The sequence below is a fragment of the Heterocephalus glaber genome, unplaced genomic scaffold (genome assembly GCF_053883595.1).
Source record: "Heterocephalus glaber isolate CG9 unplaced genomic scaffold, H.glaber_assembly_v1.0 deba00001795, whole genome shotgun sequence".
Lineage (NCBI taxonomy): Eukaryota > Metazoa > Chordata > Mammalia > Rodentia > Bathyergidae > Heterocephalus > Heterocephalus glaber.
This window is the reverse complement of record NW_028258476.1, coordinates 18,160-90,248: the sequence shown is the minus strand read 5'-3', so window position 1 is coordinate 90,248 and position 72,089 is coordinate 18,160. Positions and strand designations below refer to the sequence as shown.

Below are 72,089 nucleotides of genomic sequence, written 5' to 3'. Positions count from 1 at the left end.
CTGCTGAAAGACAGGTACTGGGAAGTCCTCAACGTTGCCCTTAGATCACCTGGATGTTGCAAGGCAAAATCCCTCTTCAGTTTGATCGGGCAGATTGCACTTCATTTTTCCTTCAAGCAGGATTGCAGTCCCTTCTCGGAGGAAGCAGCTAGAGCCCTGTGAGCTTAACACTGCCCTCCATCCTTGGAATTGCATTTAACCCAATTCACAACACATGGTGGCTGTCTGCAGTGCTGAATTCGGTAGCACCTCTTTAGGGGGCCTCTGTCATGAATAGCACTTTTGCCTAGAAAGTGCATTGCAGTTCTGCTGAAAGACAGGTGAGGTGCTGGAAAGTCCTCAACTTTGCCCTTAGAATAACTTGATGTTAGAAGCCAAAATCACTCTTCAGAATGATCCGGCAGATTGCACTTCAGTTTTCCTACAATCATTCTTCTGGCTCCAGCTCGCCCATGCAAGTCAAAGGAAGGTTATGATGAAAAGTACAGTTCCTTCTCAAAGAAAGAAGCTAGAGTGGTGTGAGTTTACCATTGCACTCCACGTTCGGACTTACATCTAACACCGTTCAAAACACATTCTAGATGTCTGCATTGCTGAATTCTGTAGCACATCGCAAATAGCACTGTGGCCTAGAAAGTGCATTGAGTTTCTGCTGAAAGACAGGTGCTGGAAAGTCCTCACTTTTGCCCTTAAAAGAGCTTGATGTTAGAAGCAAAAATCACTCTTCAGAACTGTCTATCAGTTTGCACTTCAATTTTCCTACAACCGTTTTTCTCGAGCCAGCTCTCACATGCAAGTGAATTGGACGTTATGATAAAAAGTGCAGTTCCTTCTCAGAGAAAGGAGCTAGAGCGCTGTGCTTTTGCCAGCCCACTCCACTCTTGGACATACATTGAACACAATTCAAAACACATTCTATCTGTCTGCATTGCTGAATTCTGCAGCACAATTTTTGAGGGCTCTAGAGTGAAGAGCACTTTGGCCTAGAAAGTGCATTGAGATTCTGCTGAAAGACAGGTGTTGGAAAGTCCTCAACTTTGCCCCGAGAAGAACTTGATGTCAGAAGCCAAAACCACTCTTCAGAATGATCCGGCAATTTGCAATTCAGTTTTCCTAGAAGCATGCTTCTGGTGCCAGCTCTCCCATGCAAGGCAATGGAAGGTTATGATTATAAAGTGCAGTTCCTTCTCAGAGGAAGCAGATAGAGCGCTGTGCCTTTGCCAGCTCACTGCATTCTTGGACATACATTGAACACAATTCAAAACACATTCTAGCTGTCTGCATTGCTTAATTCTGTAGCACATCTTTATGAGGAATCTAGTGAGAATAGCACTTTTGCCAAGAAAGTGCATTGAGTTTCTGCTGGAAGACAGGTGCTGGAACATCCTCAACTTTACCCTCAGAATAACTTGATGTTAGAAACCGAAATCACTCTTCAGAAAGATCCGGCAGTTTGAACTTCAGTTATGCTAAAAGCATTCTTCTCCCTCGAGCTCTCCCGTGTAAGTCAATGGAAGGTTATGATTATAAAGTGCCGTTCCTTCTCAGATGAAGAAGCTAGAGCACTGTGAGTTTACCAGTGTACTCCACTCTTGGACTTCCATTTAGCACAATTGACAACACATTCTAGCTGTCTTCAGTGCTGAATTCTGTAGCACATCTTTTTGAGGCCTCTAGTGTGAATAGCACTTTTGCCTAGAAAGTGCATTGAGATTCTGCTGAAAGACAGGTGCTGGAAGTCCTCAACTTTGCCCTTAGAATAAATAGGTGTTAGAAGCAAAAATCACTCTTCAGAATGATCCGGCAGTTTGCACTTCAGTTTTCCTAAAAGCATTCTTCTAGCTCCAGCTCTCCCATGTAAGTCATAGGAATGTTACGATAAAAAGTGCAGTTCCTTCTGAAAGAAATCAGCTATAGCACTGTGAGTTTACCAATGCACTCCAAGTTTGGAATTACATGCAACAGCATTCAAAACACATTCTAGAGATCTGCATTGCTGAATTCTGTAGGACAACTTTTTGAGGCCTCTAGTGTGAAGAGCCCCTTTGCCTAGGAAGTGCACTGAGATTCTGCTGAAAGACAGGTGCTGGAAAGTCCTCAACTTTGCGCTAAGAAGAACTTGATGTTAAAATGTTGGTATACTTAATTTTATGTGTAATGAAAGTTCGACTGTAATAATTTTTTGACAAGAAGATTTGTCTAATCCAAAAAAGGATAAGGCATTCATTTTATATAGGATACTTTGTGATGAAAATAATGTCAGAAACTGTTTTTTGGAGTCAAGAAAAGGTACACCTGTCAGTATTGCTTTGAAAGATCAACTCTTATTGTTGAACATATTCAAAAAGAGCAAAATGTAACCATACAGACTTTGAGCTAGTTACCAGATACTCCTCATGTATATTGAGTTGATCCATAGGTGATAGCCAGAATTCCACACATTTCACGTCAAAAAAGGGAAGCCAAGTCGGTCCGGGGATTTAACTCAGTGATTCAAGCGCCGGTCTCGCAAGCACCAGGTCCCAAGTTCGATCCCCTGCATGAAAAAAGACGTTAAAAAAAAAAAGTGAACCGTAATTATTCCTTCTTTTCATTTTTTTTTTTTTTTGTGTGTGTGCAAGGGATCGACCTTGAGACCTTGGCTTGTGAGACAGGCACCAGAACCACTGAGCTAAACCCTGGCCACATTAATGTTCCTATTACCTCCAAGAAAATGGGAAAAGTGAATAAAAAAAGAAAATTAATGTTCCACGGAAAGAGCTGAAGGATACAAACTGTTGATCGATCAGACAAATGGGAAGGCACGTGACCTCAAACTTGGAAGGAAGAGTTAGAGAAGATTTTAGTCTGCACTGCAAATGATAAACTATTAGTTCACAACTATTAGGGTGAAGTTTTGGTGCTGTTTTCCCGGAGGGCATGTCACTTTTCCAAAAATAACATTAAAGACGTCGTCATTTGAAAGGGAAAGAATGAGTTTTATCTAGACATTACACCTCAGGTCCCCACATGAGCTTCTCAAATCACTGACGTTTTTATAAAGGCACTTCGAGCTGGATACTGCCTGCACCTTGCATCGCAAAGGCCTCAGGGGTATGTCACCATTGCGTGTCCACTCTCTGACATCCCATGCCTTCAGTCAAACCCTCTGCGTCTTTCCCTGCCCCCGCTGAACACTATTCCTATCTTCTTGCCCTACCTAAAATCCTGCTCTATCTCCAAGTATCCTGCTTTTGGAGCCTTCTAGGGCAAGTGCCGTTTTCCTTGCCACATTCCCTCCTCCTACCAGACCTAGAAGGGCAAGAGCTGTTGGAGATTTTTTCCTCAGTGCCGCTTCTGGGTCCTTGGCCTGCCCGACTTGCATAAAACAACTCTCCTTTTAATCTTCTGTCATCAGATTCTCTCACCTGGTACTTTGCTTTCTTTTATCCTTTGATGAATTCCCCGGTAACTTTCATCTGCTCTTGTTTTCCCTTTGGCCCACTGTCTTTTCATTCAACTGGACACTTGTCTTCATTCCCGATGACCTTACCACATGGGTGATCATTTTCATATCTCACGTTTCAAATCCTTGATCCCTTTTCCAGTTTGACTCCCGCTTTAGTAGTGCCTTTAAATAGGCAGGCCTTCAAAACCTCAATTGCAACCTGTTCCCTATTGAACCCACTACTCAGGTGCCTTTCGCAACACTGCTCCACCATTTTTCCCACTCCTCTAACCTCTCTAAGACCAAGAGTTAAGTCGACTACCTCTTCCTAGTCTGTTGAATAGTCTTTTCTTATCCAACAGGAGGATGCATGCTTTTTCCACTGTCCTCAAATCCACAATATTTTCTCCTTTCTCCCATTGTCACCTCAGAGAAACAAATATGAAAAAGTGAGTATTCTCACAAGTGCCTACACCAGGCTAGGTGGGTATTGACCCCTACTGCGTGCCTTCCTTCCATTTAGAGCACAGGTCCTCTTCTTTGGGGTATCTTGGTTTCATTCTTCCCATTGGGCACATTAGTTCCATCAACTACCAGGACAAACTGGGAGGCTTGAAAACCTGTCGGTTTAGTATTAAAGAGTTACGGAGACTAGAACTCCACAATCAAGTCGTCCACAGGACTGCTTTCCTCTGGAGTCTCCGAGAAGGATGTGCTATAGGCCTCTCGATCGTATCTTCTGGCAGATTCTTGCAATTCTTACCATTTGGCTTATGGATTCATCACTCCAATCTCTGCCTCATTCTCTCTGAGTCTGCGTCTGTATTCAAGTTTCCCTCTCCTTAGGAAGCACCGCCAATTGGATGAAGAGACAACGTACTTCCAGTATGACCTGATTTCGCTTGACTGTCTCGTTCATTATTTATTCATTCGTGTGCAGTGTTTGGCGCCGGGAGATGGAACGCGGGCCTTTCGGCTTGCAAGGCGGGCGGCAGAACCACTGCGCTAAATGCCCGGCCCACGACCTCATTTCCAATCGATTCCCTTTGGAAAGGCGTAAAGCCACTATTTCCAACGAAGGCCACGTTCAAAGGTGTCAGAAAAATGAAAAGACTACGTGTTCCTACTCATTTGTGGGAGCAAAAATGACAGTTTGATCCTAGAGAAGTAAAGAGGGGAATAAAGTTCCATAGAAAAGAAGGAGTCAGAAAAATGAAGAGTGGTTGGAGAATGGGCCTGCAATACATGGACACTGCGAGGAGGAGTTATGTTAGTTGCGTTGTGGCTAGAACTCTAGACTAAGGAGTTTCTGATCTGTTCAAAACAACGCAAAGATAAGAAGCTGAAGTGTCATAGCACATAGAAATGATAACTATATGGAGAATGGAAATGCTAATTACTCGGATTGGTTGCTATAGAGTGCATGCATACAGCACATTCTTCTTTCGTATGCTACAACTATATCCAAATATTTGGTGTCCATTAAAACACGGAGTGATATGCAAGGTAAAAGAAAGACAGTTGTCTTTCAGAAATACATACTAAACGCTTTCACAGCTTTCTGTCAGAAGCAACTTGGTAAGGAGAAATTGGAGTAGCTATGTCCCCAGGCAATAAGGTGACCAGGGGATAGTTCCATCTGGATTATTGGACATAGTTTAAATCACATCACTTTTTAAAAAGCAAAGCAAAGGAAACCGGATTTTGTTCCCCACACCTCGACTCCTAAGAAATCCATAGAACTCTTTCAGGATTTTGCTGAGGAGGATATTGTGGGAATCAAGAAAGAAGGAAATGATAAAAGTTTGATTGCCAAAAAGTGTGCTTAGGAATTTGTAAGTATTTCTTTATTAAAAGTATAAATCGTCATGTCCTCTATCTCCCTGCACACACACACACACACACATATATATATATATGATAAAATAAAATATGATATATGATATATGAAATATGATATATGATATATGATAAAATAAAATATGATAACATAAAATAAAACACCTACTAGAAAAATTATTCAATGAGATTTGAGTTTAAAAGAGTGTAGTCCTTTTAAATGTAAAATGTGCTAAAATCCGAATGACATTTACAAATGAATTCTAATGCATGACTTCTTCTGGGGTCTGAAAGCTGCACTGTGAGAGGTCCCATGGCATACCTATAAAGAAACATCGCCCTCTACCTGCCATAATGAGGGTTTTCATTCCCTTCATGAAAATATTCCCTTTTACAAATTGCCAGCCAGGCCGAATTGGACCATTTGTTCTAGCTCAGCTCTGCCTCTATCATTTTAGATAACTCTATCCATAGCTAGATCATCAATCTAAACATTAGATTAATAGACATTTGTGCTTTGTTACATTTACATATCAGAGAACAGGACACATTCCAATGATGTTGGAAAAACTATTACTCACAACCTGTGCAATCGTTTAGGGAAAAAAGCCTGAACGTGAAGAAACTGTACTGGCTTCAAGCTGCTCTGGGTAAGGGAGCTGTGTATAGTAGTCTAGTTTCCTTATAGCTCATGCAACTTTCCCATTCGTCAAAGCACATACATGGACACATACCTGTGGACCCACACCCACACTCAAAACTCATGTAAAAATAGGGTGACAGAAAATGAATAATTCCTCTTACCAGATAAAGTCAAACAATAATGGACAGAATCTCTCAGAACAGGATGTTCAGCCATGTGGAAGCCCAGCCACACTAAAAGGTAACTGCTCTGTGTTGCCCTTTAAAGTTTGGTACGTCACAATCCCTTCATGACATCAGCCCTCCACATCACCAGGGTGGACATCTAAGGCTGAAGGTCTGGCCGCAGGTAAGAAGAGGAAAGGTCTCTTCCACTGCTGTAAGTCTTCTGTGTAATACCTTTTCGTATTTCTGATGACTACCGGCTCTATTTAGTTATATATTTCTATATTTGAACAGACAGAATGTTGGTTCGTGATAACTTTAGTGATCATTCAGATCCAAATTGTACTGTAAACGTATCATGTGTCCATCCTACGTTAGGCGTTTTTCTGTGCGTTTCGGTCCGCTCGTGTTCTTTTCCCACACAATGCCATAGGACCTTGACGACTATCTTTTCGAATCTCAGTAGTTTTATAACGATATCTTCCTTGAAAAACTACGAAAGCAAGTAATGTATATAAAGCTACTTTGTCATGGCAAGCAGGACACCATAGAGTCAGACCGTGGTAGCCTCTAAAAATGTTGCTACACTTACTTTTCTGGGTCCCGAAAGTTCGACCGTTGTAACCTTCTGACGAGGAGACGCGTCCGATCCCAAAGTGTCGAAGGCCTTCCCTTTGGAGAGGCCCCTCGATGTGGAAAATCATGTCCCAAAGTGTTTTCTTGGAGTCCAGGAATGTTCCACCTATCGGTATGGCATGGCAAGAGCCACTCTCCTCGTTGAGCATATTCCCAAAGAGCCAACCGGAACCCTAGGGCCTTTGAGCTGGCTCCCAGCTCCTACTCCCCTCGGCTGACTTGCTCCCCAGGTGCCAGCCAGCATGCAACCCATTTGAGGGGCAAAGAGGCGAGGCGAGCCGGCGCGGGCATTTAGCTCCGTGGTTCCGGCGCCGGCCTCGCAAGCGCAAGGGCCCGAGTTCGAGTCCCCGCGCGAAACAAGACCGGAAAAAAAAAAAAAAAAAAAAAAAATGAAGGCGACCGTAATTCTTCGTTTTTGGTTTTTCGGTTTCTGTTCTTTTGGGGTTTTTTCCCTTTTCTGCCGGGGATCGACCTTGAGGCCTTGCGCTGCTGAGACAGGCGCCAGAACCGCTGAGCTAAACCCCGGCCCCATGAATGTTCCTATTACCTCAAGAGCTGGTAAGGACCCTCTGCCAAAGCCCACCAACACAGTGTGGAGCCAGGCGGGTGCGTGCAACAACAGAGCACCCTCCACTTCTGCCCTAGTGGCCGTGAAGCTATGTGGTTCCACACTACAGAGGCACAGGGGGAATAAAGGCCATTGTCCTGAGCTGCGGAAGTGGTCAAGAGAGAGAGGGCCCCTCTCAAGCTACCTGATCATAACTGAAGCCCACTGGAAAAGGGAAGAGAATCTCTTCAATAAAGGCACACCAGACCACCCTACCTGGCAAAATAGAGGGATCATCTCCTCCCTTCAGAACCTGGACTATCTTCAGGGGAAAGGCAGCTGAAACATTCAATAGAACCTTGCCCAGTTCCAACTGGCAGGAGGACAGGGAGCTCAACTGGGGACTTGCAGCCAGAAATCTGCCTGAATCCAATGGGGCAATGAATTGCTCCCTGAGATACATTGACTTCTAAATGCCCGCTGCTGGCCATGTTGTCTATAGTGACAGAAGAGACATACCCTGAAGGAGTCCATTCATTTTACTCTTTTATTTCTTATTTTCAAAATTACCACTAGTTCTTTGCTCTGTTTAATTTTTTTCCTTTATCTACTCTTATAATTGTTATTTTTCACTTTTTTGGTGTTTTCCTCTTTGCTTTCACTCTCTCCCAGGCTCCCTTGCTGTCCCACATTGTTCTTCGCCTCCCTTTGTATTCCCGTTCTGGGCCTAATTCATATTTCTTCCTTATTTTTGTCATTCTTCTCTTTTCTTCTCTCACCTGTGTCCTCTGGCTTCACTGCTAACCTTCCCCTATCCTTCTACGTACATATCCCTTCCTCCCCGACTCTTTCTATTTCCCCATTCTGAAAGGTAAAGTTGCTATGTGCAAGAGTTCATTCACTATAAACGTATGTTGGGTTGGTCATTCATTTTGATTTAAATCACATAGTGAAAGGTGAGAGATTAATAATTCCCAGGAATGGTCATTTTGGAAGAAGTGCTTCATTGTATTGTGTTGTTAATTCTATCACTTGGGCTAAGGTGTTGTGATTGATCTCATCAGTCCTACTTCCTGGTATAATGTAAATGAGAAGGCCTCACAGCCATTAGAGACTCAAAACGTAAACTCCAAGTATATATCAAAGACACCTGTGAGAAGTAGTCATTCCATAAGGGTTCTAAATACTTCAACCAAGATACTTACAAAGTATCAACCCAGGAACAAAACCAAGGACAGTACCAAACCCAAAAATGAGAAGACATTTAAGTAAGGCACACACTCAGACATCTACCCAACAAGAAGCACATTCTGGGGGAGAGGAAATGGAACAGTCTGAGTGTCAACCCCTTGGGCACCCTGAACTGGTAGCCCAGGAAGTGAAAAAAGAGATGAATGAGGTGCTAGAAAAATAAAAGGAGTGTTCCACGGAAAGAGCTGAAGGATACAAACTCTTCATTGCTCAAACAAATGGGAAGGCACGTGACCTCAAACTTAGTAGGAAGAGTTAGAGAAGATTTTATTCTGCAATGCAAATGATAAACTATTAGTTCACAACTATTAGGGTGAAGTTTTGGTGCTGTTTTCCTGGAAGGCATGTCACTTTTCCAAAAATAACATTAAAGACGCCGTCGTTTGAAAGGGAAAGAATGAGTTTTATCTAGACATTACACCTCAGGTCCCCACATGAGCTTCTCAAATCACTGACGTTTTTATAAAGGCACTTCGAGCTGGATACTGCCTGCACCTTGCATCGCAAAGGCCTCAGGGGTATGTCACCATTGCGTGTCAACTCTCTGACATCCCATGCCTTCAGTCGAACCCTCTGTGTCTTTCTCTGGCCCCAGCTGAATGCTATTCCTACCTTCTTGCCCTACCTAAAATCCTGCTCTATCTCCAAGTATCCTGCTTTTGGAGCCTTCTAGGGCAAGTGCCGTTTTCCTTGCCACATTCCCTCCTCCTACTAGACCTCCAAGTGCAATAGCTGTTGGAGTTTTTTTCCTCAGTGCTGCTTCTGGGTCCTTTGCCTGCCTGACTTTCATAAAATAACTCTCCTTTTAATCTTCTCTCATCAGATTCTCTCACCTGGTACTTTTCTGTCTTTTATCCTTTGATGAATTCCCCGGTAACTTTCATCTGCTCTTGTTTTCCCTTGGTCCCACTGTCTTGTCATTCAACTGGACACTTGTCTTCATTCCCGATGACCTTACCACATGGGTGATCATTTTCATATCTCACGTTTCAAATCCTTGATCCCTTTTCCAGTTTGACTCCCGCTTTAGTAGTGCCTTTAAATAGACAGGCCTTCAAAACCTCGATTGCAACCTGTTCCCTATTGAACCCACTGCTCAGGTGCCTTTCGCAACACTGCTCCACCATTTTTCCCACTCCTCTAACCTCTCTAAGACCAAGAGTTAAGTCGACTACCTCTTCCTAGTCTGTTGAATAGTCTTTTCTTATCCAACAGGAGGATGCATGCTTTTTCCACTGTCCTCAAATCCACAATATTTTCTCCTTTCTCCCATTGTCACCTCAGAGAAACAAATACGAAAAAGTGAGTATTCTCACAAGTGCCTACACCAGGCTAGGTGGGTATTGACCCCTACTGCGTGCCTTCCTTCCATTTAGAGCACAGGTCCTCTTCTTTGGGGTATCTTGGTTTCATTCTTCCCATTGGGCACATTAGTTCCACCAACTACCAGGACAAACTGGGAGGCTTGACAACCTGTCGGTTTCGTATTAAAGAGTTACGGAGACTAGAACTCCACAATCAAGTCGTCCACAGGACGGCTTTCCTCTGGAGTCTCCGAGAAGGATGTGCTATAGGCCTCTCGATCGTATCTTCTGGCAGATTCTTGCAATTCTTACCATTTGGCTTATGGATTCATCACTCCAATCTCTGCCTCATTCTCTCTGAGTCTGCGTCTGTATTCAAGTTTCCCTCTCCTTAGGAAGCACCGCCAATTGGATGAAGAGACAACGTACTTCCAGTATGACCTGATTTCGCTTGACTGTCTCGTTCATTATTTATTCATTCGTGTGCAGTGTTTGGCGCCGGGAGATGGAACGCGGGCCTTTCGGCTTGCAAGGCGGGCGGCAGAACCACTGCGCTAAATGCCCGGCCCACGACCTCATTTCCCATCGATTCCCTTTGGAAAGGCGTAAAGCCACTATTTCCAACGAAGGCCACGTTCAAAGGTGTCAGAAAAATGAAAAGACTACGTGTTCCTACTCATTTGTGGGAGCAAAAATGACAGTTTGATCCTAGAGAAGTAAAGAGGGGAATAAAGTTCCATAGAAAAGAAGGAGTCAGAAAAATGAAGAGTGGTTGGAGAATGGGCCTGCAATACATGGACACTGCGAGGAGGAGTTATGTTAGTTGCGTTGTGGCTAGAACTCTAGACTAAGGAGTTTCTGATCTGTTCAAAACAACGCAAAGATAAGAAGCTGAAGTGTCATAGCACATAGAAATGATAACTCTATGGAGAATGGAAATGCTAATTCCTCGGATTGGTTGCTATAGAGTGCATGCATACAGCACATTCTTCTTTCGTATGCTACAACTATATCCAAATATTTGGTGTCCATTGAAACACGGAGTGATATGCAAGGTAAAAGAAAGACAGTTGTCTTTCAGAAATACATACGAAACGCTTTCACAGCTTTCTGTCAGAAGCAACTTGGTAAGGAGAAATTGGAGTAGCTATGTCCCCAGGCAATAAGGTGACCAGGGGATAGTTCCATCTGGATTATTGGACATAGTTTAAATCACATCACTTTTTAAAAAGCAAAGCAAAGGAAACCGGATTTTGTTCCCCACACCTCGACTCCTAAGAAATCCATAGAACTCTTTCAGGATTTTGCTGAGGAGGATATTGTGGGAATCAAGAAAGAAGGAAATGATAAAAGTTTGATTGCCAAAAAGTGTGCTTAGGAATTTGTAAGTATTTCTTTATTAAAAGTATAAATCGTCATGTCCTCTATCTCCCTGCACACACACACACACACACACACACACACATATATATATATATGATAAAATAAAATATGATATATGATATATGAAATATGATATATGATATATGATAAAATAAAATATGATAACATAAAATAAAACACCTACTAGAAAAATTATTCAATGAGATTTGAGTTTAAAAGAGTGTAGTCCTTTTAAATGTAAAATGTGCTAAAATCTGAATGACATTCACAAATGAATTCTAATGCATGACTTCTTCTGGGGTCTGAAAGCTGCACTGTGAGAGGTCCCATGGCATACCTATAAAGAAACATCGCTCTCTACCTGCCATAATGAGGGTTTTCATTCCCTTCATGAAAATATTCCCTTTTACAAATTGCCAGCCAGGCCGAATTGGACCATTTGTTCTAGCTCAGCTCTGCCTCTATCATTTTAGGTAACTCTATCCATAGCTAGATCATCAATCTAAACATTAGATTAATAGACATTTGTGCTTTGTTACATTTACATATCCGAGAACAGGACACATTCCAATGATGTTGGAAAAACTATTACTCACAACCTGTGCAATCGTTTAGGGAAAAAAGCCTGAACGTGAAGAAACTGTACTGGCTTCAAGCTGCTCTGGGTAAGGGAGCTGTGTATAGTAGTCTAGTTTCCTTATAGCTCATGCAACTTTCCCATTCGTCAAAGCACATACATGGACACATACCTGTGGACCCACACCCACACTCAAAACTCATGTAAAAATAGGGTGACAGAAAATGAATAATTCCTCTTACCAGATAAAGTCAAACAATAATTGACAGAATCTCTCAGAACAGGATGTTCAACCATGTGGAAGCCCAGCCACACTAAAAGGTAACTGCTCTGTGTTGCCCTTTAAAGTTTGGTACGTCACAATCCCTTCATGACATCAGCCCTCCACATCACCAGGGTGGACATCTAAGGCTGAAGGTCTGGCCGCAGGTAAGAAGAGGAAAGGTCTCTTCCACTGCTGTAAGTCTTCTGTGTAATACCTTTTCGTATTTCTGATGACTACCGGCTCTATTTAGTTATATATTTCTATATTTGAACAGACAGAATGTTGGTTCGTGATAACTTTAGTGATCATTCAGATCCAAATTGTACTGTAAACGTATCATGTGTCCATCCTACATTAGGCGTTTTTCTGTGCGTTTCGGTCCGCTCGTGTTCTTTTCCCACACAATGCCATAGGACCTTGACGACTATCTTTTCGAATCTCAGTAGTTTTATAACGATATCTTCCTTGAAAAACTACGAAAGCAAGTAATGTATATAAAGCTACTTTGTCATGGCAAGCAGGACACCATAGAGTCAGACCGTGGTAGCCTCTAAAAATGTTGCTATACTTACTTTTCTGGGTCCCGAAAGTTCGACCGTTATAACGTTCTGACGAGGAGACGCGTCCGATCCCAAAGTGTCGAAGGCCTTCCCTTTGGAGAGGCCCCTCGATGTGGAAAATCATGTCCCAAAGTGTTTTCTTGGAGTCCAGGAATGTTCCACCTATCGGTATGGCATGGCAAGAGCCAGTCTCCTCGTTGAGCATATTCCCAAAGAGCCAACCGGAACCCTAGGGCCTTGGAGCTGGCTCCCAGCTCCTACTCCCCTCGGCTGACTTGCTCCCCAGGTGCCAGCCAGCATGCAACCCATTTGAGGGGCAAAGAGGCGAGGCGAGCCGGCGCGGCCATGTAGCTCCGTGGTTCCAGCGCCGGCCTCGCAAGCGCAAGGGCCCGAGTTCGAGTCCCCGCGCGAAACAAGCCCGGAAAAAAAGAAAAAAAAAAAAAAAATGAAGGCGACCGTAATTCTTCCTTTTTGGTTTTTCGGTTTCTCTTCTTTTGGGGTGTTTTTCCTTTTCTGCCGGGGATCGACCTTGAGGCCTTGCGCTGCTGAGACAGGCGCCAGAACCGCTGAGCTAAACCCCGGCCCCATGAATGTTCCTATTACCTCAAGAGCTGGTAAGGACCCTCTGCCAAAGCCCACCAACACAGTGTGGAGCCAGGCGGGTGCGTGCAACAACAGAGCACCCTCCACTTCTGCCCTAGTGGCCGTGAAGCTATGTGGTTCCACACTACAGAGGCACAGGGGGAATAAAGGCCATTGTCCTGAGCTGCGGAAGTGGTCAAGAGAGAGAGGGCCCCTCTCAAGCTACCTGATCATAACTGAAGCCCACTGGAAAAGGGAAGAGAATCTCTTCAATAAAGGCACACCAGACCACCCTACCTGGCAAAATAGAGGGATCATCTCCTCCCTTCAGAACCTGGACTATCTTCAGGGGAAAGGCAGCTGAAACATTCAATAGAACCTTGCCCAGTTCCAACTGGCAGGAGGACAGGGAGCTCAACTGGGGACTTGCAGCCAGAAATCTGCCTGAATCCAATGGGGCAATGAATTGCTCCCTGAGATACATTGACTTCTAAATGCCCGCTGCTGGCCATGTTGTCTATAGTGACAGAAGAGACATACCCTGAAGGAGTCCATTCATTTTACTCCTTTATTTCTTCTTTTCAAAATTACCACTAGTTCTTTGCTCTGTTTAATTTTTTTCCTTTATCTACTCTTATAATTGTTATTTTTCACTTTTTTGGTGTTTTCCTCTTTGCTTTCACTCTCTCCCAGGCTCCCTTGCTGTCCCACATTGTTCTTCGCCTCCCTTTGTATTCCCGTTCTGGGCCTAATTCATATTTCTTCCTTATTTTTGTCATTCTTCTCTTTTCTTCTCTCACCTGTGTCCTCTGGCTTCACTGCTAACCTTCCCCTATCCTTCTACGTACATATCCCTTCCTCCCCGACTCTTTCTATTTCCCCATTCTGAAAGGTAAAGTTGCTATGTGCAAGAGTTCATTCACTATAAACGTATGTTGGGTTGGTCATTCATTTTGATTTAAATCACATAGTGAAAGGTGAGAGATTAATAATTCCCAGGAATGGTCATTTTGGAAGAAGTGCTTCATTGTATTGTGTTGTTAATTCTATCACTTGGGCTAAGGTGTTGTGATTGATCTCATCAGTCCTACTTCCTGGTATAATGTAAATGAGAAGGCCTCACAGCCATTAGAGACTCAAAACCTAAACTCCAAGTATATATCAAAGACACCTGTGAGAAGTAGTCATTCCATAAGGGTTCTAAATACTTCAACCAAGATACTTACAAAGTATCAACCCAGGAACAAAACCAAGGACAGTACCAAACCCAAAATGAGAAGACATTTAAGTAAGGCACACACTCAGACATCCACCCAACAAGAAGCACATTCTGGGGGAGAGGAAATGGAACAGTCTGAGTGTCAACCCCTTGGGCACCCTGAACTGGTAGCCCAGGAGGTGAAAAAAGAGATGAATGAGGTGCTAGAAAAATAAAAGGAGTGTTCCACGGAAAGAGCTGAAGGATACAAACTCTTCATTGCTCAAACAAATGGGAAGGCACGTGACCTCAAACTTAGTAGGAAGAGTTAGAGAAGATTTTAGTCTGCAATGCAAATGATAAACTATTAGTTCACAACTATTAGGGTGAAGTTTTGGTGCTGTTTTCCTGGAAGGCATGTCACTTTTCCAAAAATAACATTAAAGACGCCGTCGTTTGAAAGGGAAAGAATGAGTTTTATCTAGACATTACACCTCAGGTCCCCACATGAGCTTCTCAAATCACTGACGTTTTTATAAAGGCACTTCGAGCTGGATACTGCCTGCACCTTGCATCGCAAAGGCCTCAGGGGTACGTCACCATTGCGTGTCAACTCTCTGACATCCCATGCCTTCAGTCGAACCCTCTGTGTCTTTCTCTGGCCCCAGCTGAATGCTATTCCTATCTTCTTGCCCTACCTAAAATCCTGCTCTATCTCCAAGTATCCTGCTTTTGGAGCCTTCTAGGGCAAGTGCCGTTTTCCTTGCCACATTCCCTCCTCCTACTAGACCTCCAAGTGCAATAGCTGTTGGAGTTTTTTTCCTCAGTGCTGCTTCTGGGTCCTTTGCCTGCCTGACTTTCATAAAATAACTCTCCTTTTAATCTTCTCTCATCAGATTCTCTCACCTGGTACTTTTCTGTCTTTTATCCTTTGATGAATTCCCCGGTAACTTTCGTCTGCTCTTGTTTTCCCTTGGTCCCACTGTCTTGTCATTCAACTGGACACTTGTCTTCATTCCCGATGAGCTTACCACATGGGTGATCATTTTCATATCTCACGTTTCAGATCCTTGATCCCTTTTCCAGTTTGACTCCCGCTTTAGTAGTGCCTTTAAATAGGCAGGCCTTCAAAACCTCGATTGCAACCTGTTCCCTATTGAACCCACTACTCAGGTGCCTTTCGCAACACTGCTCCACCATTTTTCCCACTCCTCTAACCTCTCTAAGACCAAGAGTTAAGTCGACTACCTCTTCCTGGTCTGTTGAATAGTCTTTTCTTATCCAACAGGAGGATGCATGCTTTTTCCACTGTCCTCAAATCCACAATATTTTCTCCTTTCTCCCATTGTCACCTCAGAGAAACAAATACGAAAAAGTGAGTATTCTCACAAGTGCCTACACCAGGCTAGGTGGGTATTGACCCCTACTGCGTGCCTTCCTTCCATTTAGAGCACAGGTCCTCTTCTTTGGGGTATCTTGGTTTCATTCTTCCCATTGGGCACATTAGTTCCACCAACTACCAGGACAAACTGGGAGGCTTGAAAACCTGTCGGTTTAGTATTAAAGAGTTACGGAGACTAGAACTCCACAATCAAGTCGTCCACAGGACGGCTTTCCTCTGGAGTCTCCGAGAAGGATGTGCTATAGGCCTCTCGATCGTATCTTCTGGCAGATTCTTGCAATTCTTACCATTTGGCTTATGGATTCATCACTCCAATCTCTGCCTCATTCTCTCTGAGTCTGCGTCTGTATTCAAGTTTCCCTCTCCTTAGGAAGCACCGCCAATTGGATGAAGAGACAACGTACTTCCAGTATGACCTGATTTCGCTTGACTGTCTCGTTAATTATTTATTCATTCGTGTGCAGTGTTTGGCGCCGGGAGATGGAACGCGGGCCTTTCGGCTTGCAAGGCGGGCGGCAGAACCACTGCGCTAAATGCCCGGCCCACGACCTCATTTCCAATCGATTCCCTTTGGAAAGGCGTAAAGCCACTATTTCCAACGGAGGCCACGTTCAAAGGTGTCAGAAAAATGAAAAGACTACGTGTTCCTACTCATTTGTGGGAGCAAAAATGACAGTTTGATCCTAGAGAAGTAAAGAGGGGAATAAAGTTCCATAGAAAAGAAGGAGTCAGAAAAATGAAGAGTGGTTGGAGAATGGGCCTGCAATACATGGACACTGCGAGGAGGAGTTATGTTAGTTGCGTTGTGGCTAGAACTCTAGACTAAGGAGTTTCTGATCTGTTCAAAACAACGCAAAGATAAGAAGCTGAAGTGTCATAGCACATAGAAATGATAACTATATGAAGAATGGAAATGCTAATTACCCGGATTGGTTGCTATAGAGTGCATGCATACAGCACATTCTTCTTTCGTATGCTACAACTATATCCAAATATTTGGTGTCCATTAAAACACGGAGTGATATGCAAGGTAAAAGAAAGACAGTTGTCTTTCAGAAATACATACTAAACGCTTTCACAGCTTTCTGTCAGAAGCAACTTGGTAAGGAGAAATTGGAGTAGCTATGTCCCCAGGCAATAAGGTGACCAGGGGATAGTTCCATCTGGATTATTGGACATAGTTTAAATCACATCACTTTTTAAAAAGCAAAGCAAAGGAAACCGGATTTTGTTCCCCACACCTCGACTCCTAAGAAATCCATAGAACTCTTTCAGGATTTTGCTGAGGAGGATATTGTGGGAATCAAGAAAGAAGGAAATGATAAAAGTTTGATTGCCAAAAAGTGTGCTTAGGAATTTGTAAGTATTTCTTTATTAAAAGTATAAATCGTCATGTCCTCTATCTCCCTGCACACACACACACACACACACACACACACACACATATATATATGATAAAATAAAATATGATATATGATATATGAAATATGATATATGATATATGATAAAATAAAATATGATAACATAAAATAAAACACCTACTAGAAAAATTATTCAATGAGATTTGAGTTTAAAAGAGTGTAGTCCTTTTAAATGTAAAATGTGCTAAAATCTGAATGACATTCACAAATGAATTCTAATGCATGACTTCTTCTGGGGTCTGAAAGCTGCACTGTGAGAGGTCCCATGGCATACCTATAAAGAAACATCGCTCTCTACCTGCCATAATGAGGGTTTTCATTCCCTTCATGAAAATATTCCCTTTTACAAATTGCCAGCCAGGCCGAATTGGACCATTTGTTCTAGCTCAGCTCTGCCTCTATCATTTTAGGTAACTCTATCCATAGCTAGATCATCAATCTAAACAGTAGATTAATAGACATTTGTGCTTTGTTACATTTACATATCCGAGAACAGGACACATTCCAATGATGTTGGAAAAACTATTACTCACAACCTGTGCAATCGTTTAGGGAAAAAAGCCTGAACGTGAAGAAACTGTACTGGCTTCAAGCTGCTCTGGGTAAGGGAGCTGTGTATAGTAGTCTAGTTTCCTTATAGCTCATGCAACTTTCCCATTCGTCAAAGCACATACATGGACACATACCTGTGGACCCACACCCACACTCAAAACTCATGTAAAAATAGGGTGACAGAAAATGAATAATTCCTCTTACCAGATAAAGTCAAACAATAATGGACAGAATCTCTCAGAACAGGATGTTCAACCATGTGGAAGCCCAGCCACACTAAAAGGTAACTGCTCTGTGTTGCCCTTTAAAGTTTGGTACGTCACAATCCCTTCATGACATCAGCCCTCCACATCACCAGGGTGGACATCTAAGGCTGAAGGTCTGGCCGCAGGTAAGAAGAGGAAAGGTCTCTTCCACTGCTGTAAGTCTTCTGTGTAATACCTTTTCGTATTTCTGATGACTACCGGCTCTATTTAGTTATATATTTCTATATTTGAACAGACAGAATGTTGGTTCGTGATAACTTTAGTGATCATTCAGATCCAAATTGTACTGTAAACGTATCATGTGTCCATCCTACGTTAGGCGTTTTTCTGTGCGTTTCGGTCCGCTCGTGTTCTTTTCCCACACAATGCCATAGGACCTTGACGACTATCTTTTCGAATCTCAGTAGTTTTATAACGATATCTTCCTTGAAAAACTACGAAAGCAAGTAATGTATATAAAGCTACTTTGTCATGGCAAGCAGGACACCATAGAGTCAGACCGTGGTAGCCTCTAAAACTGTTGCTATACTTACTTTTCTGGGTCCCGAAAGTTCGACCGTTCTAACCTTCTGACGAGGAGACGCGTCCGATCCCAAAGTGTCGAAGGCCTTCCCTTTGGAGAGGCCCCTCGATGTGGAAAATCATGTCCCAAAGTGTTTTCTTGGAGTCCAGGAATGTTCCACCTATCGGTATGGCATGGCAAGAGCCACTCTCCTCGTTGAGCATATTCCCAAAGAGCCAACCGGAACCCTAGGGCCTTGGAGCTGGCTCCCAGCTCCTACTCCCCTCGGCTGACTTGCTCCCCAGGTGCCAGCCAGCATGCAACCCATTTGAGGGGCAAAGAGGCGAGGCGAACCGCCGCGGCCATGTAGCTCCGTGGTTCCGGCGCCGGCCTCGCAAGCGCAAGGGCCCGAGTTCGAGTCCCCGCGCGAAACAAGCCCGGAAAAAAAAAAAAAAAAAAAAAAATGAAGGCGACCGTAATTCTTCCTTTTTGGTTTTTCGGTTTCTCTTCTTTTGGGGTGTTTTTCCTTTTCTGCCGGGGATCGACCTTGAGGCCTTGCGCTGCTGAGACAGGCGCCAGAACCGCTGAGCTAAACCCCGGCCCCATGAATGTTCCTATTACCTCAAGAGCTGGTAAGGACCCTCTGCCAAAGCCCACCAACACAGTGTGGAGCCAGGCGGGTGCGTGCAACAACAGAGCACCCTCCACTTCTGCCCTAGTGGCCGTGAAGCTATGTGGTTCCACACTACAGAGGCACAGGGGGAATAAAGGCCATTGTCCTGAGCTGCGGAAGTGGTCAAGAGAGAGAGGGCCCCTCTCAAGCTACCTGATCATAACTGAAGCCCACTGGAAAAGGGAAGAGAATCTCTTCAATAAAGGCACACCAGACCACCCTACCTGGCAAAATAGAGGGATCATCTCCTCCCTTCAGAACCTGGACTATCTTCAGGGGAAAGGCAGCTGAAACATTCAATAGAACCTTGCCCAGTTCCAACTGGCAGGAGGACAGGGAGCTCAACTGGGGACTTGCAGCCAGAAATCTGCCTGAATCCAATGGGGCAATGAATTGCTCCCTGAGATACATTGACTTCTAAATGCCCGCTGCTGGCCATGTTGTCTATAGTGACAGAAGAGACATACCCTGAAGGAGTCCATTCATTTTACTCCTTTATTTCTTCTTTTCAAAATTACCACTAGTTCTTTGCTCTGTTTAATTTTTTTCCTTTATCTACTCTTATAATTGTTATTTTTCACTTTTTTGGTGTTTTCCTCTTTGCTTTCACTCTCTCCCAGGCTCCCTTGCTGTCCCACATTGTTCTTCGCCTCCCTTTGTATTCCCGTTCTGGGCCTAATTCATATTTCTTCCTTATTTTTGTCATTCTTCTCTTTTCTTCTCTCACCTGTGTCCTCTGGCTTCACTGCTAACCTTCCCCTATCCTTCTACGTACATATCCCTTCCTCCCCGACTCTTTCTATTTCCCCATTCTGAAAGGTAAAGTTGCTATGTGCAAGAGTTCATTCACTATAAACATATGTTGGGTTGGTCATTCATTTTGATTTAAATCACATAGTGAAAGGTGAGAGATTAATAATTCCCAGGAATGGTCATTTTGGAAGAAGTGCTTCATTGTATTGTGTTGTTAATTCTATCACTTGGGCTAAGGTGTTGTGATTGATCTCATCAGTCCTACTTCCTGGTATAATGTAAATGAGAAGGCCTCACAGCCATTAGAGACTCAAAACCTAAACTCCAAGTATATATCAAAGACACCTGTGAGAAGTAGTCATTCCATAAGGGTTCTAAATACTTCAACCAAGATACTTACAAAGTATCAACCCAGGAACAAAACCAAGGACAGTACCAAACCCAAAAATGAGAAGACATTTAAGTAAGGCACACACTCAGACATCCACCCAACAAGAAGCACATTCTGGGGGAGAGGAAATGGAACAGTCTGAGTGTCAACCCCTTGGGCACCCTGAACTGGTAGCCCAGGAGGTGAAAAAAGAGATGAATGAGGTGCTAGAAAAATAAAAGGAGTGTTCCACGGAAAGAGCTGAAGGATACAAACTCTTCATTGCTCAAACAAATGGGAAGGCACGTGACCTCAAACTTAGTAGGAAGAGTTAGAGAAGATTTTAGTCTGCAATGCAAATGATAAACTATTAGTTCACAACTATTAGGGTGAAGTTTTGGTGCTGTTTTCCTGGAAGGCATGTCACTTTTCCAAAAATAACATTAAAGACGCCGTCGTTTGAAAGGGAAAGAATGAGTTTTATCTAGACATTACACCTCAGGTCCCCACATGAGCTTCTCAAATCACTGACGTTTTTATAAAGGCACTTCGAGCTGGATACTGCCTGCACCTTGCATCGCAAAGGCCTCAGGGGTACGTCACCATTGCGTGTCAACTCTCTGACATCCCATGCCTTCAGTCGAACCCTCTGTGTCTTTCTCTGGCCCCAGCTGAATGCTATTCCTATCTTCTTGCCCTACCTAAAATCCTGCTCTATCTCCAAGTATCCTGCTTTTGGAGCCTTCTAGGGCAAGTGCCGTTTTCCTTGCCACATTCCCTCCTCCTACTAGACCTCCAAGTGCAATAGCTGTTGGAGTTTTTTTCCTCAGTGCTGCTTCTGGGTCCTTTGCCTGCCTGACTTTCATAAAATAACTCTCCTTTTAATCTTCTCTCATCAGATTCTCTCACCTGGTACTTTTCTGTCTTTTATCCTTTGATGAATTCCCCGGTAACTTTCATCTGCTCTTGTTTTCCCTTGGTCCCACTGTCTTGTCATTCAACTGGACACTTGTCTTCATTCCCGGTGACCTTACCACATGGGTGATCATTTTCATATCTCACGTTTCAGATCCTTGATCCCTTTTCCAGTTTGACTCCCGCTTTAGTAGTGCCTTTAAATAGGCAGGCCTTCAAAACCTCGATTGCAACCTGTTCCCTATTGAACCCACTACTCAGGTGCCTTTCGCAACACTGCTCCACCATTTTTCCCACTCCTCTAACCTCTCTAAGACCAAGAGTTAAGTCGACTACCTCTTCCTGGTCTGTTGAATAGTCTTTTCTTATCCAACAGGAGGATGCATGCTTTTTCCACTGTCCTCAAATCCACAATATTTTCTCCTTTCTCCCATTGTCACCTCAGAGAAACAAATACGAAAAAGTGAGTATTCTCACAAGTGCCTACACCAGGCTAGGTGGGTATTGACCCCTACTGCGTGCCTTCCTTCCATTTAGAGCACAGGTCCTCTTCTTTGGGGTATCTTGGTTTCATTCTTCCCATTGGGCACATTAGTTCCACCAACTACCAGGACAAACTGGGAGGCTTGAAAACCTGTCGGTTTAGTATTAAAGAGTTACGGAGACTAGAACTCCACAATCAAGTCGTCCACAGGACTGCTTTCCTCTGGAGTCTCCGAGAAGGATGTGCTATAGGCCTCTCGATCGTATCTTCTGGCAGATTCTTGCAATTCTTACCATTTGGCTTATGGATTCATCACTCCAATCTCTGCCTCATTCTCTCTGAGTCTGCGTCTGTATTCAAGTTTCCCTCTCCTTAGGAAGCACCGCCAATTGGATGAAGAGACAACGTACTTCCAGTATGACCTGATTTCGCTTGACTGTCTCGTTAATTATTTATTCATTCGTGTGCAGTGTTTGGCGCCGGGAGATGGAACGCGGGCCTTTCGGCTTGCAAGGCGGGCGGCAGAACCACTGCGCTAAATGCCCGGCCCACGACCTCATTTCCAATCGATTCCCTTTGGAAAGGCGTAAAGCCACTATTTCCAACGGAGGCCACGTTCAAAGGTGTCAGAAAAATGAAAAGACTACGTGTTCCTACTCATTTGTGGGAGCAAAAATGACAGTTTGATCCTAGAGAAGTAAAGAGGGGAATAAAGTTCCATAGAAAAGAAGGAGTCAGAAAAATGAAGAGTGGTTGGAGAATGGGCCTGCAATACATGGACACTGCGAGGAGGAGTTATGTTAGTTGCGTTGTGGCTAGAACTCTAGACTAAGGAGTTTCTGATCTGTTCAAAACAACGCAAAGATAAGAAGCTGAAGTGTCATAGCACATAGAAATGATAACTATATGAAGAATGGAAATGCTAATTACCCGGATTGGTTGCTATAGAGTGCATGCATACAGCACATTCTTCTTTCGTATGCTACAACTATATCCAAATATTTGGTGTCCATTAAAACACGGAGTGATATGCAAGGTAAAAGAAAGACAGTTGTCTTTCAGAAATACATACTAAACGCTTTCACAGCTTTCTGTCAGAAGCAACTTGGTAAGGAGAAATTGGAGTAGCTATGTCCCCAGGCAATAAGGTGACCAGGGGATAGTTCCATCTGGATTATTGGACATAGTTTAAATCACATCACTTTTTAAAAAGCAAAGCAAAGGAAACCGGATTTTGTTCCCCACACCTCGACTCCTAAGAAATCCATAGAACTCTTTCAGGATTTTGCTGAGGAGGATATTGTGGGAATCAAGAAAGAAGGAAATGATAAAAGTTTGATTGCCAAAAAGTGTGCTTAGGAATTTGTAAGTATTTCTTTATTAAAAGTATAAATCGTCATGTCCTCTATCTCCCTGCACACACACACACACACACACACACACACACATATATATATATGATAAAATAAAATATGATATATGATATATGAAATATGATATATGATATATGATAAAATAAAATATGATAACATAAAATAAAACACCTACTAGAAAAATTATTCAATGAGATTTGAGTTTAAAAGAGTGTAGTCCTTTTAAATGTAAAATGTGCTAAAATCTGAATGACATTCACAAATGAATTCTAATGCATGACTTCTTCTGGGGTCTGAAAGCTGCACTGTGAGAGGTCCCATGGCATACCTATAAAGAAACATCGCTCTCTACCTGCCATAATGAGGGTTTTCATTCCCTTCATGAAAATATTCCCTTTTACAAATTGCCAGCCAGGCCGAATTGGACCATTTGTTCTAGCTCAGCTCTGCCTCTATCATTTTAGATAACTCTATCCATAGCTAGATCATCAATCTAAACAGTAGATTAATAGACATTTGTGCTTTGTTACATTTACATATCCGAGAACAGGACACATTCCAATGATGTTGGAAAAACTATTACTCACAACCTGTGCAATCGTTTAGGGAAAAAAGCCTGAACGTGAAGAAACTGTACTGGCTTCAAGCTGCTCTGGGTAAGGGAGCTGTGTATAGTAGTCTAGTTTCCTTATAGCTCATGCAACTTTCCCATTCGTCAAAGCACATACATGGACACATACCTGTGGACCCACACCCACACTCAAAACTCATGTAAAAATAGGGTGACAGAAAATGAATAATTCCTCTTACCAGATAAAGTCAAACAATAATTGACAGAATCTCTCAGAACAGGATGTTCAACCATGTGGAAGCCCAGCCACACTAAAAGGTAACTGCTCTGTGTTGCCCTTTAAAGTTTGGTACGTCACAATCCCTTCATGACATCAGCCCTCCACATCACCAGGGTGGACATCTAAGGCTGAAGGTCTGGCCGCAGGTAAGAAGAGGAAAGGTCTCTTCCACTGCTGTAAGTCTTCTGTGTAATACCTTTTCGTATTTCTGATGACTACCGGCTCTATTTAGTTATATATTTCTATATTTGAACAGACAGAATGTTGGTTCGTGATAACTTTAGTGATCATTCAGATCCAAATTGTACTGTAAACGTATCATGTGTCCATCCTACATTAGGCGTTTTTCTGTGCGTTTCGGTCCGCTCGTGTTCTTTTCCCACACAATGCCATAGGACCTTGACGACTATCTTTTCGAATCTCAGTAGTTTTATAACGATATCTTCCTTGAAAAACTACGAAAGCAAGTAATGTATATAAAGCTACTTTGTCATGGCAAGCAGGACACCATAGAGTCAGACCGTGGTAGCCTCTAAAACTGTTGCTATACTTACTTTTCTGGGTCCCGAAAGTTCGACCGTTCTAACCTTCTGACGAGGAGACGCGTCCGATCCCAAAGTGTCGAAGGCCTTCCCTTTGGAGAGGCCCCTCGATGTGGAAAATCATGTCCCAAAGTGTTTTCTTGGAGTCCAGGAATGTTCCACCTATCGGTATGGCATGGCAAGAGCCACTCTCCTCGTTGAGCATATTCCCAAAGAGCCAACCGGAACCCTAGGGCCTTGGAGCTGGCTCCCAGCTCCTACTCCCCTCGGCTGACTTGCTCCCCAGGTGCCAGCCAGCATGCAACCCATTTGAGGGGCAAAGAGGCGAGGCGAGCCGGCGCGGGCATTTAGCTCCGTGGTTCCGGCGCCGGCCTCGCAAGCGCAAGGGCCCGAGTTCGAGTCCCCGCGCGAAACAAGACCGGAAAAAAAAAAAAAAAAAAAAAAAATGAAGGCGACCGTAATTCTTCCTTTTTGGTTTTTCGGTTTCTCTTCTTTTGGGGTGTTTTTCCTTTTCTGCCGGGGATCGACCTTGAGGCCTTGCGCTGCTGAGACAGGCGCCAGAACCGCTGAGCTAAACCCCGGCCCCATGAATGTTCCTATTACCTCAAGAGCTGGTAAGGACCCTCTGCCAAAGCCCACCAACACAGTGTGGAGCCAGGCGGGTGCGTGCAACAACAGAGCACCCTCCACTTCTGCCCTAGTGGCCGTGAAGCTATGTGGTTCCACACTACAGAGGCACAGGGGGAATAAAGGCCATTGTCCTGAGCTGCGGAAGTGGTCAAGAGAGAGAGGGCCCCTCTCAAGCTACCTGATCATAACTGAAGCCCACTGGAAAAGGGAAGAGAATCTCTTCAATAAAGGCACACCAGACCACCCTACCTGGCAAAATAGAGGGATCATCTCCTCCCTTCAGAACCTGGACTATCTTCAGGGGAAAGGCAGCTGAAACATTCAATAGAACCTTGCCCAGTTCCAACTGGCAGGAGGACAGGGAGCTCAACTGGGGACTTGCAGCCAGAAATCTGCCTGAATCCAATGGGGCAATGAATTGCTCCCTGAGATACATTGACTTCTAAATGCCCGCTGCTGGCCATGTTGTCTATAGTGACAGAAGAGACATACCCTGAAGGAGTCCATTCATTTTACTCCTTTATTTCTTCTTTTCAAAATTACCACTAGTTCTTTGCTCTGTTTAATTTTTTTCCTTTATCTACTCTTATAATTGTTATTTTTCACTTTTTTGGTGTTTTCCTCTTTGCTTTCACTCTCTCCCAGGCTCCCTTGCTGTCCCACATTGTTCTTCGCCTCCCTTTGTATTCCCGTTCTGGGCCTAATTCATATTTCTTCCTTATTTTTGTCATTCTTCTCTTTTCTTCTCTCACCTGTGTCCTCTGGCTTCACTGCTAACCTTCCCCTATCCTTCTACGTACATATCCCTTCCTCCCCGACTCTTTCTATTTCCCCATTCTGAAAGGTAAAGTTGCTATGTGCAAGAGTTCATTCACTATAAACGTATGTTGGGTTGGTCATTCATTTTGATTTAAATCACATAGTGAAAGGTGAGAGATTAATAATTCCCAGGAATGGTCATTTTGGAAGAAGTGCTTCATTGTATTGTGTTGTTAATTCTATCACTTGGGCTAAGGTGTTGTGATTGATCTCATCAGTCCTACTTCCTGGTATAATGTAAATGAGAAGGCCTCACAGCCATTAGAGACTCAAAACCTAAACTCCAAGTATATATCAAAGACACCTGTGAGAAGTAGTCATTCCATAAGGGTTCTAAATACTTCAACCAAGATACTTACAAAGTATCAACCCAGGAACAAAACCAAGGACAGTACCAAACCCCAAAATGAGAAGACATTTAAGTAAGGCACACACTCAGACATCCACCCAACAAGAAGCACATTCTGGGGGAGAGGAAATGGAACAGTCTGAGTGTCAACCCCTTGGGCACCCTGAACTGGTAGCCCAGGAGGTGAAAAAAGAGATGAATGAGGTGCTAGAAAAATAAAAGGAGTGTTCCACGGAAAGAGCTGAAGGATACAAACTCTTCATTGCTCAAACAAATGGGAAGGCACGTGACCTCAAACTTAGTAGGAAGAGTTAGAGAAGATTTTATTCTGCAATGCAAATGATAAACTATTAGTTCACAACTATTAGGGTGAAGTTTTGGTGCTGTTTTCCTGGAAGGCATGTCACTTTTCCAAAAATAACATTAAAGACGCCGTCGTTTGAAAGGGAAAGAATGAGTTTTATCTAGACATTACACCTCAGGTCCCCACATGAGCTTCTCAAATCACTGACGTTTTTATAAAGGCACTTCGAGCTGGATACTGCCTGCACCTTGCATCGCAAAGGCCTCAGGGGTACGTCACCATTGCGTGTCAACTCTCTGACATCCCATGCCTTCAGTCGAACCCTCTGTGTCTTTCTCTGGCCCCAGCTGAATGCTATTCCTATCTTCTTGCCCTACCTAAAATCCTGCTCTATCTCCAAGTATCCTGCTTTTGGAGCCTTCTAGGGCAAGTGCCGTTTTCCTTGCCACATTCCCTCCTCCTACTAGACCTCCAAGTGCAATAGCTGTTGGAGTTTTTTTCCTCAGTGCTGCTTCTGGGTCCTTTGCCTGCCTGACTTTCATAAAATAACTCTCCTTTTAATCTTCTCTCATCAGATTCTCTCACCTGGTACTTTTCTGTCTTTTATCCTTTGATGAATTCCCCGGTAACTTTCATCTGCTCTTGTTTTCCCTTGGTCCCACTGTCTTGTCATTCAACTGGACACTTGTCTTCATTCCCGGTGACCTTACCACATGGGTGATCATTTTCATATCTCACGTTTCAGATCCTTGATCCCTTTTCCAGTTTGACTCCCGCTTTAGTAGTGCCTTTAAATAGGCAGGCCTTCAAAACCTCGATTGCAACCTGTTCCCTATTGAACCCACTACTCAGGTGCCTTTCGCAACACTGCTCCACCATTTTTCCCACTCCTCTAACCTCTCTAAGACCAAGAGTTAAGTCGACTACCTCTTCCTGGTCTGTTGAATAGTCTTTTCTTATCCAACAGGAGGATGCATGCTTTTTCCACTGTCCTCAAATCCACAATATTTTCTCCTTTCTCCCATTGTCACCTCAGAGAAACAAATACGAAAAAGTGAGTATTCTCACAAGTGCCTACACCAGGCTAGGTGGGTATTGACCCCTACTGCGTGCCTTCCTTCCATTTAGAGCACAGGTCCTCTTCTTTGGGGTATCTTGGTTTCATTCTTCCCATTGGGCACATTAGTTCCACCAACTACCAGGACAAACTGGGAGGCTTGAAAACCTGTCGGTTTAGTATTAAAGAGTTACGGAGACTAGAACTCCACAATCAAGTCGTCCACAGGACTGCTTTCCTCTGGAGTCTCCGAGAAGGATGTGCTATAGGCCTCTCGATCGTATCTTCTGGCAGATTCTTGCAATTCTTACCATTTGGCTTATGGATTCATCACTCCAATCTCTGCCTCATTCTCTCTGAGTCTGCGTCTGTATTCAAGTTTCCCTCTCCTTAGGAAGCACCGCCAATTGGATGAAGAGACAACGTACTTCCAGTATGACCTGATTTCGCTTGACTGTCTCGTTCATTATTTATTCATTCGTGTGCAGTGTTTGGCGCCGGGAGATGGAACGCGGGCCTTTCGGCTTGCAAGGCGGGCGGCAGAACCACTGCGCTAAATGCCCGGCCCACGACCTCATTTCCAATCGATTCCCTTTGGAAAGGCGTAAAGCCACTATTTCCAACGAAGGCCACGTTCAAAGGTGTCAGAAAAATGAAAAGACTACGTGTTCCTACTCATTTGTGGGAGCAAAAATGACAGTTTGATCCTAGAGAAGTAAAGAGGGGAATAAAGTTCCATAGAAAAGAAGGAGTCAGAAAAATGAAGAGTGGTTGGAGAATGGGCCTGCAATACATGGACACTGCGAGGAGGAGTTATGTTAGTTGCGTTGTGGCTAGAACTCTAGACTAAGGAGTTTCTGATCTGTTCAAAACAACGCAAAGATAAGAAGCTGAAGTGTCATAGCACATAGAAATGATAACTATATGAAGAATGGAAATGCTAATTACTCGGATTGGTTGCTATAGAGTGCATGCATACAGCACATTCTTCTTTCGTATGCTACAACTATATCCAAATATTTGGTGTCCATTAAAACACGGAGTGATATGCAAGATAAAAGAAAGACAGTTGCCTTTCAGAAATACATACGAAACGCTTTCACAGCTTTCTGTCAGAAGCAACTTGGTAAGGAGAAATTGGAGTAGCTATGTCCCCAGGCAATAAGGTGACCAGGGGATAGTTCCATCTGGATTATTGGACATAGTTTAAATCACATCACTTTTTAAAAAGCAAAGCAAAGGAAACCGGATTTTGTTCCCCACACCTCGACTCCTAAGAAATCCATAGAACTCTTTCAGGATTTTGCTGAGGAGGATATTGTGGGAATCAAGAAAGAAGGAAATGATAAAAGTTTGATTGCCAAAAAGTGTGCTTAGGAATTTGTAAGTATTTCTTTACTAAAAGTATAAATCGTCATGTCCTCTATCTCCCTGCACACACACACACACACACACACACACATATATATATATGATAAAATAAAATATGATATATGATATATGAAATATGATATATGATATATGATAAAATGAAATATGATAACATAAAATAAAACACCTACTAGAAAAATTATTCAATGAGATTTGAGTTTAAAAGAGTGTAGTCCTTTTAAATGTAAAATGTGCTAAAATCTGAATGACATTCACAAATGAATTCTAATGCATGACTTCTTCTGGGGTCTGAAAGCTGCACTGTGAGAGGTCCCATGGCATACCTATAAAGAAACATCGCTCTCTACCTGCCATAATGAGGGTTTTCATTCCCTTCATGAAAATATTCCCTTTTACAAATTGCCAGCCAGGCCGAATTGGACCATTTGTTCTAGCTCAGCTCTGCCTCTATCATTTTAGATAACTCTATCCATAGCTAGATCATCAATCTAAACAGTAGATTAATAGACATTTGTGCTTTGTTACATTTACATATCCGAGAACAGGACACATTCCAATGATGTTGGAAAAACTATTACTCACAACCTGTGCAATCGTTTAGGGAAAAAAGCCTGAACGTGAAGAAACTGTACTGGCTTCAAGCTGCTCTGGGTAAGGGAGCTGTGTATAGTAGTCTAGTTTCCTTATAGCTCATGCAACTTTCCCATTCGTCAAAGCACATACATGGACACATACCTGTGGACCCACACCCACACTCAAAACTCATGTAAAAATAGGGTGACAGAAAATGAATAATTCCTCTTACCAGATAAAGTCAAACAATAATTGACAGAATCTCTCAGAACAGGATGTTCAACCATGTGGAAGCCCAGCCACACTAAAAGGTAACTGCTCTGTGTTGCCCTTTAAAGTTTGGTACGTCACAATCCCTTCATGACATCAGCCCTCCACATCACCAGGGTGGACATCTAAGGCTGAAGGTCTGGCCGCAGGTAAGAAGAGGAAAGGTCTCTTCCACTGCTGTAAGTCTTCTGTGTAATACCTTTTCGTATTTCTGATGACTACCGGCTCTATTTAGTTATATATTTCTATATTTGAACAGACAGAATGTTGGTTCGTGATAACTTTAGTGATCATTCAGATCCAAATTGTACTGTAAACGTATCATGTGTCCATCCTACACTAGGCGTTTTTCTGTGCGTTTCGGTCCGCTCGTGTTCTTTTCCCACACAATGCCATAGGACCTTGACGACTATCTTTTCGAATCTCAGTAGTTTTATAACGATATCTTCCTTGAAAAACTACGAAAGCAAGTAATGTATATAAAGCTACTTTGTCATGGCAAGCAGGACACCATAGAGTCAGACCGTGGTAGCCTCTAAAACTGTTGCTATACTTACTTTTCTGGGTCCCGAAAGTTCGACCGTTCTAACCTTCTGACGAGGAGACGCGTCCGATCCCAAAGTGTCGAAGGCCTTCCCTTTGGAGAGGCCCCTCGATGTGGAAAATCATGTCCCAAAGTGTTTTCTTGGAGTCCAGGAATGTTCCACCTATCGGTATGGCATGGCAAGAGCCAGTCTCCTCGTTGAGCATATTCCCAAAGAGCCAACCGGAACCCTAGGGCCTTGGAGCTGGCTCCCAGCTCCTACTCCCCTCGGCTGACTTGCTCCCCAGGTGCCAGGCAGCATGCAACCCATTTGAGGGGCAAAGAGGCGAGGCGAGCCGGCGCGGGCATGTAGCTCCGTGGTTCCGGCGCCGGCCTGGCAAGCGCAAGGGCCCGAGTTCGAGTCCCCGCGCGAAACAAGACCGGAAAAAAAAAAAAAAAAGAAAAATGAAGGCGACCGTAATTCTTCCTTTTTGGTTTTTCGGTTTCTCTTCTTTTGGGGTGTTTTTCCTTTTCTGCCGGGGATCGACCTTGAGGCCTTGCGCTGCTGAGACAGGCGCCAGAACCGCTGAGCTAAACCCCGACCCCATTAATGTTCCTATTACCTCAAGAGCTGGTAAGGACCCTCTGCCAAAGCCCACCAACACAGTGTGGAGCCAGGCGGGTGCGTGCAACAACAGAGCACCCTCCACTTCTGCGCTAGTGGCCGTGAAGCTATGTGGTTCCACACTACAGAGGCACAGGGGGAATAAAGGCCATTGTCCTGAGCTGCGGAAGTGGTCAAGAGAGAGAGGGCCCCTCTCAAGCTACCTGATCATAACTGAAGCCCACTGGAAAAGGGAAGAGAATCTCTTCAATAAAGGCACACCAGACCACCCTACCTGGCAAAATAGAGGGATCATCTCCTCCCTTCAGAACCTGGACTATCTTCAGGGGAAAGGCAGCTGAAACATTCAATAGAACCTTGCCCAGTTCCAACTGGCAGGAGGACAGGGAGCTCAACTGGGGACTTGCAGCCAGAAATCTGCCTGAATCCAATGGGGCAATGAATTGCTCCCTGAGATACATTGACTTCTAAATGCCCGCTGCTGGCCATGTTGTCTATAGTGACAGAAGAGACATACCCTGAAGGAGTCCATTCATTTTACTCCTTTATTTCTTCTTTTCAAAATTACCACTAGTTCTTTGCTCTGTTTAATTTTTTTCCTTTATCTACTCTTATAATTGTTATTTTTCACTTTTTTGGTGTTTTCCTCTTTGCTTTCACTCTCTCCCAGGCTCCCTTGCTGTCCCACATTGTTCTTCGCCTCCCTTTGTATTCCCGTTCTGGGCCTAATTCATATTTCTTCCTTATTTTTGTCATTCTTCTCTTTTCTTCTCTCACCTGTGTCCTCTGGCTTCACTGCTAACCTTCCCCTATCCTTCTACGTACATATCCCTTCCTCCCCGACTCTTTCTATTTCCCCATTCTGAAAGGTAAAGTTGCTATGTGCAAGAGTTCATTCACTATAAACATATGTTGGGTTGGTCATTCATTTTGATTTAAATCACATAGTGAAAGGTGAGAGATTAATAATTCCCAGGAATGGTCATTTTGGAAGAAGTGCTTCATTGTATTGTGTTGTTAATTCTATCACTTGGGCTAAGGTGTTGTGATTGATCTCATCAGTCCTACTTCCTGGTATAATGTAAATGAGAAGGCCTCACAGCCATTAGAGACTCAAAACCTAAACTCCAAGTATATATCAAAGACACCTGTGAGAAGTAGTCATTCCATAAGGGTTCTAAATACTTCAACCAAGATACTTACAAAGTATCAACCCAGGAACAAAACCAAGGACAGTACCAAACCCCAAAATGAGAAGACATTTAAGTAAGGCACACACTCAGACATCCACCCAACAAGAAGCACATTCTGGGGGAGAGGAAATGGAACAGTCTGAGTGTCAACCCCTTGGGCACCCTGAACTGGTAGCCCAGGAGGTGAAAAAAGAGATGAATGAGGTGCTAGAAAAATAAAAGGAGTGTTCCACGGAAAGAGCTGAAGGATACAAACTCTTCATTGCTCAAACAAATGGGAAGGCACGTGACCTCAAACTTAGTAGGAAGAGTTAGAGAAGATTTTATTCTGCAATGCAAATGATAAACTATTAGTTCACAACTATTAGGGTGAAGTTTTGGTGCTGTTTTCCTGGAAGGCATGTCACTTTTCCAAAAATAACATTAAAGACGCCGTCGTTTGAAAGGGAAAGAATGAGTTTTATCTAGACATTACACCTCAGGTCCCCACATGAGCTTCTCAAATCACTGACGTTTTTATAAAGGCACTTCGAGCTGGATACTGCCTGCACCTTGCATCGCAAAGGCCTCAGGGGTACGTCACCATTGCGTGTCAACTCTCTGACATCCCATGCCTTCAGTCGAACCCTCTGTGTCTTTCTCTGGCCCCAGCTGAATGCTATTCCTATCTTCTTGCCCTACCTAAAATCCTGCTCTATCTCCAAGTATCCTGCTTTTGGAGCCTTCTAGGGCAAGTGCCGTTTTCCTTGCCACATTCCCTCCTCCTACTAGACCTCCAAGTGCAATAGCTGTTGGAGTTTTTTTCCTCAGTGCTGCTTCTGGGTCCTTTGCCTGCCTGACTTTCATAAAATAACTCTCCTTTTAATCTTCTCTCATCAGATTCTCTCACCTGGTACTTTTCTGTCTTTTATCCTTTGATGAATTCCCCGGTAACTTTCATCTGCTCTTGTTTTCCCTTGGTCCCACTGTCTTGTCATTCAACTGGACACTTGTCTTCATTCCCGGTGACCTTACCACATGGGTGATCATTTTCATATCTCACGTTTCAGATCCTTGATCCCTTTTCCAGTTTGACTCCCGCTTTAGTAGTGCCTTTAAATAGGCAGGCCTTCAAAACCTCGATTGCAACCTGTTCCCTATTGAACCCACTACTCAGGTGCCTTTCGCAACACTGCTCCACCATTTTTCCCACTCCTCTAACCTCTCTAAGACCAAGAGTTAAGTCGACTACCTCTTCCTGGTCTGTTGAATAGTCTTTTCTTATCCAACAGGAGGATGCATGCTTTTTCCACTGTCCTCAAATCCACAATATTTTCTCCTTTCTCCCATTGTCACCTCAGAGAAACAAATACGAAAAAGTGAGTATTCTCACAAGTGCCTACACCAGGCTAGGTGGGTATTGACCCCTACTGCGTGCCTTCCTTCCATTTAGAGCACAGGTCCTCTTCTTTGGGGTATCTTGGTTTCATTCTTCCCATTGGGCACATTAGTTCCACCAACTACCAGGACAAACTGGGAGGCTTGAAAACCTGTCGGTTTAGTATTAAAGAGTTACGGAGACTAGAACTCCACAATCAAGTCGTCCACAGGACTGCTTTCCTCTGGAGTCTCCGAGAAGGATGTGCTATAGGCCTCTCGATCGTATCTTCTGGCAGATTCTTGCAATTCTTACCATTTGGCTTATGGATTCATCACTCCAATCTCTGCCTCATTCTCTCTGAGTCTGCGTCTGTATTCAAGTTTCCCTCTCCTTAGGAAGCACCGCCAATTGGATGAAGAGACAACGTACTTCCAGTATGACCTGATTTCGCTTGACTGTCTCGTTCATTATTTATTCATTCGTGTGCAGTGTTTGGCGCCGGGAGATGGAACGCGGGCCTTTCGGCTTGCAAGGCGGGCGGCAGAACCACTGCGCTAAATGCCCGGCCCACGACCTCATTTCCAATCGATTCCCTTTGGAAAGGCGTAAAGCCACTATTTCCAACGAAGGCCACGTTCAAAGGTGTCAGAAAAATGAAAAGACTACGTGTTCCTACTCATTTGTGGGAGCAAAAATGACAGTTTGATCCTAGAGAAGTAAAGAGGGGAATAAAGTTCCATAGAAAAGAAGGAGTCAGAAAAATGAAGAGTGGTTGGAGAATGGGCCTGCAATACATGGACACTGCGAGGAGGAGTTATGTTAGTTGCGTTGTGGCTAGAACTCTAGACTAAGGAGTTTCTGATCTGTTCAAAACAACGCAAAGATAAGAAGCTGAAGTGTCATAGCACATAGAAATGATAACTATATGAAGAATGGAAATGCTAATTACTCGGATTGGTTGCTATAGAGTGCATGCATACAGCACATTCTTCTTTCGTATGCTACAACTATATCCAAATATTTGGTGTCCATTAAAACACGGAGTGATACGCAAGATAAAAGAAAGACAGTTGTCTTTCAGAAATACATACGAAACGCTTTCACAGCTTTCTGTCAGAAGCAACTTGGTAAGGAGAAATTGGAGTAGCTATGTCCCCAGGCAATAAGGTGACCAGGGGATAGTTCCATCTGGATTATTGGACATAGTTTAAATCACATCACTTTTTAAAAAGCAAAGCAAAGGAAACCGGATTTTGTTCCCCACACCTCGACTCCTAAGAAATCCATAGAACTCTTTCAGGATTTTGCTGAGGAGGATATTGTGGGAATCAAGAAAGAAGGAAATGATAAAAGTTTGATTGCCAAAAAGTGTGCTTAGGAATTTGTAAGTATTTCTTTATTAAAAGTATAAATCGTCATGTCCTCTATCTCCCTGCACACACACACACACACACACACACACACACACATATATATATATGATAAAATAAAATATGATATATGATATATGAAATATGATATATGATATATGATAAAATAAAATATGATAACATAAAATAAAACACCTACTAGAAAAATTATTCAATGAGATTTGAGTTTAAAAGAGTGTAGTCCTTTTAAATGTAAAATGTGCTAAAATCTGAATGACATTCACAAATGAATTCTAATGCATGACTTCTTCTGGGGTCTGAAAGCTGCACTGTGAGAGGTCCCATGGCATACCTATAAAGAAACATCGCCCTCTACCTGCCATAATGAGGGTTTTCATTCCCTTCATGAAAATATTCCCTTTTACAAATTGCCAGCCAGGCCGAATTGGACCATTTGTTCTAGCTCAGCTCTGCCTCTATCATTTTAGGTAACTCTATCCATAGCTAGATCATCAATCTAAACAGTAGATTAATAGACATTTGTGCTTTGTTACATTTACATATCCGAGAACAGGACACATTCCAATGATGTTGGAAAAACTATTACTCACAACCTGTGCAATCGTTTAGGGAAAAAAGCCTGAACGTGAAGAAACTGTACTGGCTTCAAGCTGCTCTGGGTAAGGGAGCTGTGTATAGTAGTCTAGTTTCCTTATAGCTCATGCAACTTTCCCATTCGTCAAAGCACATACATGGACACATACCTGTGGACCCACACCCACACTCAAAACTCATGTAAAAATAGGGTGACAGAAAATGAATAATTCCTCTTACCAGATAAAGTCAAACAATAATTGACAGAATCTCTCAGAACAGGATGTTCAACCATGTGGAAGCCCAGCCACACTAAAAGGTAACTGCTCTGTGTTGCCCTTTAAAGTTTGGTACGTCACAATCCCTTCATGACATCAGCCCTCCACATCACCAGGGTGGACATCTAAGGCTGAAGGTCTGGCCGCAGGTAAGAAGAGGAAAGGTCTCTTCCACTGCTGTAAGTCTTCTGTGTAATACCTTTTCGTATTTCTGATGACTACCGGCTCTATTTAGTTATATATTTCTATATTTGAACAGACAGAATGTTGGTTCGTGATAACTTTAGTGATCATTCAGATCCAAATTGTACTGTAAACGTATCATGTGTCCATCCTACACTAGGCGTTTTTCTGTGCGTTTCGGTCCGCTCGTGTTCTTTTCCCACACAATGCCATAGGACCTTGACGACTATCTTTTCGAATCTCAGTAGTTTTATAACGATATCTTCCTTGAAAAACTACGAAAGCAAGTAATGTATATAAAGCTACTTTGTCATGGCAAGCAGGACACCATAGAGTCAGACCGTGGTAGCCTCTAAAAATGTTGCTACACTTACTTTTCTGGGTCCCGAAAGTTCGACCGTTGTAACCTTCTGACGAGGAGACGCGTCCGATCCCAAAGTGTCGAAGGCCTTCCCTTTGGAGAGGCCCCTCGATGTGGAAAATCATGTCCCAAAGTGTTTTCTTGGAGTCCAGGAATGTTCCACCTATCGGTATGGCATGGCAAGAGCCACTCTCCTCGTTGAGCATATTCCCAAAGAGCCAACCGGAACCCTAGGGCCTTTGAGCTGGCTCCCAGCTCCTACTCCCCTAGGCTGACTTGCTCCCCAGGTGCCAGCCAGCATGCAACCCATTTGAGGGGCAAAGAGGCGAGGCGAGCCGGCGCGGGCATTTAGCTCCGTGGTTCCGGCGCCGGCCTCGCAAGCGCAAGGGCCCGAGTTCGAGTCCCCACGCGAAACAAGACCGGAAAAAAAAAAAAAAAAAAAAAAATGAAGGGGACCGTAATTCTTCCTTTTTGGTTTTTCGGTTTCTCTTCTTTTGGGGTGTTTTTCCTTTTCTGCCGGGGATCGACCTTGAGGCCTTGCGCTGCTGAGACAGGCGCCAGAACCGCTGAGCTAAACCCCGGCCCCATGAATGTTCCTATTACCTCAAGAGCTGGTAAGGACCCTCTGCCAAAGCCCACCAACACAGTGTGGAGCCAGGCGGGTGCGTGCAACAACAGAGCACCCTCCACTTCTGCCCTAGTGGCCGTGAAGCTATGTGGTTCCACACTACAGAGGCACAGGGGGAATAAAGGCCATTGTCCTGAGCTGCGGAAGTGGTCAAGAGAGAGAGGGCCCCTCTCAAGCTACCTGATCATAACTGAAGCCCACTGGAAAAGGGAAGAGAATCTCTTCAATAAAGGCACACCAGACCACCCTACCTGGCAAAATAGAGGGATCATCTCCTCCCTTCAGAACCTGGACTATCTTCAGGGGAAAGGCAGCTGAAACATTCAATAGAACCTTGCCCAGTTCCAACTGGCAGGAGGACAGGGAGCTCAACTGGGGACTTGCAGCCAGAAATCTGCCTGAACCCAATGGGGCAATGAATTGCTCCCTGAGATACATTGACTTCTAAATGCCCGCTGCTGGCCATGTTGTCTATAGTGACAGAAGAGACATACCCTGAAGGAGTCCATTCATTTTACTCCTTTATTTCTTCTTTTCAAAATTACCACTAGTTCTTTGCTCTGTTTAATTTTTTTCCTTTATCTACTCTTATAATTGTTATTTTTCACTTTTTTGGTGTTTTCCTCTTTGCTTTCACTCTCTCCCAGGCTCCCTTGCTGTCCCACATTGTTCTTCGCCTCCCTTTGTATTCCCGTTCTGGGCCTAATTCATATTTCTTCCTTATTTTTGTCATTCTTCTCTTTTCTTCTCTCACCTGTGTCCTCTGGCTTCACTGCTAACCTTCCCCTATCCTTCTACGTACATATCCCTTCCTCCCCGACTCTTTCTATTTCCCCATTCTGAAAGGTAAAGTTGCTATGTGCAAGAGTTCATTCACTATAAACATATGTTGGGTTGGTCATTCATTTTGATTTAAATCACATAGTGAAAGGTGAGAGATTAATAATTCCCAGGAATGGTCATTTTGGAAGAAGTGCTTCATTGTATTGTGTTGTTAATTCTATCACTTGGGCTAAGGTGTTGTGATTGATCTCATCAGTCCTACTTCCTGGTATAATGTAAATGAGAAGGCCTCACAGCCATTAGAGACTCAAAACCTAAACTCCAAGTATATATCAAAGACACCTGTGAGAAGTAGTCATTCCATAAGGGTTCTAAATACTTCAACCAAGATACTTACAAAGTATCAACCCAGGAACAAAACCAAGGACAGTACCAAACCCCAAAATGAGAAGACATTTAAGTAAGGCACACACTCAGACATCCACCCAACAAGAAGCACATTCTGGGGGAGAGGAAATGGAACAGTCTGAGTGTCAACCCCTTGGGCACCCTGAACTGGTAGCCCAGGAGGTGAAAAAAGAGATGAATGAGGTGCTAGAAAAATAAAAGGAGTGTTCCACGGAAAGAGCTGAAGGATACAAACTCTTCATTGCTCAAACAAATGGGAAGGCACGTGACCTCAAACTTAGTAGGAAGAGTTAGAGAAGATTTTATTCTGCAATGCAAATGATAAACTATTAGTTCACAACTATTAGGGTGAAGTTTTGGTGCTGTTTTCCTGGAAGGCATGTCACTTTTCCAAAAATAACATTAAAGACGCCGTCGTTTGAAAGGGAAAGAATGAGTTTTATCTAGACATTACACCTCAGGTCCCCACATGAGCTTCTCAAATCACTGACGTTTTTATAAAGGCACTTCGAGCTGGATACTGCCTGCACCTTGCATCGCAAAGGCCTCAGGGGTACGTCACCATTGCGTGTCAACTCTCTGACATCCCATGCCTTCAGTCGAACCCTCTGTGTCTTTCTCTGGCCCCAGCTGAATGCTATTCCTATCTTCTTGCCCTACCTAAAATCCTGCTCTATCTCCAAGTATCCTGCTTTTGGAGCCTTCTAGGGCAAGTGCCGTTTTCCTTGCCACATTCCCTCCTCCTACTAGACCTCCAAGTGCAATAGCTGTTGGAGTTTTTTTCCTCAGTGCTGCTTCTGGGTCCTTTGCCTGCCTGACTTTCATAAAATAACTCTCCTTTTAATCTTCTCTCATCAGATTCTCTCACCTGGTACTTTTCTGTCTTTTATCCTTTGATGAATTCCCCGGTAACTTTCATCTGCTCTTGTTTTCCCTTGGTCCCACTGTCTTGTCATTCAACTGGACACTTGTCTTCATTCCCGGTGACCTTACCACATGGGTGATCATTTTCATATCTCACGTTTCAGATCCTTGATCCCTTTTCCAGTTTGACTCCCGCTTTAGTAGTGCCTTTAAATAGGCAGGCCTTCAAAACCTCGATTGCAACCTGTTCCCTATTGAACCCACTACTCAGGTGCCTTTCGCAACACTGCTCCACCATTTTTCCCACTCCTCTAACCTCTCTAAGACCAAGAGTTAAGTCGACTACCTCTTCCTGGTCTGTTGAATAGTCTTTTCTTATCCAACAGGAGGATGCATGCTTTTTCCACTGTCCTCAAATCCACAATATTTTCTCCTTTCTCCCATTGTCACCTCAGAGAAACAAATACGAAAAAGTGAGTATTCTCACAAGTGCCTACACCAGGCTAGGTGGGTATTGACCCCTACTGCGTGCCTTCCTTCCATTTAGAGCACAGGTCCTCTTCTTTGGGGTATCTTGGTTTCATTCTTCCCATTGGGCACATTAGTTCCACCAACTACCAGGACAAACTGGGAGGCTTGAAAACCTGTCGGTTTAGTATTAAAGAGTTACGGAGACTAGAACTCCACAATCAAGTCGTCCACAGGACTGCTTTCCTCTGGAGTCTCCGAGAAGGATGTGCTATAGGCCTCTCGATCGTATCTTCTGGCAGATTCTTGCAATTCTTACCATTTGGCTTATGGATTCATCACTCCAATCTCTGCCTCATTCTCTCTGAGTCTGCGTCTGTATTCAAGTTTCCCTCTCCTTAGGAAGCACCGCCAATTGGATGAAGAGACAACGTACTTCCAGTATGACCTGATTTCGCTTGACTGTCTCGTTAATTATTTATTCATTCGTGTGCAGTGTTTGGCGCCGGGAGATGGAACGCGGGCCTTTCGGCTTGCAAGGCGGGCGGCAGAACCACTGCGCTAAATGCCCGGCCCACGACCTCATTTCCAATCGATTCCCTTTGGAAAGGCGTAAAGCCACTATTTCCAACGAAGGCCACGTTCAAAGGTGTCAGAAAAATGAAAAGACTACGTGTTCCTACTCATTTGTGGGAGCAAAAATGACAGTTTGATCCTAGAGAAGTAAAGAGGGGAATAAAGTTCCATAGAAAAGAAGGAGCAGAAAAATGAAGAGTGGTTGGAGAATGGGCCTGCAATACATGGACACTGCGAGGAGGAGTTATGTTAGTTGCGTTGTGGCTAGAACTCTAGACTAAGGAGTTTCTGATCTGTTCAAAACAACGCAAAGATAAGAAGCTGAAGTGTCATAGCACATAGAAATGATAACTATATGGAGAATGGAAATGCTAATTACTCGGATTGGTTGCTATAGAGTGCATGCATACAGCACATTCTTCTTTCGTATGCTACAACTATATCCAAATATTTGGTGTCCATTAAAACACGGAGTGATATGCAAGGTAAAAGAAAGACAGTTGTCTTTCAGAAATACATACTAAACGCTTTCACAGCTTTCTGTCAGAAGCAACTTGGTAAGGAGAAATTGGAGTAGCTATGTCCCCAGGCAATAAGGTGACCAGGGGATAGTTCCATCTGGATTATTGGACATAGTTTAAATCACATCACTTTTTAAAAAGCAAAGCAAAGGAAACCGGATTTTGTTCCCCACACCTCGACTCCTAAGAAATCCATAGAACTCTTTCAGGATTTTGCTGAGGAGGATATTGTGGGAATCAAGAAAGAAGGAAATGATAAAAGTTTGATTGCCAAAAAGTGTGCTTAGGAATTTGTAAGTATTTCTTTATTAAAAGTATAAATCGTCATGTCCTCTATCTCCCTGCACACACACACACACACACACACACACACATATATATATATATATGATAAAATAAAATATGATATATGATATATGAAATATGATATATGATAAAATAAAATAAAACACCTACTAGAAAAATTATTCAATGAGATTTGAGTTTAAAAGAGTGTAGTCCTTTTAAATGTAAAATGTGCTAAAATCTGAATGACATTCACAAATGAATTCTAATGCATGACTTCTTCTGGGGTCTGAAAGCTGCACTGTGAGAGGTCCCATGGCATACCTATAAAGAAACATCGCCCTCTACCTGCCATAATGAGGGTTTTCATTCCCTTCATGAAAATATTCCCTTTTACAAATTGCCAGCCAGGCCGAATTGGACCATTTGTTCTAGCTCAGCTCTGCCTCTATCATTTTAGGTAACTCTATCCATAGCTAGATCATCAATCTAAACAGTAGATTAATAGACATTTGTGCTTTGTTACATTTACATATCCGAGAACAGGACACATTCCAATGATGTTGGAAAAACTATTACTCACAACCTGTGCAATCGTTTAGGGAAAAAAGCCTGAACGTGAAGAAACTGTACTGGCTTCAAGCTGCTCTGGGTAAGGGAGCTGTGTATAGTAGTCTAGTTTCCTTATAGCTCATGCAACTTTCCCATTCGTCAAAGCACATACATGGACACATACCTGTGGACCCACACCCACACTCAAAACTCATGTAAAAATAGGGTGACAGAAAATGAATAATTCCTCTTACCAGATAAAGTCAAACAATAATTGACAGAATCTCTCAGAACAGGATGTTCAACCATGTGGAAGCCCAGCCACACTAAAAGGTAACTGCTCTGTGTTGCCCTTTAAAGTTTGGTACGTCACAATCCCTTCATGACATCAGCCCTCCACATCACCAGGGTGGACATCTAAGGCTGAAGGTCTGGCCGCAGGTAAGAAGAGGAAAGGTCTCTTCCACTGCTGTAAGTCTTCTGTGTAATACCTTTTCGTATTTCTGATGACTACCGGCTCTATTTAGTTATATATTTCTATATTTGAACAGACAGAATGTTGGTTCGTGATAACTTTAGTGATCATTCAGATCCAAATTGTACTGTAAACGTATCATGTGTCCATCCTACACTAGGCGTTTTTCTGTGCGTTTCGGTCCGCTCGTGTTCTTTTCCCACACAATGCCATAGGACCTTGACGACTATCTTTTCGAATCTCAGTAGTTTTATAACGATATCTTCCTTGAAAAACTACGAAAGCAAGTAATGTATATAAAGCTACTTTGTCATGGCAAGCAGGACACCATAGAGTCAGACCGTGGTAGCCTCTAAAACTGTTGCTATACTTACTTTTCTGGGTCCCGAAAGTTCGACCGTTCTAACCTTCTGACGAGGAGACGCGTCCGATCCCAAAGTGTCGAAGGCCTTCCCTTTGGAGAGGCCCCTCGATGTGGAAAATCATGTCCCAAAGTGTTTTCTTGGAGTCCAGGAATGTTCCACCTATCGGTATGGCATGGCAAGAGCCAGTCTCCTCGTTGAGCATATTCCCAGAGAGCCAACCGGAACCCTAGGGCCTTGGAGCTGGCTCCCAGCTCCTACTCCCCTAGGCTGACTTGCTCCCCAGGTGCCAGGCAGCATGCAACCCATTTGAGGGGCAAAGAGGCGAGGCGAGCCGGCGCGGGCATTTAGCTCCGTGGTTCCGGCGCCGGCCTCGCAAGCGCAAGGGCCCGAGTTCGAGTCCCCGCGCGAAACAAGACCGGAAAAAAAAAAAAAAAAAAAAAAATGAAGGGGACCGTAATTCTTCGTTTTTGGTTTTTCGGTTTCTCTTCTTTTGGGGTGTTTTTCCTTTTCTGCCGGGGATCGACCTTGAGGCCTTGCGCTGCTGAGACAGGCGCCAGAACCGCTGAGCTAAACCCCGGCCCCATGAATGTTCCTATTACCTCAAGAGCTGGTAAGGACCCTCTGCCAAAGCCCACCAACACAGTGTGGAGCCAGGCGGGTGCGTGCAACAACAGAGCACCCTCCACTTCTGCCCTAGTGGCCGTGAAGCTATGTGGTTCCACACTACAGAGGCACAGGGGGAATAAAGGCCATTGTCCTGAGCTGCGGAAGTGGTCAAGAGAGAGAGGGCCCCTCTCAAGCTACCTGATCATAACTGAAGCCCACTGGAAAAGGGAAGAGAATCTCTTCAATAAAGGCACACCAGACCACCCTACCTGGCAAAATAGAGGGATCATCTCCTCCCTTCAGAACCTGGACTATCTTCAGGGGAAAGGCAGCTGAAACATTCAATAGAACCTTGCCCAGTTCCAACTGGCAGGAGGACAGGGAGCTCAACTGGGGACTTGCAGCCAGAAATCTGCCTGAACCCAATGGGGCAATGAATTGCTCCCTGAGATACATTGACTTCTAAATGCCCGCTGCTGGCCATGTTGTCTATAGTGACAGAAGAGACATACCCTGAAGGAGTCCATTCATTTTACTCCTTTATTTCTTCTTTTCAAAATTACCACTAGTTCTTTGCTCTGTTTAATTTTTTTCCTTTATCTACTCTTATAATTGTTATTTTTCACTTTTTTGGTGTTTTCCTCTTTGCTTTCACTCTCTCCCAGGCTCCCTTGCTGTCCCACATTGTTCTTCGCCTCCCTTTGTATTCCCGTTCTGGGCCTAATTCATATTTCTTCCTTATTTTTGTCATTCTTCTCTTTTCTTCTCTCACCTGTGTCCTCTGGCTTCACTGCTAACCTTCCCCTATCCTTCTACGTACATATCCCTTCCTCCCCGACTCTTTCTATTTCCCCATTCTGAAAGGTAAAGTTGCTATGTGCAAGAGTTCATTCACTATAAACATATGTTGGGTTGGTCATTCATTTTGATTTAAATCACATAGTGAAAGGTGAGAGATTAATAATTCCCAGGAATGGTCATTTTGGAAGAAGTGCTTCATTGTATTGTGTTGTTAATTCTATCACTTGGGCTAAGGTGTTGTGATTGATCTCATCAGTCCTACTTCCTGGTATAATGTAAATGAGAAGGCCTCACAGCCATTAGAGACTCAAAACCTAAACTCCAAGTATATATCAAAGACACCTGTGAGAAGTAGTCATTCCATAAGGGTTCTAAATACTTCAACCAAGATACTTACAAAGTATCAACCCAGGAACAAAACCAAGGACAGTACCAAACCCCAAAATGAGAAGACATTTAAGTAAGGCACACACTCAGACATCCACCCAACAAGAAGCACATTCTGGGGGAGAGGAAATGGAACAGTCTGAGTGTCAACCCCTTGGGCACCCTGAACTGGTAGCCCAGGAGGTGAAAAAAGAGATGAATGAGGTGCTAGAAAAATAAAAGGAGTGTTCCACGGAAAGAGCTGAAGGATACAAACTCTTCATTGCTCAAACAAATGGGAAGGCACGTGACCTCAAACTTAGTAGGAAGAGTTAGAGAAGATTTTATTCTGCAATGCAAATGATAAACTATTAGTTCACAACTATTAGGGTGAAGTTTTGGTGCTGTTTTCCTGGAAGGCATGTCACTTTTCCAAAAATAACATTAAAGACGCCGTCGTTTGAAAGGGAAAGAATGAGTTTTATCTAGACATTACACCTCAGGTCCCCACATGAGCTTCTCAAATCACTGACGTTTTTATAAAGGCACTTCGAGCTGGATACTGCCTGCACCTTGCATCGCAAAGGCCTCAGGGGTACGTCACCATTGCGTGTCAACTCTCTGACATCCCATGCCTTCAGTCGAACCCTCTGTGTCTTTCTCTGGCCCCAGCTGAATGCTATTCCTATCTTCTTGCCCTACCTAAAATCCTGCTCTATCTCCAAGTATCCTGCTTTTGGAGCCTTCTAGGGCAAGTGCCGTTTTCCTTGCCACATTCCCTCCTCCTACTAGACCTCCAAGTGCAATAGCTGTTGGAGTTTTTTTCCTCAGTGCTGCTTCTGGGTCCTTTGCCTGCCTGACTTTCATAAAATAACTCTCCTTTTAATCTTCTCTCATCAGATTCTCTCACCTGGTACTTTTCTGTCTTTTATCCTTTGATGAATTCCCCGGTAACTTTCATCTGCTCTTGTTTTCCCTTGGTCCCACTGTCTTGTCATTCAACTGGACACTTGTCTTCATTCCCGGTGACCTTACCACATGGGTGATCATTTTCATATCTCACGTTTCAGATCCTTGATCCCTTTTCCAGTTTGACTCCCGCTTTAGTAGTGCCTTTAAATAGGCAGGCCTTCAAAACCTCGATTGCAACCTGTTCCCTATTGAACCCACTACTCAGGTGCCTTTCGCAACACTGCTCCACCATTTTTCCCACTCCTCTAACCTCTCTAAGACCAAGAGTTAAGTCGACTACCTCTTCCTGGTCTGTTGAATAGTCTTTTCTTATCCAACAGGAGGATGCATGCTTTTTCCACTGTCCTCAAATCCACAATATTTTCTCCTTTCTCCCATTGTCACCTCAGAGAAACAAATACGAAAAAGTGAGTATTCTCACAAGTGCCTACACCAGGCTAGGTGGGTATTGACCCCTACTGCGTGCCTTCCTTCCATTTAGAGCACAGGTCCTCTTCTTTGGGGTATCTTGGTTTCATTCTTCCCATTGGGCACATTAGTTCCACCAACTACCAGGACAAACTGGGAGGCTTGAAAACCTGTCGGTTTAGTATTAAAGAGTTACGGAGACTAGAACTCCACAATCAAGTCGTCCACAGGACTGCTTTCCTCTGGAGTCTCCGAGAAGGATGTGCTATAGGCCTCTCGATCGTATCTTCTGGCAGATTCTTGCAATTCTTACCATTTGGCTTATGGATTCATCACTCCAATCTCTGCCTCATTCTCTCTGAGTCTGCGTCTGTATTCAAGTTTCCCTCTCCTTAGGAAGCACCGCCAATTGGATGAAGAGACAACGTACTTCCAGTATGACCTGATTTCGCTTGACTGTCTCGTTAATTATTTATTCATTCGTGTGCAGTGTTTGGCGCCGGGAGATGGAACGCGGGCCTTTCGGCTTGCAAGGCGGGCGGCAGAACCACTGCGCTAAATGCCCGGCCCACGACCTCATTTCCAATCGATTCCCTTTGGAAAGGCGTAAAGCCACTATTTCCAACGAAGGCCACGTTCAAAGGTGTCAGAAAAATGAAAAGACTACGTGTTCCTACTCATTTGTGGCAGCAAAAATGACAGTTTGATCCTAGAGAAGTAAAGAGGGGAATAAAGTTCCATAGAAAAGAAGGAGGCAGAAAAATGAAGAGTGGTTGGAGAATGGGCCTGCAATACATGGACACTGCGAGGAGGAGTTATGTTAGTTGCGTTGTGGCTAGAACTCTAGACTAAGGAGTTTCTGATCTGTTCAAAACAACGCAAAGATAAGAAGCTGAAGTGTCATAGCACATAGAAATGATAACTATATGAAGAATGGAAATGCTAATTACTCGGATTGGTTGCTATAGAGTGCATGCATACAGCACATTCTTCTTTCGTATGCTACAACTATATCCAAATATTTGGTGTCCATTAAAACACGGAGTGATACGCAAGATAAAAGAAAGACAGTTGTCTTTCAGAAATACATACGAAACGCTTTCACAGCTTTCTGTCAGAAGCAACTTGGTAAGGAGAAATTGGAGTAGCTATGTCCCCAGGCAATAAGGTGACCAGGGGATAGTTCCATCTGGATTATTGGACATAGTTTAAATCACATCACTTTTTTAAAAAGCAAAGCAAAGGAAACCGGATTTTGTTCCCCACACCTCGACTCCTAAGAAATCCATAGAACTCTTTCAGGATTTTGCTGAGGAGGATATTGTGGGTTTCAAGAAAGAAGGAAATGATAAAAGTTTGATTGCCAGAAAGTGTGCTTAGGAATTTGTAAGTATTTCTTTACTAAAAGTATAAATCGTCATGTCCTCTATCTCCCTGCACACACACACACACACACACACACACACACACATATATATATGATAAAATAAAATATGATATATGATATGTGAAATATGATATATGATATATGATAAAATAAAATATGATAACATAAAATAAAACACCTACTAGAAAAATTACTCAATGAGATTTGAGTTTAAAAGAGTGTAGTCCTTTTAAATGTAAAATGTGCTAAAATCTGAATGACATTCACAAATGAATTCTAATGCATGACTTCTTCTGGGGTCTGAAAGCTGCACTGTGAGAGGTCCCATGGCATACCTATAAAGAAACATCGACCTCTACCTGCCATAATGAGGGTTTTCATTCCCTTCATGAAAATATTCCCTTTTACAAATTGCCAGCCAGGCCGAATTGGACCATTTGTTCTAGCTCAGCTCTGCCTCTATCATTTTAGGTAACTCCATCCATAGCTAGATCATCAATCTAAACAGTAGATTAATAGACATTTGTGCTTTGTTACATTTACATATCCGAGAACAGGACACATTCCAATGATGTTGGAAAAACTATTACTAACAACCTGTGCAATCGTTTAGGGAAAAAAGCCTGAACGTGAAGAAACTGTACTGGCTTCAAGCTGCTCTGGGTAAGGGAGCTGTGTATAGTAGTCTAGTTTCCTTATAGCTCATGCAACTTTCCCATTCGTCAAAGCACATACATGGACACATACCTGTGGACCCACACCCACACTCAAAACTCGTGTAAAAATAGGGTGACAGAAAATGAATAATTCCTCTTACCAGATAAAGTCAAACAATAATTGACAGAATCTCTCAGAACAGGATGTTCAACCATGTGGAAGCCCAGCCACACTAAAAGGTAACTGCTCTGTGTTGCCCTTTAAAGTTTGGTACGTCACAATCCCTTCATGACATCAGCCCTCCACATCACCAGGGTGGACATCTAAGGCTGAAGGTCTGGCCGCAGGTAAGAAGAGGAAAGGTCTCTTCCACTGCTGTAAGTCTTCTGTGTAATACCTTTTCGTATTTCTGATGACTACCGGCTCTATTTAGTTATATATTTCTATATTTGAACAGACAGAATGTTGGTTCGTGATAACTTTAGTGATCATTCAGATCCAAATTGTACTGTAAACGTATCATGTGTCCATCCTACACTAGGCGTTTTTCTGTGCGTTTCGGTCCGCTCGTGTTCTTTTCCCACACAATGCCATAGGACCTTGACGACTATCTTTTCGAATCTCAGTAGTTTTATAACGATATCTTCCTTGAAAAACTACGAAAGCAAGTAATGTATATAAAGCTACTTTGTCATGGCAAGCAGGACACCATAGAGTCAGACCGTGGTAGCCTCTAAAACTGTTGCTATACTTACTTTTCTGGGTCCCGAAAGTTCGACCGTTCTAACCTTCTGACGAGGAGACGCGTCCGATCCCAAAGTGTCGAAGGCCTTCCCTTTGGAGAGGCCCCTCGATGTGGAAAATCATGTCCCAAAGTGTTTTCTTGGAGTCCAGGAATGTTCCACCTATCGGTATGGCATGGCAAGAGCCAGTCTCCTCGTTGAGCATATTCCCAGAGAGCCAACCGGAACCCTAGGGCCTTGGAGCTGGCTCCCAGCTCCTACTCCCCTAGGCTGACTTGCTCCCCAGGTGCCAGGCAGCATGCAACCCATTTGAGGGGCAAAGAGGCGAGGCGAGCCGGCGCGGCCATGTAGCTCCGTGGTTCCGGCGCCGGCCTCGCAAGCGCAAGGGCCCGAGTTCGAGTCCCCGCGCGAAACAAGCCCGAAAAAAAAAAAAAAAAAAATGAAGGGGACCGTAATTCTTCGTTTTTGGTTTTTCGGTTTCTGTTCTTTTGGGGTGTTTTTCCTTTTCTGCCGGGGATCGACCTTGAGGCCTTGCGCTGCTGAGACAGGCGCCAGAACCGCTGAGCTAAACCCCGGCCCCATGAATGTTCCTATTACCTCAAGAGCTGGTAAGGACCCTCTGCCAAAGCCCACCAACACAGTGTGGAGCCAGGCGGGTGCGTGCAACAACAGAGCACCCTCCACTTCTGCCCTAGTGGCCGTGAAGCTATGTGGTTCCACACTACAGAGGCACAGGGGGAATAAAGGCCATTGTCCTGAGCTGCGGAAGTGGTCAAGAGAGAGAGGGCCCCTCTCAAGCTACCTGATCATAACTGAAGCCCACTGGAAAAGGGAAGAGAATCTCTTCAATAAAGGCACACCAGACCACCCTACCTGGCAAAATAGAGGGATCATCTCCTCCCTTCAGAACCTGGACTATCTTCAGGGGAAAGGCAGCTGAAACATTCAATAGAACCTTGCCCAGTTCCAACTGGCAGGAGGACAGGGAGCTCAACTGGGGACTTGCAGCCAGAAATCTGCCTGAACCCAATGGGGCAATGAATTGCTCCCTGAGATACATTGACTTCTAAATGCCCGCTGCTGGCCATGTTGTCTATAGTGACAGAAGAGACATACCCTGAAGGAGTCCATTCATTTTACTCCTTTATTTCTTCTTTTCAAAATTACCACTAGTTCTTTGCTCTGTTTAATTTTTTTCCTTTATCTACTCTTATAATTGTTATTTTTCACTTTTTTGGTGTTTTCCTCTTTGCTTTCACTCTCTCCCAGGCTCCCTTGCTGTCCCACATTGTTCTTCGCCTCCCTTTGTATTCCCGTTCTGGGCCTAATTCATATTTCTTCCTTATTTTTGTCATTCTTCTCTTTTCTTCTCTCACCTGTGTCCTCTGGCTTCACTGCTAACCTTCCCCTATCCTTCTACGTACATATCCCTTCCTCCCCGACTCTTTCTATTTCCCCATTCTGAAAGGTAAAGTTGCTATGTGCAAGAGTTCATTCACTATAAACATATGTTGGGTTGGTCATTCATTTTGATTTAAATCACATAGTGAAAGGTGAGAGATTAATAATTCCCAGGAATGGTCATTTTGGAAGAAGTGCTTCATTGTATTGTGTTGTTAATTCTATCACTTGGGCTAAGGTGTTGTGATTGATCTCATCAGTCCTACTTCCTGGTATAATGTAAATGAGAAGGCCTCACAGCCATTAGAGACTCAAAACCTAAACTCCAAGTATATATCAAAGACACCTGTGAGAAGTAGTCATTCCATAAGGGTTCTAAATACTTCAACCAAGATACTTACAAAGTATCAACCCAGGAACAAAACCAAGGACAGTACCAAACCCCAAAATGAGAAGACATTTAAGTAAGGCACACACTCAGACATCCACCCAACAAGAAGCACATTCTGGGGGAGAGGAAATGGAACAGTCTGAGTGTCAACCCCTTGGGCACCCTGAACTGGTAGCCCAGGAAGTGAAAAAAGAGATGAATGAGGTGCTAGAAAAATAAAAGGAGTGTTCCACGGAAAGAGCTGAAGGATACAAACTCTTCATTGCTCAAACAAATGGGAAGGCACGTGACCTCAAACTTAGTAGGAAGAGTTAGAGAAGATTTTATTCTGCAATGCAAATGATAAACTATTAGTTCACAACTATTAGGGTGAAGTTTTGGTGCTGTTTTCCTGGAAGGCATGTCACTTTTCCAAAAATAACATTAAAGACGCCGTCGTTTGAAAGGGAAAGAATGAGTTTTATCTAGACATTACACCTCAGGTCCCCACATGAGCTTCTCAAATCACTGACGTTTTTATAAAGGCACTTCGAGCTGGATACTGCCTGCACCTTGCATCGCAAAGGCCTCAGGGGTACGTCACCATTGCGTGTCAACTCTCTGACATCCCATGCCTTCAGTCGAACCCTCTGTGTCTTTCTCTGGCCCCAGCTGAATGCTATTCCTATCTTCTTGCCCTACCTAAAATCCTGCTCTATCTCCAAGTATCCTGCTTTTGGAGCCTTCTAGGGCAAGTGCCGTTTTCCTTGCCACATTCCCTCCTCCTACTAGACCTCCAAGTGCAATAGCTGTTGGAGTTTTTTTCCTCAGTGCTGCTTCTGGGTCCTTTGCCTGCCTGACTTTCATAAAATAACTCTCCTTTTAATCTTCTCTCATCAGATTCTCTCACCTGGTACTTTTCTGTCTTTTATCCTTTGATGAATTCCCCGGTAACTTTCATCTGCTCTTGTTTTCCCTTGGTCCCACTGTCTTGTCATTCAACTGGACACTTGTCTTCATTCCCGGTGACCTTACCACATGGGTGATCATTTTCATATCTCACGTTTCAGATCCTTGATCCCTTTTCCAGTTTGACTCCCGCTTTAGTAGTGCCTTTAAATAGGCAGGCCTTCAAAACCTCGATTGCAACCTGTTCCCTATTGAACCCACTACTCAGGTGCCTTTCGCAACACTGCTCCACCATTTTTCCCACTCCTCTAACCTCTCTAAGACCAAGAGTTAAGTCGACTACCTCTTCCTGGTCTGTTGAATAGTCTTTTCTTATCCAACAGGAGGATGCATGCTTTTTCCACTGTCCTCAAATCCACAATATTTTCTCCTTTCTCCCATTGTCACCTCAGAGAAACAAATACGAAAAAGTGAGTATTCTCACAAGTGCCTACACCAGGCTAGGTGGGTATTGACCCCTACTGCGTGCCTTCCTTCCATTTAGAGCACAGGTCCTCTTCTTTGGGGTATCTTGGTTTCATTCTTCCCATTGGGCACATTAGTTCCACCAACTACCAGGACAAACTGGGAGGCTTGAAAACCTGTCGGTTTAGTATTAAAGAGTTACGGAGACTAGAACTCCACAATCAAGTCGTCCACAGGACTGCTTTCCTCTGGAGTCTCCGAGAAGGATGTGCTATAGGCCTCTCGATCGTATCTTCTGGCAGATTCTTGCAATTCTTACCATTTGGCTTATGGATTCATCACTCCAATCTCTGCCTCATTCTCTCTGAGTCTGCGTCTGTATTCAAGTTTCCCTCTCCTTAGGAAGCACCGCCAATTGGATGAAGAGACAACGTACTTCCAGTATGACCTGATTTCGCTTGACTGTCTCGTTAATTATTTATTCATTCGTGTGCAGTGTTTGGCGCCGGGAGATGGAACGCGGGCCTTTCGGCTTGCAAGGCGGGCGGCAGAACCACTGCGCTAAATGCCCGGCCCACGACCTCATTTCCAATCGATTCCCTTTGGAAAGGCGTAAAGCCACTATTTCCAACGAAGGCCACGTTCAAAGGTGTCAGAAAAATGAAAAGACTACGTGTTCCTACTCATTTGTGGCAGCAAAAATGACAGTTTGATCCTAGAGAAGTAAAGAGGGGAATAAAGTTCCATAGAAAAGAAGGAGTCAGAAAAATGAAGAGTGGTTGGAGAATGGGCCTGCAATACATGGACACTGCGAGGAGGAGTTATGTTAGTTGCGTTGTGGCTAGAACTCTAGACTAAGGAGTTTCTGATCTGTTCAAAACAACGCAAAGATAAGAAGCTGAAGTGTCATAGCACATAGAAATGATAACTATATGAAGAATGGAAATGCTAATTACTCGGATTGGTTGCTATAGAGTGCATGCATACAGCACATTCTTCTTTCGTATGCTACAACTATATCCAAATATTTGGTGTCCATTAAAACACGGAGTGATATGCAAGATAAAAGAAAGACAGTTGTCTTTCAGAAATACATACGAAACGCTTTCACAGCTTTCTGTCAGAAGCAACTTGGTAAGGAGAAATTGGAGTAGCTATGTCCCCAGGCAATAAGGTGACCAGGGGATAGTTCCATCTGGATTATTGGACATAGTTTAAATCACATCACTTTTTAAAAAGCAAAGCAAAGGAAACCGGATTTTGTTCCCCACACCTCGACTCCTAAGAAATCCATAGAACTCTTTCAGGATTTTGCTGAGGAGGATATTGTGGGAATCAAGAAAGAAGGAAATGATAAAAGTTTGATTGCCAAAAAGTGTGCTTAGGAATTTGTAAGTATTTCTTTATTAAAAGTATAAATCGTCATGTCCTCTATCTCCCTGCACACACACACACACACACACACACACACACACATATATATATATGATAAAATAAAATATGATATATGATATATGAAATATGATATATGATATATGATAAAATAAAATATGATAACATAAAATAAAACACCTACTAGAAAAATTATTCAATGAGATTTGAGTTTAAAAGAGTGTAGTCCTTTTAAATGTAAAATGTGCTAAAATCTGAATGACATTCACAAATGAATTCTAATGCATGACTTCTTCTGGGGTCTGAAAGCTGCACTGTGAGAGGTCCCATGGCATACCTATAAAGAAACATCGCCCTCTACCTGCCATAATGAGGGTTTTCATTCCCTTCATGAAAATATTCCCTTTTACAAATTGCCAGCCAGGCCGAATTGGACCATTTGTTCTAGCTCAGCTCTGCCTCTATCATTTTAGGTAACTCTATCCATAGCTAGATCATCAATCTAAACAGTAGATTAATAGACATTTGTGCTTTGTTACATTTACATATCCGAGAACAGGACACATTCCAATGATGTTGGAAAAACTATTACTCACAACCTGTGCAATCGTTTAGGGAAAAAAGCCTGAACGTGAAGAAACTGTACTGGCTTCAAGCTGCTCTGGGTAAGGGAGCTGTGTATAGTAGTCTAGTTTCCTTATAGCTCATGCAACTTTCCCATTCGTCAAAGCACATACATGGACACATACCTGTGGACCCACACCCACACTCAAAACTCATGTAAAAATAGGGTGACAGAAAATGAATAATTCCTCTTACCAGATAAAGTCAAACAATAATTGACAGAATCTCTCAGAACAGGATGTTCAACCATGTGGAAGCCCAGCCACACTAAAAGGTAACTGCTCTGTGTTGCCCTTTAAAGTTTGGTACGTCACAATCCCTTCATGACATCAGCCCTCCACATCACCAGGGTGGACATCTAAGGCTGAAGGTCTGGCCGCAGGTAAGAAGAGGAAAGGTCTCTTCCACTGCTGTAAGTCTTCTGTGTAATACCTTTTCGTATTTCTGATGACTACCGGCTCTATTTAGTTATATATTTCTATATTTGAACAGACAGAATGTTGGTTCGTGATAACTTTAGTGATCATTCAGATCCAAATTGTACTGTAAACGTATCATGTGTCCATCCTACACTAGGCGTTTTTCTGTGCGTTTCGGTCCGCTCGTGTTCTTTTCCCACACAATGCCATAGGACCTTGACGACTATCTTTTCGAATCTCAGTAGTTTTATAACGATATCTTCCTTGAAAAACTACGAAAGCAAGTAATGTATATAAAGCTACTTTGTCATGGCAAGCAGGACACCATAGAGTCAGACCGTGGTAGCCTCTAAAACTGTTGCTATACTTACTTTTCTGGGTCCCGAAAGTTCGACCGTTCTAACCTTCTGACGAGGAGACGCGTCCGATCCCAAAGTGTCGAAGGCCTTCCCTTTGGAGAGGCCCCTCGATGTGGAAAATCATGTCCCAAAGTGTTTTCTTGGAGTCCAGGAATGTTCCACCTATCGGTATGGCATGGCAAGAGCCACTCTCCTCGTTGAGCATATTCCCAAAGAGCCAACCGGAACCCTAGGGCCTTGGAGCTGGCTCCCAGCTCCTACTCCCCTCGGCTGACTTGCTCCCCACGTGCCAGCCAGCATGCAACCCATTTGAGGGGCAAAGAGGCGAGGCGAGCCGGCGCGGCCATTTAGCTCCGTGGTTCCGGCGCCGGCCTCGCAAGCGCAAGGGCCCGAGTTCGAGTCCCCGCGCGAAACAAGACCGGAAAAAAAAAAAAAAAAAAAAAAAATGAAGGAGACCGTAATTCTTCGTTTCTGGTTTTTCGGTTTCTCTTCTTTTGGGGTGTTTTTCCTTTTCTGCCGGGGATCGACCTTGAGGCCTTGCGCTGCTGAGACAGGCGCCAGAACCGCTGAGCTAAACCCCGGCCCCATGAATGTTCCTATTACCTCAAGAGCTGGTAAGGACCCTCTGCCAAAGCCCACCAACACAGTGTGGAGCCAGGCGGGTGCGTGCAACAACAGAGCACCCTCCACTTCTGCCCTAGTGGCCGTGAAGCTATGTGGTTCCACACTACAGAGGCACAGGGGGAATAAAGGCCATTGTCCTGAGCTGCGGAAGTGGTCAAGAGAGAGAGGGCCCCTCTCAAGCTACCTGATCATAACTGAAGCCCACTGGAAAAGGGAAGAGAATCTCTTCAATAAAGGCACACCAGACCACCCTACCTGGCAAAATAGAGGGATCATCTCCTCCCTTCAGAACCTGGACTATCTTCAGGGGAAAGGCAGCTGAAACATTCAATAGAACCTTGCCCAGTTCCAACTGGCAGGAGGACAGGGAGCTCAACTGGGGACTTGCAGCCAGAAATCTGCCTGAACCCAATGGGGCAATGAATTGCTCCCTGAGATACATTGACTTCTAAATGCCCGCTGCTGGCCATGTTGTCTATAGTGACAGAAGAGACATACCCTGAAGGAGTCCATTCATTTTACTCCTTTATTTCTTCTTTTCAAAATTACCACTAGTTCTTTGCTCTGTTTAATTTTTTTCCTTTATCTACTCTTATAATTGTTATTTTTCACTTTTTTGGTGTTTTCCTCTTTGCTTTCACTCTCTCCCAGGCTCCCTTGCTGTCCCACATTGTTCTTCGCCTCCCTTTGTATTCCCGTTCTGGGCCTAATTCATATTTCTTCCTTATTTTTGTCATTCTTCTCTTTTCTTCTCTCACCTGTGTCCTCTGGCTTCACTGCTAACCTTCCCCTATCCTTCTACGTACATATCCCTTCCTCCCCGACTCTTTCTATTTCCCCATTCTGAAAGGTAAAGTTGCTATGTGCAAGAGTTCATTCACTATAAACATATGTTGGGTTGGTCATTCATTTTGATTTAAATCACATAGTGAAAGGTGAGAGATTAATAATTCCCAGGAATGGTCATTTTGGAAGAAGTGCTTCATTGTATTGTGTTGTTAATTCTATCACTTGGGCTAAGGTGTTGTGATTGATCTCATCAGTCCTACTTCCTGGTATAATGTAAATGAGAAGGCCTCACAGCCATTAGAGACTCAAAACCTAAACTCCAAGTATATATCAAAGACACCTGTGAGAAGTAGTCATTCCATAAGGGTTCTAAATACTTCAACCAAGATACTTACAAAGTATCAACCCAGGAACAAAACCAAGGACAGTACCAAACCCCAAAATGAGAAGACATTTAAGTAAGGCACACACTCAGACATCCACCCAACAAGAAGCACATTCTGGGGGAGAGGAAATGGAACAGTCTGAGTGTCAACCCCTTGGGCACCCTGAACTGGTAGCCCAGGAGGTGAAAAAAGAGATGAATGAGGTGCTAGAAAAATAAAAGGAGTGTTCCACGGAAAGAGCTGAAGGATACAAACTCTTCATTGCTCAAACAAATGGGAAGGCACGTGACCTCAAACTTAGTAGGAAGAGTTAGAGAAGATTTTATTCTGCAATGCAAATGATAAACTATTAGTTCACAACTATTAGGGTGAAGTTTTGGTGCTGTTTTCCTGGAAGGCATGTCACTTTTCCAAAAATAACATTAAAGACGCCGTCGTTTGAAAGGGAAAGAATGAGTTTTATCTAGACATTACACCTCAGGTCCCCACATGAGCTTCTCAAATCACTGACGTTTTTATAAAGGCACTTCGAGCTGGATACTGCCTGCACCTTGCATCGCAAAGGCCTCAGGGGTACGTCACCATTGCGTGTCAACTCTCTGACATCCCATGCCTTCAGTCGAACCCTCTGTGTCTTTCTCTGGCCCCAGCTGAATGCTATTCCTATCTTCTTGCCCTACCTAAAATCCTGCTCTATCTCCAAGTATCCTGCTTTTGGAGCCTTCTAGGGCAAGTGCCGTTTTCCTTGCCACATTCCCTCCTCCTACTAGACCTCCAAGTGCAATAGCTGTTGGAGTTTTTTTCCTCAGTGCTGCTTCTGGGTCCTTTGCCTGCCTGACTTTCATAAAATAACTCTCCTTTTAATCTTCTCTCATCAGATTCTCTCACCTGGTACTTTTCTGTCTTTTATCCTTTGATGAATTCCCCGGTAACTTTCATCTGCTCTTGTTTTCCCTTGGTCCCACTGTCTTGTCATTCAACTGGACACTTGTCTTCATTCCCGGTGACCTTACCACATGGGTGATCATTTTCATATCTCACGTTTCAGATCCTTGATCCCTTTTCCAGTTTGACTCCCGCTTTAGTAGTGCCTTTAAATAGGCAGGCCTTCAAAACCTCGATTGCAACCTGTTCCCTATTGAACCCACTACTCAGGTGCCTTTCGCAACACTGCTCCACCATTTTTCCCACTCCTCTAACCTCTCTAAGACCAAGAGTTAAGTCGACTACCTCTTCCTGGTCTGTTGAATAGTCTTTTCTTATCCAACAGGAGGATGCATGCTTTTTCCACTGTCCTCAAATCCACAATATTTTCTCCTTTCTCCCATTGTCACCTCAGAGAAACAAATACGAAAAAGTGAGTATTCTCACAAGTGCCTACACCAGGCTAGGTGGGTATTGACCCCTACTGCGTGCCTTCCTTCCATTTAGAGCACAGGTCCTCTTCTTTGGGGTATCTTGGTTTCATTCTTCCCATTGGGCACATTAGTTCCACCAACTACCAGGACAAACTGGGAGGCTTGAAAACCTGTCGGTTTAGTATTAAAGAGTTACGGAGACTAGAACTCCACAATCAAGTCGTCCACAGGACTGCTTTCCTCTGGAGTCTCCGAGAAGGATGTGCTATAGGCCTCTCGATCGTATCTTCTGGCAGATTCTTGCAATTCTTACCATTTGGCTTATGGATTCATCACTCCAATCTCTGCCTCATTCTCTCTGAGTCTGCGTCTGTATTCAAGTTTCCCTCTCCTTAGGAAGCACCGCCAATTGGATGAAGAGACAACGTACTTCCAGTATGACCTGATTTCGCTTGACTGTCTCGTTAATTATTTATTCATTCGTGTGCAGTGTTTGGCGCCGGGAGATGGAACGCGGGCCTTTCGGCTTGCAAGGCGGGCGGCAGAACCACTGCGCTAAATGCCCGGCCCACGACCTCATTTCCAATCGATTCCCTTTGGAAAGGCGTAAAGCCACTATTTCCAACGAAGGCCACGTTCAAAGGTGTCAGAAAAATGAAAAGACTACGTGTTCCTACTCATTTGTGGGCAGCAAAAATGACAGTTTGATCCTAGAGAAGTAAAGAGGGGAATAAAGTTCCATAGAAAAGAAGGAGTCAGAAAAATGAAGAGTGGTTGGAGAATGGGCCTGCAATACATGGACACTGCGAGGAGGAGTTATGTTAGTTGCGTTGTGGCTAGAACTCTAGACTAAGGAGTTTCTGATCTGTTCAAAACAACGCAAAGATAAGAAGCTGAAGTGTCATAGCACATAGAAATGATAACTATATGAAGAATGGAAATGCTAATTACTCGGATTGGTTGCTATAGAGTGCATGCATACAGCACATTCTTCTTTCGTATGCTACAACTATATCCAAATATTTGGTGTCCATTAAAACACGGAGTGATACGCAAGATAAAAGAAAGACAGTTGTCTTTCAGAAATACATACGAAACGCTTTCACAGCTTTCTGTCAGAAGCAACTTGGTAAGGAGAAATTGGAGTAGCTATGTCCCCAGGCAATAAGGTGACCAGGGGATAGTTCCATCTGGATTATTGGACATAGTTTAAATCACATCACTTTTTTAAAAAGCAAAGCAAAGGAAACCGGATTTTGTTCCCCACACCTCGACTCCTAAGAAATCCATAGAACTCTTTCAGGATTTTGCTGAGGAGGATATTGTGGGTTTCAAGAAAGAAGGAAATGATAAAAGTTTGATTGCCAGAAAGTGTGCTTAGGAATTTGTAAGTATTTCTTTACTAAAAGTATAAATCGTCATGTCCTCTATCTCCCTGCACACACACACACACACACACACACACACACACACATATATATATGATAAAATAAAATATGATATATGATATGTGAAATATGATATATGATATATGATAAAATAAAATATGATAACATAAAATAAAACACCTACTAGAAAAATTACTCAATGAGATTTGAGTTTAAAAGAGTGTAGTCCTTTTAAATGTAAAATGTGCTAAAATCTGAATGACATTCACAAATGAATTCTAATGCATGACTTCTTCTGGGGTCTGAAAGCTGCACTGTGAGAGGTCCCATGGCATACCTATAAAGAAACATCGCCCTCTACCTGCCATAATGAGGGTTTTCATTCCCTTCATGAAAATATTCCCTTTTACAAATTGCCAGCCAGGCCGAATTGGACCATTTGTTCTAGCTCAGCTCTGCCTCTATCATTTTAGATAACTCTATCCATAGCTAGATCATCAATCTAAACAGTAGATTAATAGACATTTGTGCTTTGTTACATTTACATATCCGAGAACAGGACACATTCCAATGATGTTGGAAAAACTATTACTCACAACCTGTGCAATCGTTTAGGGAAAAAAGCCTGAACGTGAAGAAACTGTACTGGCTTCAAGCTGCTCTGGGTAAGGGAGCTGTGTATAGTAGTCTAGTTTCCTTATAGCTCATGCAACTTTCCCATTCGTCAAAGCACATACATGGACACATACCTGTGGACCCACACCCACACTCAAAACTCATGTAAAAATAGGGTGACAGAAAATGAATAATTCCTCTTACCAGATAAAGTCAAACAATAATTGACAGAATCTCTCAGAACAGGATGTTCAACCATGTGGAAGCCCAGCCACACTAAAAGGTAACTGCTCTGTGTTGCCCTTTAAAGTTTGGTACGTCACAATCCCTTCATGACATCAGCCCTCCACATCACCAGGGTGGACATCTAAGGCTGAAGGTCTGGCCGCAGGTAAGAAGAGGAAAGGTCTCTTCCACTGCTGTAAGTCTTCTGTGTAATACCTTTTCGTATTTCTGATGACTACCGGCTCTATTTAGTTATATATTTCTATATTTGAACAGACAGAATGTTGGTTCGTGATAACTTTAGTGATCATTCAGATCCAAATTGTACTGTAAACGTATCATGTGTCCATCCTACACTAGGCGTTTTTCTGTGCGTTTCGGTCCGCTCGTGTTCTTTTCCCACACAATGCCATAGGACCTTGACGACTATCTTTTCGAATCTCAGTAGTTTTATAACGATATCTTCCTTGAAAAACTACGAAAGCAAGTAATGTATATAAAGCTACTTTGTCATGGCAAGCAGGACACCATAGAGTCAGACCGTGGTAGCCTCTAAAACTGTTGCTATACTTACTTTTCTGGGTCCCGAAAGTTCGACCGTTCTAACCTTCTGACGAGGAGACGCGTCCGATCCCAAAGTGTCGAAGGCCTTCCCTTTGGAGAGGCCCCTCGATGTGGAAAATCATGTCCCAAAGTGTTTTCTTGGAGTCCAGGAATGTTCCACCTATCGGTATGGCATGGCAAGAGCCACTCTCCTCGTTGAGCATATTCCCAAAGAGCCAACCGGAACCCTAGGGCCTTGGAGCTGGCTCCCAGCTCCTACTCCCCTCGGCTGACTTGCTCCCCAGGTGCCAGCCAGCATGCAACCCATTTGAGGGGCAAAGAGGCGAGGCGAGCCGGCGCGGCCATTTAGCTCCGTGGTTCCGGCGCCGGCCTCGCAAGCGCAAGGGCCCGAGTTCGAGTCCCCGCGCGAAACAAGACCGGAAAAAAAAAAAAAAAAAAAAAAATGAAGGAGACCGTAATTCTTCGTTTCTGGTTTTTCGGTTTCTCTTCTTTTGGGGTGTTTTTCCTTTTCTGCCGGGGATCGACCTTGAGGCCTTGCGCTGCTGAGACAGGAGCCAGAACCGCTGAGCTAAACCCCGGCCCCATGAATGTTCCTATTACCTCAAGAGCTGGTAAGGACCCTCTGCCAAAGCCCACCAACACAGTGTGGAGCCAGGCGGGTGCGTGCAACAACAGAGCACCCTCCACTTCTGCCCTAGTGGCCGTGAAGCTATGTGGTTCCACACTACAGAGGCACAGGGGGAATAAAGGCCATTGTCCTGAGCTGCGGAAGTGGTCAAGAGAGAGAGGGCCCCTCTCAAGCTACCTGATCATAACTGAAGCCCACTGGAAAAGGGAAGAGAATCTCTTCAATAAAGGCACACCAGACCACCCTACCTGGCAAAATAGAGGGATCATCTCCTCCCTTCAGAACCTGGACTATCTTCAGGGGAAAGGCAGCTGAAACATTCAATAGAACCTTGCCCAGTTCCAACTGGCAGGAGGACAGGGAGCTCAACTGGGGACTTGCAGCCAGAAATCTGCCTGAACCCAATGGGGCAATGAATTGCTCCCTGAGATACATTGACTTCTAAATGCCCGCTGCTGGCCATGTTGTCTATAGTGACAGAAGAGACATACCCTGAAGGAGTCCATTCATTTTACTCCTTTATTTCTTCTTTTCAAAATTACCACTAGTTCTTTGCTCTGTTTAATTTTTTTCCTTTATCTACTCTTATAATTGTTATTTTTCACTTTTTTGGTGTTTTCCTCTTTGCTTTCACTCTCTCCCAGGCTCCCTTGCTGTCCCACATTGTTCTTCGCCTCCCTTTGTATTCCCGTTCTGGGCCTAATTCATATTTCTTCCTTATTTTTGTCATTCTTCTCTTTTCTTCTCTCACCTGTGTCCTCTGGCTTCACTGCTAACCTTCCCCTATCCTTCTACGTACATATCCCTTCCTCCCCGACTCTTTCTATTTCCCCATTCTGAAAGGTAAAGTTGCTATGTGCAAGAGTTCATTCACTATAAACATATGTTGGGTTGGTCATTCATTTTGATTTAAATCACATAGTGAAAGGTGAGAGATTAATAATTCCCAGGAATGGTCATTTTGGAAGAAGTGCTTCATTGTATTGTGTTGTTAATTCTATCACTTGGGCTAAGGTGTTGTGATTGATCTCATCAGTCCTACTTCCTGGTATAATGTAAATGAGAAGGCCTCACAGCCATTAGAGACTCAAAACCTAAACTCCAAGTATATATCAAAGACACCTGTGAGAAGTAGTCATTCCATAAGGGTTCTAAATACTTCAACCAAGATACTTACAAAGTATCAACCCAGGAACAAAACCAAGGACAGTACCAAACCCCAAAATGAGAAGACATTTAAGTAAGGCACACACTCAGACATCCACCCAACAAGAAGCACATTCTGGGGGAGAGGAAATGGAACAGTCTGAGTGTCAACCCCTTGGGCACCCTGAACTGGTAGCCCAGGAAGGTGAAAAAAGAGATGAATGAGGTGCTAGAAAAATAAAAGGAGTGTTCCACGGAAAGAGCTGAAGGATACAAACTCTTCATTGCTCAAACAAATGGGAAGGCACGTGACCTCAAACTTAGTAGGAAGAGTTAGAGAAGATTTTATTCTGCAATGCAAATGATAAACTATTAGTTCACAACTATTAGGGTGAAGTTTTGGTGCTGTTTTCCTGGAAGGCATGTCACTTTTCCAAAAATAACATTAAAGACGCCGTCGTTTGAAAGGGAAAGAATGAGTTTTATCTAGACATTACACCTCAGGTCCCCACATGAGCTTCTCAAATCACTGACGTTTTTATAAAGGCACTTCGAGCTGGATACTGCCTGCACCTTGCATCGCAAAGGCCTCAGGGGTACGTCACCATTGCGTGTCAACTCTCTGACATCCCATGCCTTCAGTCGAACCCTCTGTGTCTTTCTCTGGCCCCAGCTGAATGCTATTCCTATCTTCTTGCCCTACCTAAAATCCTGCTCTATCTCCAAGTATCCTGCTTTTGGAGCCTTCTAGGGCAAGTGCCGTTTTCCTTGCCACATTCCCTCCTCCTACTAGACCTCCAAGTGCAATAGCTGTTGGAGTTTTTTTCCTCAGTGCTGCTTCTGGGTCCTTTGCCTGCCTGACTTTCATAAAATAACTCTCCTTTTAATCTTCTCTCATCAGATTCTCTCACCTGGTACTTTTCTGTCTTTTATCCTTTGATGAATTCCCCGGTAACTTTCATCTGCTCTTGTTTTCCCTTGGTCCCACTGTCTTGTCATTCAACTGGACACTTGTCTTCATTCCCGGTGACCTTACCACATGGGTGATCATTTTCATATCTCACGTTTCAGATCCTTGATCCCTTTTCCAGTTTGACTCCCGCTTTAGTAGTGCCTTTAAATAGGCAGGCCTTCAAAACCTCGATTGCAACCTGTTCCCTATTGAACCCACTACTCAGGTGCCTTTCGCAACACTGCTCCACCATTTTTCCCACTCCTCTAACCTCTCTAAGACCAAGAGTTAAGTCGACTACCTCTTCCTGGTCTGTTGAATAGTCTTTTCTTATCCAACAGGAGGATGCATGCTTTTTCCACTGTCCTCAAATCCACAATATTTTCTCCTTTCTCCCATTGTCACCTCAGAGAAACAAATACGAAAAAGTGAGTATTCTCACAAGTGCCTACACCAGGCTAGGTGGGTATTGACCCCTACTGCGTGCCTTCCTTCCATTTAGAGCACAGGTCCTCTTCTTTGGGGTATCTTGGTTTCATTCTTCCCATTGGGCACATTAGTTCCACCAACTACCAGGACAAACTGGGAGGCTTGAAAACCTGTCGGTTTAGTATTAAAGAGTTACGGAGACTAGAACTCCACAATCAAGTCGTCCACAGGACTGCTTTCCTCTGGAGTCTCCGAGAAGGATGTGCTATAGGCCTCTCGATCGTATCTTCTGGCAGATTCTTGCAATTCTTACCATTTGGCTTATGGATTCATCACTCCAATCTCTGCCTCATTCTCTCTGAGTCTGCGTCTGTATTCAAGTTTCCCTCTCCTTAGGAAGCACCGCCAATTGGATGAAGAGACAACGTACTTCCAGTATGACCTGATTTCGCTTGACTGTCTCGTTAATTATTTATTCATTCGTGTGCAGTGTTTGGCGCCGGGAGATGGAACGCGGGCCTTTCGGCTTGCAAGGCGGGCGGCAGAACCACTGCGCTAAATGCCCGGCCCACGACCTCATTTCCAATCGATTCCCTTTGGAAAGGCGTAAAGCCACTATTTCCAACGAAGGCCACGTTCAAAGGTGTCAGAAAAATGAAAAGACTACGTGTTCCTACTCATTTGTGGCAGCAAAATGACAGTTTGATCCTAGAGAAGTAAAGAGGGGAATAAAGTTCCATAGAAAAGAAGGAGGCAGAAAAATGAAGAGTGGTTGGAGAATGGGCCTGCAATACATGGACACTGCGAGGAGGAGTTATGTTAGTTGTGTTGTGGCTGGAACTCTAGACTAAGGAGTTTCTGATCTGTTCAAAACAACGCAAAGATAAGAAGCTGAAGTGTCATAGCACATAGAAATGATAACTATATGAAGAATGGAAATGCTAATTACTCGGATTGGTTGCTATAGAGTGCATGCATACAGCACATTCTTCTTTCGTATGCTACAACTATATCCAAATATTTGGTGTCCATTAAAACACGGAGTGATATGCAAGATAAAAGAAAGACAGTTGTCTTTCAGAAATACATACGAAACGCTTTCACAGCTTTCTGTCAGAAGCAACTTGGTAAGGAGAAATTGGAGTAGCTATGTCCCCAGGCAATAAGGTGACCAGGGGATAGTTCCATCTGGATTATTGGACATAGTTTAAATCACATCACTTTTTAAAAAGCAAAGCAAAGGAAACCGGATTTTGTTCCCCACACCTCGACTCCTAAGAAATCCATAGAACTCTTTCAGGATTTTGCTGAGGAGGATATTGTGGGAATCAAGAAAGAAGGAAATGATAAAAGTTTGATTGCCAAAAAGTGTGCTTAGGAATTTGTAAGTATTTCTTTACTAAAAGTATCAATCGTCATGTCCTCTATCTCCCTGCACACACACACACACACACACACACACACACACACATATATATATGATAAAATAAAATATGATATATGATATATGAAATATGATATATGATATATGATAAAATAAAATATGATAACATAAAATAAAACACCTACTAGAAAAATTATTCAATGAGATTTGAGTTTAAAAGAGTGTAGTCCTTTTAAATGTAAAATGTGCTAAAATCTGAATGACATTCACAAATGAATTCTAATGCATGACTTCTTCTGGGGTCTGAAAGCTGCACTGTGAGAGGTCCCATGGCATACCTATAAAGAAACATCGCTCTCTACCTGCCATAATGAGGGTTTTCATTCCCTTCATGAAAATATTCCCTTTTACAAATTGCCAGCCAGGCCGAATTGGACCATTTGTTCTAGCTCAGCTCTGCCTCTATCATTTTAGATAACTCTATCCATAGCTAGATCATCAATCTAAACAGTAGATTAATAGACATTTGTGCTTTGTTACATTTACATATCCGAGAACAGGACACATTCCAATGATGTTGGAAAAACTATTACTCACAACCTGTGCAATCGTTTAGGGAAAAAAGCCTGAACGTGAAGAAACTGTACTGGCTTCAAGCTGCTCTGGGTAAGGGAGCTGTGTATAGTAGTCTAGTTTCCTTATAGCTCATGCAACTTTCCCATTCGTCAAAGCACATACATGGACACATACCTGTGGACCCACACCCACACTCAAAACTCATGTAAAAATAGGGTGACAGAAAATGAATAATTCCTCTTACCAGATAAAGTCAAACAATAATTGACAGAATCTCTCAGAACAGGATGTTCAACCATGTGGAAGCCCAGCCACACTAAAAGGTAACTGCTCTGTGTTGCCCTTTAAAGTTTGGTACGTCACAATCCCTTCATGACATCAGCCCTCCACATCACCAGGGTGGACATCTAAGGCTGAAGGTCTGGCCGCAGGTAAGAAGAGGAAAGGTCTCTTCCACTGCTGTAAGTCTTCTGTGTAATACCTTTTCGTATTTCTGATGACTACCGGCTCTATTTAGTTATATATTTCTATATTTGAACAGACAGAATGTTGGTTCGTGATAACTTTAGTGATCATTCCGATCCAAATTGTACTGTAAACGTATCATGTGTCCATCCTACACTAGGCGTTTTTCTGTGCGTTTCGGTCCGCTCGTGTTCTTTTCCCACACAATGCCATAGGACCTTGACGACTATCTTTTCGAATCTCAGTAGTTTTATAACGATATCTTCCTTGAAAAACTACGAAAGCAAGTAATGTATATAAAGCTACTTTGTCATGGCAAGCAGGACACCATAGAGTCAGACCGTGGTAGCCTCTAAAACTGTTGCTATACTTACTTTTCTGGGTCCCGAAAGTTCGACCGTTCTAACCTTCTGACGAGGAGACGCGTCCGATCCCAAAGTGTCGAAGGCCTTCCCTTTGGAGAGGCCCCTCGATGTGGAAAATCATGTCCCAAAGTGTTTTCTTGGAGTCCAGGAATGTTCCACCTATCGGTATGGCATGGCAAGAGCCACTCTCCTCGTTGAGCATATTCCCAAAGAGCCAACCGAACCCTAGGGCCTTGGAGCTGGCTCCCAGCTCCTACTCCCCTCGGCTGACTTGCTCCCACACGTGCCAGCCAGCATGCAACCCATTTGATGGGCAAAGAGGCGAGGCGAGCCGGCGCGGCCATTTAGCTCCGTGGTTCCGGCGCCGGCCTCGCAAGCGCAAGGGCCCGAGTTCGGAGTCCCCGCGCGAAACAAGACCGGAAAAAAAAAAAAAAAAAAAAAAAATGAAGGAGACCGTAATTCTTCGTTTCTGGTTTTTTCGGTTTCTCTTCTTTTGGGGTGTTTTTCCTTTTCTGCCGGGGATCGACCTTGAGGCCTTGCGCTGCTGAGACAGGAGCCAGAACCGCTGAGCTGAGCTAAACCCCGGCCCCATGAATGTTCCTATTACCTCAAGAGCTGGTAAGGACCCTCTGCCAAAGCCCACCAACACAGTGTGGAGCCAGGCGGGTGCGTGCAACAACAGAGCACCCTCCACTTCTGCCCTAGTGGCCGTGAAGCTATGTGGTTCCACACTACAGAGGCACAGGGGGAATAAAGGCCATTGTCCTGAGCTGCGGAAGTGGTCAAGAGAGAGAGGGCCCCTCTCAAGCTACCTGATCATAACTGAAGCCCACTGGAAAAGGGAAGAGAATCTCTTCAATAAAGGCAACACCAGACCACCCTACCTGGCAAAATAGAGGATTCATCTCCTCCCCCTTCAGAACCTGGACTATCTTCAGGGGAAAGGCAGCTTGAAACATTCAATAGAACCTTGCCCAGTTCCAACTGGCAGGAGGACAGGGAGCTCAACTGGGGACTTGCAGCCAGAAATCTGCCTGAACCCAATGGGGCAATGAATTGCTCCCTGAGATACATTGACTTCTAAATGCCCGCTGCTGGCCATGTTGTCTATAGTGACAGAAGAGACATAACCCTGAAGGAGTCCATTCATTTTACTCCTTTATTTCTTCTTTTCAAAATTACCACTAGTTCTTTGCTCTGTTTAATTTTTTTTCCTTTATCTACTCTCTTATAATTGTTATTTTTCACTTTTTGGTGTTTTCCTCTTTGCTTTCACTCTCTCCCAGCTCCCTTGCTGTCCCACATTGTCTTCGTCGCCTCCCTTTGTATTCCCTTGTTCTATTTCCTTCTGCCTAATTCATATTTCTTCCTTATCTTTTGTCATTCTTCTCTTTTCTTCTCTCACCTGTGTCCTCTGGCTTCACTGCTAACCTTCCCCTATCCTTCTACGTACATATCCCTTCCTCCCCGACTCTTTCTATTTCCCCATTCTGAAAGGTAAAGTTGCTATGTGCAAGAGTTCATTCACTATAAACATATGTTGGGTTGGTCATTCATTTTGATTTAAATCACATAGTGAAAGGTGAGAGATTAATAATTCCAGGAATGGTCATTTTGGAGAAGTGCTTCATTGTATTGTGTTGTTAATTCTATCACTTGGGCTAAGGTGTTGTGATTGATCTCATCAGTCCTACTTCCTGGTATAATGTAAATGAGAAGGCCTCACAGCCATTAGAGACTCAAAACCTAAACTCCAAGTATATATCAAAGACACCTGTGAGAAGTAGTCATTCCATAAGGGTTCTAAAATACTTCAACCAAGATACTTACAAAGTATCAACCCAGGAACAAAACCAAGGACAGTACCAAACCCCAAAATGAGAAGACATTTAAGTAAGGCACACACTCAGACATCCACCCAACAAGAAGCACATTCTGGGGGAGAGGAAATGGAACAGTCTGAGTGTCAACCCCTTGGGCACCCTGAACTGGTAGCCCAGGAGGTGAAAAAAGAGATGAATGAGGTGCTAGAAAAAATAAAAGGAGTGTTCCACGGAAAGAGCTGAAGGATACAAACTCTTCATTGCTCAAACAAATGGGAAGGCACGTGACCTCAAACTTAGTAGGAAGAGTTAGAGAAGATTTTATTCTGCAATGCAAATGATAAACTATTAGTTCACAACATATTAGGGTGAAGTTTTTGGTGCTCTGTTTTCCTGGAAGGCATGTCACTTTTCCAAAAATAACATTAAAGACGCCGTCGTTTGAAAGGGGAAAGAATGAGTTTTATCTAGACAGACATTACACCTCAGGTCCCCACATGAGCTTCTCAAATCACTGATGTTTTTATAAAGGCACTTTCAAGCTGGATACTGCCTGCACCTTGCATCGCAAAGGCCTCAGGGGTACGTCACCATTGCGTGTCAACTCTCTGACATCCCATGCCTTCAGTCGAACCCTCTGTGTCTTTCTCTGGCCCCAGCTGAATGCTATTCCTATCTTCTTGCCCTACCTAAAATCCTGCTCTATCTCCAAGTATCCTGCTTTTGGAGCCTTCTAGGGCAAGTGCCGTTTTCCTTGCCACATTCCCTCCTCCTACTAGACCTCGAAGTGCAATAGCTGTTGGAGTTTTTTTCCTCAGTGCTGCTTCTGGGTCCTTTTGCCTGCCTGACTTTCATAAAATAACTCTATTTAATCTTCTCTCTAATTCATTCTCTCATCAGATTCTCTCACCTGGTACTTTTCTGTCTTTTATTCCTTTGATGAATTCCCCGGTAACTTTCATCTGCTCTTGTTTTCCCTTGGTCCCACTGTCTTGTCATTCAACTGGACACTTGTCTTCATTCCCGGTGACCTTACCACATGGGTGATCATTTTCATATCTCACGTTTCAGATCCTTGATCCCTTTTCCAGTTTGACTCCCGCTTTAGTAGTGCCTTTAAATAGGCAGGCCTTCAAAACCTCGATTGCAACCTTTTCCCTATTGAACCCACTACTCAGGTGCCTTTCGCAACACTGCTCCACCATTTTTCCCACTCCTCTAACCTCTCTAAGACCAAGAGTTAAATCGACTACCTCTTCCTGGTCTGTTGAATAGTCTTTTCTTATCCAACAGGAGGATGCATGCTTTTTCCACTGTCCTCAAATCCACAATATTTTCTCCTTTCTCCCATTGTCACCTCAGAGAAACAAATACGAAAAAGTGAGTATTCTCACAAGTGCCTACACCAGGCTAGGTGGGTATTGACCCCTACTGCGTGCCTTCCTTCCATTTAGAGCACAGGTCCTCTTCTTTGGGGTATCTTGGTTTCATTCTTCCCATTGGGCACATTAGTTCCACCAACTACCAGGACAAACTGGGAGGCTTGAAAACCTGTCGGTTTAGTATTAAAGAGTTACGGAGACTAGAACTCCACAATCAAGTCGTCCACAGGACTGCTTTCCTCTGGAGTCTCCGAGAAGGATGTGCTATAGGCCTCTCGATCGTATCTTCTGGCAGATTCTTGCAATTCTTACCATTTGGCTTATGGATTCATCACTCCAATCTCTGCCTCATTCTCTCTGAGTCTGCGTCTGTATTCAAGTTTCCCTCTCCTTAGGAAGCACCGCCAATTGGATGAAGAGACAACGTACTTCCAGTATGACCTGATTTCGCTTGACTGTCTCGTTAATTATTTATTCATTCGTGTGCAGTGTTTGGCGCCGGGAGATGGAACGCGGGCCTTTCGGCTTGCAAGGCGGGCGGCAGAACCACTGCGCTAAATGCGCCCGGCCCACGACCTCATTTCCAATCGATTCCCTTTGGAAAGGCGCCACTATTTTTAAAACTATTTCCAACGAAGGCCACGTTCAAAGGTGTCAGAAAAATGAAAAGACTACGTGTTCCTATACTCATTGTGGCAGCAAAAAATGACAGTTTGATCCTAGAGAAGTAAAGAGGGGAATAAAGTTCCATAGAAAAGAAGGAGTCAGAAAAATGAAGAGTGGTTGGAGAATGGGCCTGCAATACATGGACACTGCGAGGAGGAGTTATGTTAGTTGTGTTGTGGCTGGAACTCTAGACTAAGGAGTTTTCTGATCTGTTCAAAACAACGCAAAGATAAGAAGCTGAAGTGTCATAGCACATAGAAATGATAACTATATGAAGAATGGAAATGCTAATTACTCGGATTGGTTGCTATAGAGTGCATGCATACAGCACATTCTTCTTTCGTATGCTACAACTATATCCAAATATTTGGTGTCCATTAAAACACGGAGTGATATGCAAGATAAAAGAAAGACAGTGTCTTTCAGAAATACATACGAAACGCTTTCACAGCTTTCTGTCAGAAGCAACTTGGTAAGGAGAAATTGGAGTAGCTATGTCCCCAGGCAATAAGGTGACCAGGGGATAGTTCCATCTGGATTATTGGACATAGTTTAAATCACATCACTTTTAAAAAGCAAAGCAAAGGAAACCGGATTTTGTTCCCCACACCTCGACTCCTAAGAAATCCATAGAACTCTTTCAGGATTTTGCTGAGGAGGATATTGTGGGAATCAAGAAAGAAGGAAATGATAAAAGTTTGATTGCCAAAAAGTGTGCTTAGGAATTTGTAAGTATTTCTTTACTAAAAGTATCATCAATCGTCATGTCCTCTATCTCCCTGCACACACACACACACACACACACACACACACACACACATATATATGATAAAATAAAATATGATATATGATATATGAAATATGATATATGATATATGATAAAATAAAATATGATAACATAAAATAAAACACCTACTAGAAAAAATTATTCAATGAGATTTGAGTTTAAAAGAGTGTAGTCCTTTTAAATGTAAAATGTGCTAAAATCTGAATGACATTCACAAATGAATTCTAATGCATGACTTCTTCTGGGGTCTGAAAGCTGCACTGTGAGAGGTCCCATGGCATACCTATAAAAGAAACATCGCTCTCTACCTGCCATAATGAGGGTTTTCATTCCCTTCATGAAAATATTCCCTTTTACAAATTGCCAGCCAGGCCGAATTGGAACCATTTGTTCTAGCTCAGCTCTGCCTCTATCATTTTAGATAACTCTATCCATAGCTAGATCATCAATCTAAACAGTAGATTAATAGACATTTGTGCTTTGTTACATTTACATATCCGAGAACAGGACACATTCCAATGATGTTGGAAAAACTATTACTCACAACCTGTGCAATCGTTTAGGGAAAAAAAGCCTGAACGTGAAGAAACTGTACTGGCTTCAAGCTGCTCTGGTAAGGGAGCTGTGTATAGTAGTCTAGTTTCCTTATAGCTCATGCAACTACTTTCCCATTCGTCAAAGCACATACATGGACACATACCTGTGGACCCACACCCACACTCAAAACTCATGTAAAAATAGGGTGACAGAAAATGAATAATTTCCTCTTACCAGATAAAGTCAAACAATAATTGACAGAATCTCTCAGAACAGGATGTTCAACCATGTGGAAGCCCAGCCACACTAAAAGGTAACTGCTCTGTGTTGCCCTTTAAAGTTTGGTACGTCACAATCCCTTCATGACATCAGCCCTCCACATCACCAGGGTGGACATCTAAGGCTGAAGGTCTGGCCGCAGGTAAGAAGAGGAAAGGTCTCTTCCACTGCTGTAAGTCTTCTGTGTAATACCTTTTCGTATTTCTGATGACTACCTACCGGCTCTATTTAGTTATATATTTCTATATTTGAACAGACAGAATGTTGGTTCGTGATAACTTTAGTGATCATTCAGATCCAAATTGTACTGTAAACGTATCATGTGTCCATTCCTACACTAGGCGTTTTTCTGTGCGTTTCGGTCCGCTCGTGTTCTTTTCCCACACAATGCCATAGGACCTTGACGACTATCTTTTCGAATCTCAGTAGTTTTATAACGATATCTTCCTTGAAAAACTACGAAAGCAAGTAATGTATATAAAGCTACTTTGTCATGGCAAGCAGGACACCATAGAGTCAGACCGTGGTAGCCTCTAAAACTGTTGCTATACTTACT

At 43.5% G+C, this 72,089-nt stretch overlaps 1 long non-coding RNA gene across 6 annotated transcripts; it reads right to left on the bottom strand.

Annotated features, from left to right (window-relative positions):
• Nucleotides 1-36,369: 36,369 nt before the first annotated feature.
• Nucleotides 36,370-66,274, bottom strand: LOC147820799 (uncharacterized). 6 transcript variants are annotated; one of them, XR_015448230.1, is made up of 5 exons: nt 65,474-66,274; nt 59,530-61,787; nt 47,644-57,298; nt 41,701-45,415; nt 36,370-39,494 (listed from the first exon to the last, which is right to left on the bottom strand). It is a non-coding gene; the product is annotated as an uncharacterized LOC147820799 (long non-coding RNA). The 6 variants fall into 6 exon arrangements; XR_015448229.1 differs by lacking the exon at nt 65,474-66,274 and having other exon boundaries at nt 59,530-62,070; XR_015448233.1 differs by lacking the exon at nt 65,474-66,274 and having other exon boundaries at nt 47,644-55,841; nt 59,530-62,070.
• Between the last annotated feature and the right edge of the window lie 5,815 nt (nt 66,275-72,089).